General features: G+C 44.2%; 1 protein-coding gene across 1 annotated transcript; it reads right to left on the bottom strand.

Moving 5' to 3' along the window:
- Nucleotides 1-27,163: 27,163 nt before the first annotated feature.
- On the bottom strand, nt 27,164-28,096 carry LOC146073417 (olfactory receptor 5G3-like). Its single transcript, XM_083180594.1, has one exon. It carries the CDS (start codon nt 28,094-28,096, stop codon nt 27,164-27,166), a length of 933 nt encoding a protein of 310 aa, XP_083036720.1.
- Between the last annotated feature and the right edge of the window lie 43,993 nt (nt 28,097-72,089).

The raw sequence follows: 72,089 nt of genomic DNA, 5'->3' as shown, positions 1-72,089 counted from the left end.
CCGATTCTGAAAAAAACAGAATTCTGATCCAAGCTCTCTCTCAAACTACCGTCCCATTTCTCAACTTCCATGCACCTCCAAACTACTTGAAATACTTGCCTATACTCGACTCACACACTTTCTTAACTCGCACAACTTAATGGACCCGCATCAGTCAGGCTTTCGTGCCCAACACTCTGTCAGCACCGGGGTTTCTCGTGTTCCCGGCTGTGACCGTGGTGGACCAGTGGAGGGCGCAGGCTGGGACGGAGACTGGAGATGTGCCTTGAGGCGGCCTGAAAGCCGGGGTTGACAGTGGACAGCCTGGAAGCTGCGGGAGTTGTCGACGTAGGATGTCGGCAGTCAGATGAGAGGCGAGTGGAGGCACAGGTATAGCAACCGACTGTAGGGAACACAGGACGGATTCTCAGGTGAGGCTGGGAAGCCTGGAGCCTTGGGAGCTTCACTGAGACAGGAGTGATTCTGGGAGCAGATATATATATATATATAAAGTCTCTTGCTCTGACATACACTGGGGACCCGGGCACAGCGAACCAGAGGGTTGGCAGAGACCAGAAGCAGGGGCGCGGAGTCTAACTTGCCAGCGGTTTTCACCAGGGAGTCCCGCAAGGAACTATGGGCTTGGCTGCGTCTGACAAGCAGGTCGCGGCCCCCTGCCCTGGTCCTCTGGACGCTGGCTGGGAGTGAGGACACAGGAGATAGGTGAGAATGTCTTTGCGGATGGCCTGAGAGCCGGGGATGATAGTTGGCAGCCTGGGAGCTGCGAGGCGGCCTGGGAGCCGGGGTTGTTGTTGGCAGCCTGGGAGCTGCGGGACGGCCTGAGAGCCGGGGTTGTTGTTGGCAGCCTGGGAGCTGCGGGATGGCCTGAGAGCCGGGGTTGTTGTTGGCAGCCTGGGAGCTGCGGGATGGCCTGAGAGCCGGTGATGACAGTTGACGATCTGGGAGTCGTTGGTCTATGATGTCGATAACCAGGAGAGAATGTCGGAGTCTCTGGAGGCACTTTGGGAATAGTTGACACAGGATGCCGACAACAGGTGTATGTGTGACGATGCTTGAATGCGGCAACTGGTGGACGTCGGAGATGACACGGATGATGTTAGTCACCAGGAGACGACAGAAGCACAGAGTCTCTGGAGGCACTTTGGAAACAGTTGACACAATGTCGACAATAGACGAGAATGTGACAACACTTGGATGCAGCAACTGATGGACGTCAGGGATGACACGGATGGTGTTAGTCAAGGATAGACGGCAGAAGCTGAGTGTCGACTGTGAGGTAGACAGTGCCTGTCGACAGATCAGGACTGTGATGGTAAAAGTCACTGAAAGGTTTGAAGGTAGTTTGGCCTGGGGGCCAAGGGGTCTAGCCTGGAAGCTAGTGGGGATTTGCTAGACAGTGTCAGCGGTATCCTCTGCAGGGGATAACTTGCTAACTCAACCGCAGTGATGGAATTAGCAGGAGTCTCTGGAGATGAACGGAACCAGGTAGGTAGCAGCAGGACACTAGGAGAAGGTATCGCTGGAGACTGGATAGCCAGGAGCCTTGGAATTCTCTGTCTCTGGGGTAACCACACAGGAAGCAGAAAGAACATTTGTTCAAGGCAAGGAGGACTCTGGGAAGCTGGCTTATATTCCTCCAGGTGATTGCTTAATTGCCTGCAGCTTGCAGCAGCAGACAGAACCAGGAAGTATGCCTTGAGTTGCCTGGGATCATGTGACTGGTGCTGAACTCAGGGAGTTTCACAGGAGTTCTAATCACTGAGACTGCAGAACAGCTGCAACAGCAGCAGCTAGGAAACAGACAGGCATGGAACATCAGAAATAAACGTGAAACAAGTCAGGTTCATGACACACTCCACAGAGACAGCACTTACTAAAGTTCTGAATGATCTGGTCACTGCTAAGTCTAAAGGCCACTACTCACTACTAATTATTCTAGATCTCTCTGCTGCTTTTGACACTACAAACACTACAATCCATAGGTCTTAAAGACACAGCCCTCTCTTGGTTCTCATCCTACCTATCTAACCGCTCCTTTAGTGTTCGTTTCTCTGATTCTACCTCCTCTTCGCTACCTCTTTCAGTTGGAGTACCTCAGGGTTCAGTTTTAGGTCCCCTGCTTTTCTCAATCTATACCTCATCTCTTGGCAAACTAATCAGCTCCTTTGGATTTCAGTATCATCTGTATGCGGATGATACTCAGCTCTACCTATCCTCCCCGGACCTGTCCCCATCTGTATTGAGCCGTGTCTCTGAATGCCTTTCTGCTGTGTCATTCTGGATGTCATCTCGCCACCTCAAACGTAATATCTCAAAAACAGAATTAATTATATTTCCGCCAATAAATAGTAGTTACCAACCTGATATCTCTATCGCTGTTGAGAAGATGACAATCACTCCTACCTCTCAAGCTCGCTGCCTAGGTGTTATCCTTGACTCAGAACTTTCCTTTGTACCCCACATTCAATCTGTCTCAAAATCATGCCACATGCACCTAAAAAACATATTTAAAATTCGCCCTTACCTTACACAAGACACTGCAAAAACTCTAATCCATGCTTTCATCATCTCACGCATTGATTATTGCAATAGTCTCCTTATGGCCTTCCCCAATACAGACTCTCACCACTACAGTCCATTATGAATGCAGCTGCAAGGCTAATCTTCCTAGCCAGACGTTCATCGTCTGCAAAGCTACTCTGTCAGTCACTTCATTGGTTACCTGTATTCTACCGTATTCAATACAACATTCTTTTACTTACACACAAAGCCATAAACCAAACTACACCAATCTCAAAATATCATCCAACACGACCTCTACGCTCCTCCCAAGATCTGCGTCTCTCATCCACTCTCATTACTCGCTCCCATTCCCGACTGCAGGACTTTCTACGGGCTGCACCCACTCTGTGGAATGCCCTCCCAAGCACAATAAGACTCTCCTCCAGTCTCCAAACCTATAAGCGTTCCCTAAAAACTCATCTCTTTAGGCAAGCTTATCAAATTCCAGAACCAGTCATAGAACCTTGCATTCTGGTGGAATCAATGCAATAAAGAATACAGTATCTATCCTTATGTATCAATGCCTATTTCCCTATAGAGTGTAAGCTTGCGAGCAGGGCCCTCCTACATTTTGACTGTCTGTATTCCGGGTTGCGTTCCACTTGCTCAGCCCATAGACGCAAGACCGGAAGAGACAGACTTCCGGGTTGAGTCTCATACACTCCGCTCCCCAAGCCTCAGTAAACATTACTGTGATGCCGCATCACTTCCTCCGGAAGTGTGGCTCCGTATGGTACTCAGCGCCATCTTGGGGGTGGAAAAAACGGCAAAACGGTCCTAATATGAGGAACAAAGTGTCTCCTTCTCTGTGATCACGAGCGCCATTTTGTTGGTTGGACACATCACTTTATATTGTATTCCATACGTCCCAACTTTGATGTTTTCATTGGTGTTTGGAGCGCTTGTATTCTGGAGACCCATCAGAGTGAATGGGATTTTGATCATCATTATAAAAGTATCCCAATGGGGCAAATGTCCTCAAAATTAAAACAGAAAAACAAATGTAAACAACAAGGTCAGAAGGTGCACTTAATGTGCAATATAGCCGGTATAAAACACATCACAAATAAATATGAGTTTAAAAAGATGGCATAATGCATATTTAAAAAATAGAATAAAATATTAAAGAAACCATTTCACTTCAAAGTCCATGTTAAGTCCACCAGGTGTGAGGGTATTCAATTCATATATACATTTCATTTCTTCCCTCGCTAGGGTGCTTGCCAGATTTCTATTACGGACATTAGTGTTAATTTGTTTTAACCCTAAAAATTTAACAATATGATTGCACGAAGAATTGTGTTTGGTTTTAAAATGTTGTGGTAAGGAATGTGATTCCAGACCTTTCTTTATATTATTCAGGTGTTCACCTATCCTTATTTTCAAAGGTCTGGAGGTGTGTCCGATGTAAAACAAGTTGCAAGAACATTCCACAGCATATATAACGTTCTTACTATTACACGTGATGAAGTCATCTATTGTAAAAGAGACCCCATTAATGGTCACTGTAGTATATTTTGAGGTGCCATTACTTTTGATTTCACGACATCCTTTAGTCCAAACCTGTGAAATCCTTTTGTCAGTGTTCTTCCCTTATTTGGTGCAGTTATCAATGCACTGCGAACAATTTTGTTCCTCATATTAGGAGCTTTCCTATATATAAATTTAGGGCGATTTGGTAGGATTTCCCCCAATATAGGATCTTTTTTTAATATCCCCCAATTTTTTTTAAAAGATATTTCTAATGTTTTAAAGTGTGCATTAAAACCAGTGATAAAAGCACAGCTAAAATTGTCCGTATTTGTCCTGGTGGACTTAAAATCATTTAAAAGTTCACTTCTTTCTATAGTCATGGTGTCTTGGACTTTTTGGTTAATAAAAGTGGGGTCATATCCACTGGTTATGAATCTTTCTGCCATCCTGTCCGACTGTTCCTTGTATATATCTGTTTCAGTACAATTCCGTCTCAATCGTTTGAATTGACCACCAGGTATGGCATCCAGCCATTGAGAGTGGTGGCAACTGTCTCTTTGAATGTATGATTGTGAGTCGGTGGGTTTAATAAAAGTTTTGGTCTTGAGTTTTTGATCTTCAATAAAAATGGTGACGTCCAAAAAATCAATACTGGTCTTATTAATGTTGAATGTAAGTTCAATATTTCGGTCATTATTATTCAGATGACTGCAGAAAGAATTCAGGTCTTCCTCCGACCCACTCCAGAAAAAAATGATATCGTCTATATACCTCCTCCAGGACACCAGGTTCGCCCCATACGCATTATTGGACCCCACATAATCGTGTTCCCATTGGCCCATAAAGATGTTTGCGTAACTCGGGGCGAACCTGGTGCCCATAGCGGTTCCCGTCTTCTGGAGGTAATAGTCCTTCTCAAAAAGAAAATAATTGTTCTTCAGGATGAAGCCAACCCCTTCCAATAAACAGGCCTGGAGGTCCACCTCTAAAGTGCTAGTGCATAAATATTGGCTAACTGCTTGAATCCCCAAATTGTGCTTGATGATAGTATAAAGGGATTTAACGTCCGCGGTTACTAAAAACAGGCCATCAGTGACTAAAATATTGAGAAGAATTTTGGTGTCTTTTAAATGTGAAACATTAGTTAAAACAAGGGGCTGTAAATAAAAATCTATAAATTCAGAGAGATTGGCCGTGACAGAATTCGTTCCTGAAACTATCGGTCTCCCGGGGGGGATGTGTGGTACTTTTATGAATTTTAGGTAATAAATAAATAACGGGGACCGATGGTTCATCATTCAATAAAAATTTAAAACTGTTATCATTAAGGACCCCCTTTGATTTATATTTCTCTAAAAAAGTTAATAGTTGTTTCTGAATTCTGTCTGTAGGGTCTGTGCGAAATTTTTGGTATACTATCCCATCATCAATTTGTGATCATACTTCTCGCACGTACCATTCTTTATCCATTATAACAATACCTCCGCCTTTATCAGCCGGTTTAATGATAATGGTATCGTTATCCTTTAGATCTTTAAGGGCCTTTTTCTCCTTTAAGGTAAGGTTATATTTCACATTAGTCGGTTTGATGTTTTTTATGTCTTCCTGAATTAGGGTATTAAAAGTTTCAATAAAACTTCCCTTTACATGAGACGGAAAGAAAATAGACCTGGGTTTAAATTTATTGGGGATGATGGAGGAAGTGGTGTCAACGGGATCCTGTGTGGTGGATTCTTTCATAAGAAAAAACTTTTTTATGCAGAGTTTCCGAACAAATTTGTGGACATCCACGAAGGTCTCAAATTTATTAATATTGTGGGTTGGCGCGTATTTTAGGCCTTTTCCTAAGACTAAAGTTTCTAATGGTGACAAAGTGTGGGAACTGATATTAAAAATCTTTACAGTTTCTCTTTCTACTTTCTAAAACATCAAAGTTGGGACGTATGGAATACAATATAAAGTGATGTGTCCAACCAACAAAATGGCGCTTTGTTCCTCACATTAGGACCGTTTTGCAGTTTTTTTCCACCCCCAAGATGGCGCTGAGTACCATACGGAGCCACACTTCTGGAGGAAGTGATGCAGCATCACAGTAATGTTTACTGAGGCTTGGGGAGCGGAGTCGGTCTCTTCCGGTCTTGCGTCTATGGGCTGAGCAAGTGGAACGCAACCCGGAAGCGGGGAACTTCCGGAATTGCGTCCACTCATAAAGTAACTGGAACGCAACCCGGAAGTGGGGTACTTCCGGGCCGGACAGACATACAAAACGTACAGACTCTGTTTTAAGCTGTCTTATATTTTATTGGTTTATATTCAGGGTGGGCCAGACACTGCTTAATTATGATTGGAGGCTGCTATGTTAAATAGGAAGGGGTGGCAAACAGGAGCACTCCCTTTGAAGAAGATCACAGTAGATGATCGAAAGCGCGCTTAGAGCTCCTGTTGCCTGTTGTTTTTATTGAGGATTGGACATTGGATCAATTGCCGATTAGCCTGGACGTTGAGGTACATCCCGGGTACCTACCTTCCTTTCCATGCGCTTTAGAGAACTTGGTTTGTCCTAGTTCTCCACCAACTTGGTAATTAGCCACTGTCTACCTCATTTATTGTATTTTATGCTCTTGTTGAATAAATGGTATTACTCTATGTGCCATTTTACTTCCATTTTTTCCGGTATACATAATCGGGGAGGAAATTTGGTTACCTTCGGGTGGTCCAGGAACACACAATCAGTAGGTTGGTCTGTCTGATACGGAGAAGAGGACCCCTTTCCGATCAAAAGGAGCGTGGTGGTATTATATAATATCTCACATTTACGGACAATTCATGGGTGACCGGGGACAGGAAACTTGAACAACTGGAGTTGAATCGGAACATGGACTAGAGGTACCCAGGAATTGCTGGAGATCGTCCAAACAGGAAGTGACAGCAGGTGATGCAAAAAATTTTTGGACAGTCGACGCAGGAGGTGTCAACGACTGCTGTATAGTGTCCAATCGAGTGGATACTCCCTGGAGACTCTTTGCTATCCACTGCTGAGTGGCTTCTTGGATCTTCATACGGGCGAAGAGATCTGGAAGAGCCGCTGGTCCCACACTTGGGTCGTGAGCCGAGTCCATCGGCCTTGAACAAACTGTCAGCACCGGGGTTTCTCGTGTTCCCGGCTGTGACCGTGGTGGACCAGTGGAGGGCGCAGTCTGGGACGGAGACTGGAGATGTGCCTTGAGGCGGCCTGAAAGCCGGGGTTGACAGTGGACAGCCTGGAAGCTGCGGGAGTTGTCGACGTAGGATGTCGGCAGTCAGATGAGAGGCGAGTGGAGGCACAGGTATAGCAACCGACTGTAGGGAACACAGGACGGATTCTCAGGTGAGGCTGGGAAGCCTGGAGCCTTGGGAGCTTCACTGAGACAGGAGTGATTCTGGGAGCAGATATATATATATATATATATATATATATATATAAAGTCTCTTGCTCTGACATACACTGGGGACCCGGGCACAGCGAACCAGAGGGTTGGCAGAGACCAGAAGCAGGGGCGCGGAGTCTAACTTGCCAGCGGTTTTCACCAGGGAGTCCCGCAAGGAACTATGGGCTTGGCTGCGTCTGACAAGCAGGTCGCGGCCCCCTGCCCTGGTCCTCTGGACGCTGGCTGGGAGTGAGGACACAGGAGATAGGTGAGAATGTCTTTGCGGACGGCCTGAGAGCCGGGGATGATAGTTGGCAGCCTGGGAGCTGCGAGGCGGCCTGGGAGCCGGGGTTGTTGTTGGCAGCCTGGGAGCTGCGGGACGGCCTGAGAGCCGGGGTTGTTGTTGGCAGCCTGGGAGCTGCGGGATGGCCTGAGAGCCGGGGTTGTTGTTGGCAGCCTGGGAGCTGCGGGATGGCCTGAGAGCCGGTGATGACAGTTGACGATCTGGGAGTCGTTGGTCTATGATGTCGATAACCAGGAGAGAATGTCGGAGTCTCTGGAGGCACTTTGGGAATAGTTGACACAGGATGCCGACAACAGGTGTATGTGTGACGATGCTTGAATGCGGCAACTGGTGGACGTCGGAGATGACACGGATGATGTTAGTCACCAGGAGACGACAGAAGCACAGAGTCTCTGGAGGCACTTTGGAAACAGTTGACACAATGTCGACAATAGACGAGAATGTGACAACACTTGGATGCAGCAACTGATGGACGTCAGGGATGACACGGATGGTGTTAGTCAAGGATAGACGGCAGAAGCTGAGTGTCGACTGTGAGGTAGACAGTGCCTGTCGACAGATCAGGACTGTGATGGTAAAAGTCACTGAAAGGTTTGAAGGTAGTTTGGCCTGGGGGCCAAGGGGTCTAGCCTGGAAGCTAGTGGGGATTTGCTAGACAGTGTCAGCGGTATCCTCTGCAGGGGATAACTTGCTAACTCAACCGCAGTGATGGAATTAGCAGGAGTCTCTGGAGATGAACGGAACCAGGTAGGTAGCAGCAGGACACTAGGAGAAGGTATCGCTGGAGACTGGATAGCCAGGAGCCTTGGAATTCTCTGTCTCTGGGGTAACCACACAGGAAGCAGAAAGAACATTTGTTCAAGGCAAGGAGGACTCTGGGAAGCTGGCTTATATTCCTCCAGGTGATTGCTTAATTGCCTGCAGCTTGCAGCAGCAGACAGAACCAGGAAGTATGCCTTGAGTTGCCTGGGATCATGTGACTGGTGCTGAACTCAGGGAGTTTCACAGGAGTTCTAATCACTGAGACTGCAGAACAGCTGCAACAGCAGCAGCTAGGAAACAGACAGGCATGGAACATCAGAAATAAACGTGAAACAAGTCAGGTTCATGACACACTCCACAGAGACAGCACTTACTAAAGTTCTGAATGATCTGGTCACTGCTAAGTCTAAAGGCCACTACTCACTACTAATTATTCTAGATCTCTCTGCTGCTTTTGACACTACAAACACTACAATCCATAGGTCTTAAAGACACAGCCCTCTCTTGGTTCTCATCCTACCTATCTAACCGCTCCTTTAGTGTTCGTTTCTCTGATTCTACCTCCTCTTCGCTACCTCTTTCAGTTGGAGTACCTTAGGGTTCAGTTTTAGGTCCCCTGCTTTTCTCAATCTATACCTCATCTCTTGGCAAACTAATCAGCTCCTTTGGATTTCAGTATCATCTGTATGCGGATGATACTCAGCTCTACCTATCCTCCCCGGACCTGTCCCCATCTGTATTGAGCCGTGTCTCTGAATGCCTTTCTGCTGTGTCATTCTGGATGTCATCTCGCCACCTCAAACGTAATATCTCAAAAACAGAATTAATTATATTTCCGCCAATAAATAGTAGTTACCAACCTGATATCTCTATCGCTGTTGAGAAGATGACAATCACTCCTACCTCTCAAGCTCGCTGCCTAGGTGTTATCCTTGACTCAGAACTTTCCTTTGTACCCCACATTCAATCTGTCTCAAAATCATGCCACATGCACCTAAAAAACATATTTAAAATTCGCCCTTACCTTACACAAGACACTGCAAAAACTCTAATCCATGCTTTCATCATCTCACGCATTGATTATTGCAATAGTCTCCTTATGGCCTTCCCCAATACAGACTCTCACCACTACAGTCCATTATGAATGCAGCTGCAAGGCTAATCTTCCTAGCCAGACGTTCATCGTCTGCAAAGCTACTCTGTCAGTCACTTCATTGGTTACCTGTATTCTACCGTATTCAATACAACATTCTTTTACTTACACACAAAGCCATAAACCAAACTACACCAATCTCAAAATATCATCCAACACGACCTCTACGCTCCTCCCAAGATCTGCGTCTCTCATCCACTCTCATTACTCGCTCCCATTCCCGACTGCAGGACTTTCTACGGGCTGCACCCACTCTGTGGAATGCCCTCCCAAGCACAATAAGACTCTCCTCCAGTCTCCAAACCTATAAGCGTTCCCTAAAAACTCATCTCTTTAGGCAAGCTTATCAAATTCCAGAACCAGTCATAGAACCTTGCATTCTGGTGGAATCGATGCAATAAAGAATACAGTATCTATCCTTATGGATCAATGCCTATTTCCCTATAGAGTGTAAGCTTGCGAGCAGGGCCCTCCTACATTTTGACTGTCTGTATTCCGGGTTGCGTTCCACTTGCTCAGCCCATAGACGCAAGACCGGAAGAGACAGACTTCCGGGTTGAGTCTCATACACTCCGCTCCCCAAGCCTCAGTAAACATTACTGTGATGCCGCATCACTTCCTCCGGAAGTGTGGCTCCGTATGGTACTCAGCGCCATCTTGGGGGTGGAAAAAACGGCAAAACGGTCCTAATATGAGGAACAAAGTGTCTCCTTCTCTGTGATCACGAGCGCCATTTTGTTGGTTGGACACATCACTTTATATTGTATTCCATACGTCCCAACTTTGATGTTTTCATTGGTGTTTGGAGCGCTTGTATTCTGGAGACCCATCAGAGTGAATGGGATTTTGATCATCATTATAAAAGTATCCCAATGGGGCAAATGTCCTCAAAATTAAAACAGAAAAACAAATGTAAACAACAAGGTCAGAAGGTGCACTTAATGTGCAATATAGCCGGTATAAAACACATCACAAATAAATATGAGTTTAAAAAGATGGCATAATGCATATTTAAAAAATAGAATAAAATATTAAAGAAACCATTTCACTTCAAAGTCCATGTTAAGTCCACCAGGTGTGAGGGTATTCAATTCATATATACATTTGGAGAAAAAAGAAGTAGTTGTGTGTTGCGCAATCAATTAGCTGCTGGCACAGGGCTTGTCAGGCCCTAATTGATAAACAAGAAAAAAGAAATATTTGTGTGCCAGCGCTTGCTGTTTCAATAATTACACGGTTCTCATAAAAATATATTTAATTAACGTATAAAATACATACATACATACATTTAATATAAAAATAAAAATAAATATGAAAATAAAATAGAATGCTGGTGAATCATTTATCGCTTGAGGTTATTCATATATGATAAAGTCCCGTAATAGGGGGGATTTATAAGCTGACTTATATTACCATCAATCCGTCTGGTATGGTTTTGAGTCCAGAATCTGTGACAACGGTGGTTCTGAAATGCCTTATGTTTTCAAAGGCTCACGGTTCCCTTTTTGTAAAGACTTCTCCTCCTCTGTGTGGATCTTTAGGGATAATGCAAACCCAAACGATTTTTCATCCAGTATGACAAAGGGGTGTCTGAAGGGTGTTGAACCAGGTCACTTTAGGATGGAGTCAGCAGGCAATATACAGCTCAACGCGTTTCCCCGGAATATCCTCCTCCGGCTTCCTCAGGAGCAAATGTGGTGTGTGAGCAGTCGGTTTCAGGCTTTATACCTGTGCTGCTGATTTGATTAATGATTCACAGGTGCACCAGACTTGTTACATAATAATAAAAACGGTACATGTGAGTTATCCGGACGCCCGATTTCAAAATCGGGTCGGATCGGGCACATCGCATCGCATCGCATGCGACCATCGGATGCGATGCGATGCGATGCGATGACCCGATTTTTCCATAGGAATCAATGTTAAAATGGACTGAGTCCATTTTAACATGGAATTCAATGGGAAAAAGGGGTCCTTTTCATACCCCTACTATCCAAGTGGGCATGGAGTTGGATATAAACCTGTGGCGAGCGTAGCGAGCCACCGAGCCCGAAGCGTGGCGAGCGTAGCGAGCCCCGCGAGGGGACACGGAATACCGTCCCCTCGCGGGGCTCGCTTCGCTCGCCACGCTTCGGGCTCGGTGGCTCGCTACGCTCGCCACAGGTTTATATCCAACTCCATGCCCACTTGGATAGTAGGGGTATGAAAAGGACCCCTTTTTCCATAGGAATCATTTTAACATTGATTCCTATGGAAAAATCGGGTCATCGCATCCGATGGTCGCATGCGATGCGATGCGATGCGATATCGCATCGCATCGCATCTGATTGTATGCCTTAACTTAAGGCATACAATCAAAAAATCGGGCGTCCAGATAACTCACAAGTACCATAAAAACAATTTAAACTTAGAGAACCGTGTGTATACTAATCTTTTTATATAATACATTCTATCAGGAGGCAATCTTTAGGTCAATACGTTTAAAAATCATGTAAGTAATCTTAGGTTAGAGGCAATTAGTAGTTACAGATATCTGTGTCGGGCGGTCACATGACCCGGAAATAGGATGCAAATGCATATATATATCAAACGGCAACAGTTTGCCCACCGTAACGCAATTCATGATGGTGCCCGGACTCGGTGACTGCTCTTACCTGACAGGGAGTCCCTACCCCTCACCGATTGCCGGTAGGAGGGGGGAACCTTAATGACGCAGGGCTTACCCGAGTCACGTGTGATCACGTGACGACGGGTTGCCTAGCGACACATTGGACGCGACGGCGAGACCGCAGGAAGAATCCCTGCTCCTTCTACCGATACCGGCAATCGGTGAGGGGTAGGGACTCCCTGTCAGGTAAGAGCAGTCACCGAGTCCGGGCACCATCATGAATTGCGTTACGGTGGGCAAACTGTTGCCGTTTGATATATATATGCATTTGCATCCTATTTCCGGGTCATGTGACCGCCCGACACAGATATCTGTAACTACTAATTGCCTCTAACCTAAGATTACTTACATGATTTTTAAACGTATTGACCTAAAGATTGCCTCCTGATAGAATGTATTATATAAAAAGATTAGTATACACACGGTTCTCTAAGTTTAAATTGTTTTTATTATTATGTAACAAGTCTGGTGCACCTGTGAATCATTAATCAAATCAGCAGCACAGGTATAAAGCCTGAAACCGGCTGCTCACACACCACATTTGCTCCTGAGGAAGCCGGAGGAGGATATTCCGGGGAAACGCGTTGAGCTGTATATTGCCTGCTGACTCCATCCTAAAGTGACCTGGTTCAACACCCTTCAGACACCCCTTTGTCATACTGGATGAAAAATCGTTTGGGTTTGCATTATCCCTAAAGATCCACACAGAGGAGGAGAAGTCTTTACAAAAAGGGAACCGTGAGCCTTTGAAAACATAAGGCATTTCAGAACCACCGTTGTCACAGATTCTGGACTCAAAACCATACCAGACGGATTGATGGTAATATAAGTCAGCTTATAAATCCCCCCTATTACGGGACTTTATCATATATGAATAACCTCAAGCGATAAATGATTCACCAGCATTCTATTTTATTTTCATATTTATTTTTATTTTCATATTAAATGTATGTATGTATGTATTTTATACGTTAATTAAATATATTTTTATGAGAACCGTGTAATTATTGAAACAGCAAGCGCTGGCACACAAATATTTCTTTCATATATACATTTCATTTCTTCCCTCGCTAGGGTGCTTGCCAGATTTCTATTACGGACATTAGTGTTAATTTGTTTTAACCCTAAAAATTTAACAATATGATTGCACGAAGAATTGTGTTTGGTTTTAAAATGTTGTGGTAAGGAATGTGATTCCAGACCTTTCTTTATATTATTCAGGTGTTCACCTATCCTTATTTTCAAAGGTCTGGAGGTGTGTCCGATGTAAAACAAGTTGCAAGAACATTCCACAGCATATATAACGTTCTTACTATTACACGTGATGAAGTCATCTATTGTAAAAGAGACCCCATTAATGGTCACTGTAGTATATTTTGAGGTGCCATTACTTTTGATTTCACGACATCCTTTAGTCCAAACCTGTGAAATCCTTTTGTCAGTGTTCTTCCCTTATTTGGTGCAGTTATCAATGCACTGCGAACAATTTTGTTCCTCATATTAGGAGCTTTCCTATATATAAATTTAGGGCGATTTGGTAGGATTTCCCCCAATATAGGATCTTTTTTTAATATCCCCCAATTTTTTTTAAAAGATATTTCTAATGTTTTAAAGTGTGCATTAAAACCAGTGATAAAAGCACAGCTAAAATTGTCCGTATTTGTCCTGGTGGACTTAAAATCATTTAAAAGTTCACTTCTTTCTATAGTCATGGTGTCTTGGACTTTTTGGTTAATAAAAGTGGGGTCATATCCACTGGTTATGAATCTTTCTGCCATCCTGTCCGACTGTTCCTTGTATATATCTGTTTCAGTACAATTCCGTCTCAATCGTTTGAATTGACCACCAGGTATGGCATCCAGCCATTGAGAGTGGTGGCAACTGTCTCTTTGAATGTATGATTGTGAGTCGGTGGGTTTAATAAAAGTTTTGGTCTTGAGTTTTTGATCTTCAATAAAAATGGTGACGTCCAAAAAATCAATACTGGTCTTATTAATGTTGAATGTAAGTTCAATATTTCGGTCATTATTATTCAGATGACTGCAGAAAGAATTCAGGTCTTCCTCCGACCCACTCCAGAAAAAAATGATATCGTCTATATACCTCCTCCAGGACACCAGGTTCGCCCCATACGCATTATTGGACCCCACATAATCGTGTTCCCATTGGCCCATAAAGATGTTTGCGTAACTCGGGGCGAACCTGGTGCCCATAGCGGTTCCCGTCTTCTGGAGGTAATAGTCCTTCTCAAAAAGAAAATAATTGTTCTTCAGGATGAAGCCAACCCCTTCCAATAAACAGGCCTGGAGGTCCACCTCTAAAGTGCTAGTGCATAAATATTGGCTAACTGCTTGAATCCCCAAATTGTGCTTGATGATAGTATAAAGGGATTTAACGTCCGCGGTTACTAAAAACAGGCCATCAGTGACTAAAATATTGAGAAGAATTTTGGTGTCTTTTAAATGTGAAACATTAGTTAAAACAAGGGGCTGTAAATAAAAATCTATAAATTCAGAGAGATTGGCCGTGACAGAATTCGTTCCTGAAACTATCGGTCTCCCGGGGGGGATGTGTGGTACTTTTATGAATTTTAGGTAATAAATAAATAACGGGGACCGATGGTTCATCATTCAATAAAAATTTAAAACTGTTATCATTAAGGACCCCCTTTGATTTATATTTCTCTAAAAAAGTTAATAGTTGTTTCTGAATTCTGTCTGTAGGGTCTGTGCGAAATTTTTGGTATACTATCCCATCATCAATTTGTGATCATACTTCTCGCACGTACCATTCTTTATCCATTATAACAATACCTCCGCCTTTATCAGCCGGTTTAATGATTATGGTATCGTTATCCTTTAGATCTTTAAGGGCCTTTTTCTCCTTTAAGGTAAGGTTATATTTCACATTAGTCGGTTTGATGTTTTTTATGTCTTCCTGAATTAGGGTATTAAAAGTTTCAATAAAACTTCCCTTTACATGAGACGGAAAGAAAATAGACCTGGGTTTAAATTTATTGGGGATGATGGAGGAAGTGGTGTCAACGGGATCCTGTGTGGTGGATTCTTTCATAAGAAAAAACTTTTTTATGCAGAGTTTCCGAACAAATTTGTGGACATCCACGAAGGTCTCAAATTTATTAATATTGTGGGTTGGCGCGTATTTTAGGCCTTTTCCTAAGACTAAAGTTTCTAATGGTGACAAAGTGTGGGAACTGATATTAAAAATCTTTACAGTTTCTCTTTCTACTTTCTAAAACATCAAAGTTGGGACGTATGGAATACAATATAAAGTGATGTGTCCAACCAACAAAATGGCGCTTTGTTCCTCACATTAGGACCGTTTTGCAGTTTTTTCCACCCCCAAGATGGCGCTGAGTACCATACGGAGCCACACTTCTGGAGGAAGTGATGCAGCATCACAGTAATGTTTACTGAGGCTTGGGGAGCGGAGTCGGTCTCTTCCGGTCTTGCGTCTATGGGCTGAGCAAGTGGAACGCAACCCGGAAGCGGGGAACTTCCGGAATTGCGTCCACTCATAAAGTAACTGGAACGCAACCCGGAAGTGGGGTACTTCCGGGCCGGACAGACATACAAAACGTACAGACTCTGTTTTAAGCTGTCTTATATTTTATTGGTTTATATTCAGGGTGGGCCAGACACTGCTTAATTATGATTGGAGGCTGCTATGTTAAATAGGAAGGGGTGGCAAACAGGAGCACTCCCTTTGAAGAAGATCACAGTAGATGATCGAAAGCGCGCTTAGAGCTCCTGTTGCCTGTTGTTTTTATTGAGGATTGGACATTGGATCAATTGCCGATTAGCCTGGACGTTGAGGTACATCCCGGGTACCTACCTTCCTTTCCATGCGCTTTAGAGAACTTGGTTTGTCCTAGTTCTCCACCAACTTGGTAATTAGCCACTGTCTACCTCATTTATTGTATTTTATGCTCTTGTTGAATAAATGGTATTACTCTATGTGCCATTTTACTTCCATTTTTTCCGGTATACATAATCGGGGAGGAAATTTGGTTACCTTCGGGTGGTCCAGGAACACACAATCAGTAGGTTGGTCTGTCTGATACGGAGAAGAGGACCCCTTTCCGATCAGAAGAAGCGTGGTGGTATTATATAATATCTCACATTTACGGAGAAGAGGATCGTCCTTTTATCTACAGGGACGTACTCTTCTTATTAGGGCGCCACTCGGGAATAACACCTGCACTCTGTTTTTGTATCTTGTTCACATTTGATATTTTAGGGATATCAATTTGGTGTAATTCCCCTTAGGCTGCCCAGGCGCACAGAAGGTTTAGTCTCACTCAACTTTGTTCAGATTTACTAATAAGAAAGGTGTTTCACCACAGGTGATGGCAATCATACATTAAGAGAAAAAGTCCAGAAGCAGAGCATTGTGTCCCTCCTGGCATGGGTCATGTTGGGAGGTATGGAGCTTGCACACCTACATATTACATATGCAGCAAACCTGCACACATACAGAACCCTCTAATACATATAACACAAACAGAGTGACCCTACACATATTGCAAAATGTCGCTGCCACCACCTACAGATCCTCAGCACGGAGCCGTCAATATGCCGGTTACCACATACATTACCCCCACTGGGCATAGCAGCCCTCCCGGCAACATGCAGTCTTGACACAAGAGAAACACACACAGAGCACTCTGCTCTCAAATTTATTCCCCTCCGTGTCACTCATGACTGGTGCTCCCTCCGGGCTCCGGCGGTCACCACATCCTCGCTCATTTGTCTGCTGTATCCCACAGCCCACTCTCCACTGCAAAACAGCTCTCAAAATATTAGTTACTTGGCAGGAGAACATGCATTTTAAAAACCATTAACAGGAGCTACTGACCCATTTTTTTGTGTCCCTCATGCTCGGAGCCCCTATGACCCTTGGGGTCAGGTACAGGTGTCCACTTTGACCGGCCCTGTCACAGGGCACACAGTAAAGGGTGGAATGCAGAGAGACACAGGCAGGTATTCAATGCTGTGGGATACCTGCTCGCTGTCACCACTTACACTGTCAGTATTCAACGCACCCCGCCCTCATACGCCAATTCCCCCTCGCTCCGTTTTTTGAGTGAGGGGGAATTGGCGTATGCGGCTCCAGAAGCAGCGAGACTCGCGGCTAAAAATGGTTAAGTGATTTAGTGTAGGGTAAAATTTATTAAAATACTAATAATTTTTTGTAAGGGGGGTTGGGGGCACAACATTCATCTTGCCTCCGTGCAACTGGGATGAACTTACTCCACTGGAGGGGGCTGCTGGCGGCTGTGAGTTACAGTATACATGAGAGTTACATATCTGACTCCCCCCCCTCCTTCTCTGCCTCACACACCTCTATATGCCTGACTCCCCGTTCCTCTCTCTACCTTAACCCCCTCTCTCTCTAACCTCTCTGCCTCACCCCCCTCTCTACATGCCTGACCCCTCATCCCTCTCTCTCTGCCTTAGCCAGGGGCGGATCCAGGATAAAATGACAGGGGGGGCACCATGATAAAAAAGGTTTTGGGTGGGGAGGGGCGGTGTTAGTGGTGCCAGTGTACATGCTAAGAGAGCGGCAGGAGAGGGTGGGAATGGAATTAAAAATAGGCCCTGGCATTTAAAGTATGCAGGCCCACCATGGCAACAAAAGTAGTTGTGTTGTGCGTGCGCCAAAGGCGCGCTTCAGAAAAGGGTGTGTGGCCACTCAACAGGGGGCGTGTCAACACCATATACAACTTCTACACATTATGCAACAAAATACTAGACCCCATTATACTTGCCCCTTACACATGATGCCAAATGGAATGAGACAAAATTGACATAATGCCACATGGATTGAGCCAAAATTCAAATAATGCCACATGGATTGTGTCAAAATTCACATAATGCCACATGGATTGAGCCAAAATTTACATAATAACACACACGGATTGAGCCAAAATTCACATAATGCCAAATGGATTGTGTCAAAATTCACATAATGCCACACGGATTGAGCCAAATGCATAAAATGCCATACGGATTGAGCCAAAATTCACATAATGCCACACGGATTGAGCCAAAATTTACATAATGCTACACGGATTGGGAAAAAATTCACATAATGCCACACGGATTGAGCCAAAATTCTCATAATGCCACATGGATTGAGCCAAAATTCACATAATGCCACACGGATTGAGACAAAATTCACATAATGCCACACAGATTAAGCCAAAATTCACAATACACTTCATAAACAGGTACATTGTCCACCAAAGGCACGCATTAAACATTTACATCATAATGTCCACTACACGTTAAGTTACACACCATTATGTCCATTATGTGTTATGCCAAACACCATAATGCCTATTAAAAATTATGCTACATAAGTGCTGCTTCTCTACATGCTCATTGCCAAGGGTTCCATGCTCATTGCCAGAGGTTCCATGCTCGTTGCCATGTGGGATTACATGCTCATTGCCAAGGGGGAATACATGCTCGTGGTAAATGGGGGACAGCCGCCGCCAGGCAGAAGTGATAGCCACTGACAGTGGCAGAGCCTGGTTGTATTCAGAGCACTGCAGGTCCCGGCTATTTCAAATAATACCCCTTTCACACCAAAATGCATTCCCAGGTTGGCCCCTTTTACACCAGCCTAGTCCCTGCATTTTCTGGTGTGAGGGGGAGAGAAAACCACCCCTCCCCCCTTTAACCAGTTATCTAATTTAACCGGCTATATCTTCGGAACCAACTGATCCATTTACATGAGACAAGTATTATATTGAAGAACTTTTGAGTGGGCTTTGAATGATTTTGGTCCAGAGTAATCTGCCCTCAAAATCATGAACAGCCATGAAATTACATTTCAAAAATAAAAAAATTGGTTTACACGCAATATCTCTGGAAGCGATTGACCGATTTGGACCTGCCTGTTATCATATTGAAGGCTCAGCGATTTGGAATTGAATGATATCAACCACAAGCTTCTGTGATGCCAGGGCGGGAACTGGCAGCCGTCGGAACCGGGTGGGGGTCGGAATTGAGGGGTCCCATATTATCCTATGGGGAAAAAACGTTACAGGTTTGCCAGGCAATATCTCCGGTTCCCGGGGGGCTAGAGACACAGGGCTGGGCTCGCTGGAAAGCCCTGGTCCTCAGCTACAAAATAAATGACACGTGCCCGGGTGCCCCCCCCCTGAATCCGCCACTGGCCTTAGCCCCCCTCTCTCTCTCTGCCTGACACCCCTCTCTCTACCGTACCCCCTCTCTCTTTATGCCTGAACCCCCTCTCTCTTCCTGACACCCCTCTCTCACCCTTCTCCCGCTTTATAGTTAATATGAATGTTGTGCAGTTTTCTTGCACCAATTCGCTCCTCCTTGGCAGCCTTGCTAAACATACCCTAAAAAGAGTGGGGGCATATCTGTGGCACTGTGGGGGCATATCTGGCACTGGGGGCATACTTAGCACTGTGGGGGCATATATGTGTGGCACTGTGGGGGCATATGATATCTGGCAATGTGGGGGCATATATGTGTGGCACTGTGGGGGCATATGATATCTGGCACTATGGGGGCATATATGTGTAACACTGTGGGGGCATATTAGTAATGGGCATCAGTTGTGCGGCAGTGGCGCAATGGGCATTATGGCATGGGTATTATGTATTGGGTATGTGACGCGTAACAGGCATTACTGTGTAAATTTCGGCGCGCAATATCCCTGTTTGTAGTTTATCTGGCTCCTACATTATGTGTGCAGGATGCAATGCACAAGCCCAAACAGAAATGTCATTGTGTTCTAAAGTTTTGTCATATAGCCACTCCCCCTTGTGTCATATGACCACACCCTCACCACGCCCCCTAACCACGTCCATTTTTGTGGTGCGCGCCGAAGGCGCACAGCACATTACCACTAAGACATTTTTTATACTCGCACCACTGATCTACAGTAATTCATTGTGCCATCATTCATATCTTGTACCGCAGTATCTTCATGAAAAAAGGTTTAATTTTATTCAATTGCTTCACTCCAGTCTGTCGTTCATGCAACAGCCCTACATTAAAGCGCTCAGCCTCCATTACACTCCGGCTGGTGCTTCACGAAAACGTGACACTGCATTTGTGCAAAACACCAAAAAAATGCCCACCACACCCAATGAATAAGGTTTATAAATGAGCTATATAACAAAAACACCATGATAGGTGTCACATTACATCAAATCATTTTGATGATAGAATCAACAGACCATTTCTTAAGATAATGACTTACAGTAGAAATATCTAATCATAAACATTTTCATCAGAACCCTCATGAAATCTGTAGACAAGAAGAGCAGGAGAGATGGGAAAAGTGGACGCAATTCTTTGGCAGAGTTAAATGAGTGCAAAAGAGAGAAAAATGGGAGAAAAAAAATTATATAATAAAGGAAACAGGCCTTTGTCAAAGTACAAGGAAAATGTAGTCAGTGTGGCTTGCAAAAGAAGTAGCAAATATTGTGAAAGCAAAAATGATTGGAACCATAAACAGAACCGTGATCAGGTGGGAGAAGCTGAGGAGAAAATGGCCCACTCAGAAGATAAAGGGGCAAAACTTTTTTTTTAAGTATAAAAGTGAAAGTCGAAAATCAAATGGAGGAATAAAAACTCTTAAGACAGAGAGTTAAAGAGAAATTTACTAACAAATCGTATTTTTGGCCATATCATTCTGATTATTATTTTTCACAAATCGAATGGCTTTGAACGTGTTTGTGGTGGGACATGTTCGGCCTAGTAAGTCAAATTCACTAAGGTGTTGTAGTTACAACATTCTTATTTAACTATGGCGTTGTTGTTCGTAGGTTGTCGTATTTTTCCCATTCGTATTGAATATGGACGTACGCACATTGTACAGGTCATACGCACTTTGCCAGAGTTCATAACTACTCATTCGGAAATATTACGCCTGTCACCATTCATAAAAAAACATGTTTTGTATTATTGCTGGTTGAAAGTTCCTTACATGGGAGTGCCTTCGCACAGGTATATATATATATGGCCGGAGTGAACAACCCGTAGCAAGGCACTGCGCAGAAAAGAAGCATAGTGTAGCCAGCATCAGGTCCAAGATTATAGACCAGGTACCCATACCCCCTAGGGGAGGGAACAGGAAAAGGATGCTCCTACAGCTGGAGGCCAGGTGGATACACTTGTTGGGGACACTCTCGCCCCGAGGTCTAAATGAACAACATGGATTGTACCATTATTTATAACAATGTTTTCACATGTATGTATTTAAATAACAGGGCTTGGTAAGCTTTAAGAATTCATTGAGTATGACATAATGTTGTAGCATGAAGACCTAAGCATGACACATGGAGGCTGAAAGTGGGTGGTGACTAACTAGTAATAAAACAATTTAATAATACAGTCTTAGCATAGTGCTTATTGGCACTTAATAACAATTGTTTATATATCAATTAGAGTCTTCCACCCGCTCAGTACCACTGTGTGCCATGCGAACCTGCAAATTTTTAAACTATTTTATCTTTCATTATCTTCTATTTTTTTCACAATATTTGGCGTTGACATCGCCTCTTAATTGGCTGGCAGCAGCCTCTTATAACACTGTTTTGCATTTTATCAAGCATGTTTTCATTTATATTGTTATTTGTTTATGTTCCCCCAGGTGCCATGGCAACAACCCTCGCTGCTGGCTCCAGAACGAGGCCTGGCTTCCTCACTGGCCCGCAGCGTAGTGAGACGCCTGACGACGTCATGGGGAGTGTCTGGAAGCTGGGCAGAGTGACAGCCTCCCTAATGGCGCCGGACCGAGCGACGCGCGCTGTGAGCAGACGGAAGCAGGGATAGCTGATGGAAGACGCAGGTGAGAGGGGCGGACAGCCGCACAGCACAGGGGGGAGGGTTTTACTTTGATTGTATGGCTATATATGTTTTGCACTATCACTTTGGTTTTGATCCCTGAGGACGGGCAACACGCCCGAAACATGTTGGACGATTAAACAAGTTTTTTTCACATGATACGGAGTCCTTGAGTGCCGCCTGATCCCTACCCCATATAATAGGACCTGAGGGTCCATGCTGGAAGGCACCAGGCTAGCACATATTGAGCCTGCCACTTGGGAGTGCCGGTCACCACACAGAATATATATATATATATATATATATATATATACATACACATGCCCCCAGCCCCCATCCCTCCTTGTGGGTTTAGAGGTTGGTTGCTGTTGGGGTTTGGGCAAGTTGTGAGGTGTTTTATTGTTTGATAGTTGTCTTGTCTCTTTATAGTGTCCTTGTCCATTTTCATTTTAGTAATCTTGTCAGTCTGAGTGTATTTTTTTTTCAGTCTTCTGTCCCTGCTTGTGTGTGCTTGAGGAGTGTGTGTGGTGTACGTGAGGGAAGGTGTGGAGGGTGTTCTTTGTTTGTTTACTTTTTGTGTTCATTGTTGTATGTGGCTGTAGAGGATGAGTGACTCAGAGGGCAGTCAGGTTTTGGAGGGTGAGATACATGTTGAGGAGCCATCTCAGAGTGGGGAGGTGGGTGACTGGTGGTGGCTCCTCACCATGCATCTCATCATGAGTCTGCCACCACCAAGTCTGGGAGGAGTGTTTCTGTATGTTCTCCTTCCGTGCAAACATGGCATTGGTGACAGAACCTACAGTATGCGCCACCATGAGGAACTGTTTTGCCAACAAGCAGTGAGGCTGAGCGCCAGGCACAAAAAACAGTTATAGAATAGGGCAATCACCGCAGTTAATGTGGAGTGGACAGTCAGGCACACGTTTGACATAGGTCATAAGGGTTTTTATGACATCAAACGTTTAGTCAAAAATAAAATGGCCAAGGAGGCAAAGTCTGCATGGTGTTCTGGAGTCCAGGCAAGTTATGTGGCAACCTACACCGAATATGAGGCCCCCCTCAAAGTCCTCATCCCATCTGATGTGGTAGTTCTTGTCGGTGTCCGGGATTCTGATGCACCCAGGCCAGGTCATTTTGACAAATATCTTATACAACGTGTAATGTATTTTTCAGGTTATGCTGATCTGTGGGTAAATAATGTTTTTTTAACAGTGTACTTTGGTATCCAGATGTTTTTGGTAATATGGTTTGCAGTGGTTTCTGGTTGCTCTTTGTGTGTATTTTCTTGCGCTGGTTTTTGGGTGGTTGACTGGCAAATTGGAATGTGCTTTGCTTGAAGTCTGACAAATGTTATAGACCCGTTAAAGCAATGCTTAACAAAGTGCCACATTAGTAAGGCGGGATTTTCAGTTGGTTGCCCATAGCAACAGCAAATGCAGTGTCTTTTCCATATAATAACGCATGTTTTCCAACATTGACAATATCTAATGGATAATGGCTGCAGTATAATTGGTGAAAAGTGTAATTGATGTGGCTCGCAGTTGTCTGTACATACTAATCACACCTATTGTGCATTGCTTTTATAAACAATATACACATTTTAAATATATTGATCTATGTGTTTCCCCACCCCTCTTCATGACAAATTTTGTGTGCGTCACGCTGACATATGTCAGCATTGTGTGTTGCCCGTGACGATGTCTGTTGTTGTTTAAAATAACACAGGAAATAACTGGATTATACGTTTTAATTTTTGAAAGATCCGCACCAATGTAATATTGTAGCAAAATGCACATAGAAACAGTAACGATAAACATGTCTTATTTCTGCATGCTATATGTTATTCCATATGATCCGATGTTTGTTCACTGTGTACAACTAATAAAATGTTGCTGTTCAACACAACAGTGCGCAAGGTGCCCGCAGCCACGTCCCCAGACCCTTCCAGACCTCGGCCTAGTACAAGTCGGCAGCCAACCTACATCACAAGATCTAAATGCAGATGTGACAGATAGGCCCCCCGGACAACATATTTGCAACACCTCCACGATGTCAACCACGGCAAGATATCGAGGAAGGTAATTAGGCAACCTATAGGGAATGACAGAAAAATAAGAATTATTGCTGGAAATTCAATACGATGAGAGTTTGAGAAAGTGAGAGATTTGTCATGAAATCTGCAGTTTTGTTAAACCAGCAATCATTTACATTGCAAAATCAAACTGGTTTTGCAGTGTAAATGATTGCCGCTTTAAAAAAAAAACAGAAGATTTCTGGTTTATACCCCTTTCAGGGGGGGGGGGGGGATCTTAGAATGCACACCCAATATACATGAGGTGCTATCATGCTGGGACTTGTAGTTCTGCAAAGAAAAACACATGGTGCAGATGCACACTCCATATTATTAATCAATCAATAACAGAGGTTCTTGGTATATCAATTGGCCAAGAAATATTTGCCCACCAACCAGCTTCACGGTGACCTCATTTCTGGTGGGTCCCTAATACTAAGTTTGGATCTCGGGTGCGGAACCCCAAAAAGGCCAGCATAAGCAAGTCACCCCAGGGCAGCACACAAGTGAAAAACTAAGCTAGAAGTGTGTTAATAAGAAAGGAGCAGAAGCTAGAGGTTCAAATGTGTAGTGCTAGAGAAAGTATAATATTATGTTAAAGTAAAATAAATGTTAGGGTGTGCCACCCCGAAATCAACTCGGTTACACCAACCCGAGGGGAGCCGCGCCCCAAATCCATCCCCAAGACTAGCAATAAGTGTCAATTTTTATGTCTTACCTTCATTGTGCCTACAGTTCGCAGTCTGTGGCTATCAGGGACCAAGCTGGTGAAATAATATTCAGATCAGGTAGGCGGGGTGCTACTCTAAGTTGAAGTAGTCCCAACCTTCAGGTGTACAGGTGTACACCATTTTAATAACAGAGGTTCTTGGTATATCAATTGGCCAAGAAATATTTGCCCACCAACCAGCTTCACGGTGACCTCATTTCTGGTGGGTCCCTAATACTAAGTTTGAATCTGGGACGCGGAACCCCAAACATAGCCCACATCCCCCCCCCCCCCCTGTTTCAGATCTGTGTGTTTGTAGTTTCATATGCCTCCTTTGTGTATCTGTAAGCATGAGATTATCTTTGGATGTGCTGTGAGAGAGCAACATGACAGGTAGATCAGACAAGGAACAGGTGAGTGGGGCTGGGAGTAGCTAGTTGAGACAGTTATTGTTAATAATAAGAGGATAGTTAGCATTATTAGATTTATTAATGAGATTGTTCAGGGTAATGTTTTTAATGAGATTGGGGTAGTTTATGTCTGTCAATTGGATTGATAATGTTATGGATAATAATGGGGATGAAGAAGTTATTGTTGGGAAATGTGTTTATTATGTTGAATGGGGCTATGTTAATGGTTAAACATTTTGATGTGGATTTTAGACAATGGATAATATTATTTGAAGTTCATTTTAATACTCTCTGTATTGTATGGCGGTCACTAGGATTATCACTGTGCTGTTTGACAATTAATGAATGTTCTCTGTATTGTACAGTATAGCTATTACTAATATGCTCTCTGTATTTGTAGTGTATAGGGTTACAGATGGAGCACCTCTCGCTCTTGCCCCGCCAGCGCCAGAATCTGTCCGCTGGCCATCGCCGGCGGAGAGGCACTCCATCTGACTGCGTCTCACGCGCACGCGCGTCTCAGTTTCCCATCGGCGGGGGGACGGGAACCCTGTCCGTCTCCGCTTCAGGGAGATGGACAGGGTTAGGGGGGGTGGCAAGGCGCGTGACCCGGGGCGACCGTCGGCGAGGCGGCGGGGACCTGAGGGGAGCCCCGTTGTAAGGCGATACGCGCACATCTCGTGCACGAGCGTCCTCTTACGGTGGCTGGCGGGGGATGGCGGATGGCGAATCTTCCGCCATCCCCTGCAAAGATTAGACCCGCTCCATCTGTACATGTTAAATATCCATTTTATGATTCATCTGACTACCTCTTTTGTTATTTTCTTATTAATTTTAAAGTTCTCTCTCATACAGGTTGACATGCTCCTTCTAATTTTCGACCAAAGAGTATTTCCTGTCTTAAGTTCTTCATGCCCCAAAGCAGGGCTGCCACTAGAAATTGTGGAGCCCGGGACTGATGTCTAGTCCTGCTCCCCCACCCTCCCACCTCAAGACACATAATACCCACCCATTTGCTGCTCACTCACTTCCCGGCTCTGCTGGTCACTGGGGTGGGGAGCAGAGTAAAGTGCAGGCCTCCCCACTCTTCTCCTTTGCTGCCCCCCACTGAATCCCACGTCTCTCAAAGTGCTTGAATAGGAGCACAGTATTCTCCTGCACCATTGGACGCTGGCGGCCATTTAAAATATGGTGAGCCAATCAGAGCTCGTAGTCCAGCAGCCAATCAGAGCTGCTGCCAATATGCAAGCTCCAATTGGCTCAGCAGAGGTTGCCACATTTTAAATGGCTGCCATTATCTGGAGGTGAAGAGAAGCCAGTGCTCTAGAAGTGCTCCAGAAGCAGTGAGTTTCAGCAAGGGCAGCTCAGCGGAGGCATTCAGGCATGACTGCGAGTGCTGTGGTGGGCTAAATGAGTGGCCCTTTTTTCTCTGTCAAAGTGTCTGGACCCAAGACAACTGTGCCCACAGCATCCCCTTGGTGGCGGCCCTGCCCCAAAGTCTTTAGACTTGGCTAATATATTACCATATTTTCCATTGGAGTTGGGAAAAGGGCCAATTTGGGTGAACAGTCATTTTTTTTTGGGGGGGGGGGGGGGGGGACTCATGTCAACATTTTCATTGCCATATTGGCATTTTGCTTGTGTTGATCCTGTGTCAATTTCGACATGGTGCATATCAACTTTTAGTCAACGTCGACCTTGTTCATGTTAACCTCCTAGCGTTGAACTATTGACTGTCAATCTAGATATTGTTGACCTATCATCCAAATCCCATTGTTGCCATAGAAATGTTATAATATAATAAACAAAGATATTTTCTTAAATGCCTTCTTTATGTCCTTATTCCTCAAACTGTAAATAATTGGGTTGATCAGTGGGGTAACAACTGTATAAAACAATGACAAGACTTTTCTGATACTCCTTGACTGTCCTTCTGTTGGAAAAACATAAATACAAAACAGAGTGATATAAAATATGGAAACCGTGGTGAGGTGGGAGCTACAGGTGGAGAAGGCTTTCTGACGTTTAGAAGAGGATGAAAGCCTTAGGATAACTTGGATAATATACACATAAGATACAATAATTAATATGAAGGGTAAAATAACGATCGGAAAACTAAGAAACATGACTTCCAATTGCAGAACAGAGGTATCGGAACATGAAAGCTCTACTAAAGGAGAATAGTCACAAAAGAAATGGTCAATAATTTGAGATCCACAAAAGTTCAGCAAAGCAATGGTTATTGTGTCAATCAAACATAGTGAAAAACTTACCAGCCAAGATGTAATAATCAATTTCATGCAGAGGGTACTGTCCATTATACAGTTATAATGCAGTGGTTTACAGATGGCTAGATATCGGTCATATGACATCACGGTCAGAAGGAAACACTCTGAGCATTCTGTGGCCACAAAAAAATAAAACTGAGTGATGCAGCCTACGAAAGAAATTGCGCCCACATTGTTAACAATAGTATGAAGCATGTAGGGGACGATATCTGTGGTCAGCATGATGTCAGAAATGGACAGCTGAGTGAGGAAGAAGTACATGGGGGTGTGAAGGCCCTTGCTGTAGGACACCAATGCAATGATTAACAGGTTTCCACCTACAGTTGCAGAGTAAATCACAAGAAGGATAAATAAGAATATTGTTCTTAAAATTTGGTGACTTTGAAATCCCAAAAGGATGAAGCCAGTGTTGGAAGTGATATTGCTCTTCTGCATTGCTTGGGTGAAAAAAATATGTATACATACTGTAATAAGCATAGTAATACTGATTATCACACTATATAATGGTTTCATTTTTAAATGATCATCATGAGTGCCTGATTAAGCCTTCTGTGGGCCTGGGGCACTTTAGACAAGGGGGCCCCCTTGCATTTATCATTACTGGCCTCAAACTGCATGGGAGAATATTACACTGTCAAAACACAGAGTAAAGGCAGTATAAACTTGGTCAAGGGGTAACTGCATGGGTATATATATATATATATATATATATATATATATATATATATATATATAGATAGATAGATAGATAGATAGATAGATAGATAGATAGATATAAGCAAAAGGAAAGGAGAAGCGCACAATAAGCAAAAGTATAACACAGTTCCTTTACTTGCAATATACGCTCACATACATGGGGGTAAAAGATAAACAGCTTGCCAAGCCTGAGTGACTGGGGGCGGATGGAACCACTGCCGGCATAGGAGATATAGTCTTCTCGTCAGGAACAGCCTCTCACACTGAACTTGCCAACGCTGCCGCCTCCGTCTCTGCTCGCCTCACTCCGGTGACATCAATCCGTCTTCTGTATAGGCCATGACCAACGCATTTCGTACCAGGACTTCGTCAGGGGGGTGACGACGTCCTGGTACAAAATGCGTTGGGCGTGGCCTATACGGAATACAGATTGACGTCGCCGGAGTTTAGTGCTTAAATCATGGATGGATACAATTATTATATTATATGCAGTGGAGCAATCTTTTGCCTTTGAGTATGCATCAAAGTCAAAGAGCGCAGATGCAGTGAGAATTGACAGTATTTACAAGGCTGTTTATAGTAAAGTGGGGTGGCTACTAAAATGTCTTGGCGGAGTAAGTGCCTTTTATTGCAATCCCATACACACTCTAAATAGCTACAGCAATTCAGTTCTATCGGCCAGTCTGCGTGGCAATAGGGTTGACTATCTACCAATGGTTGTGTCTTCATGCACAGATGGTGGTTCTGCGACAGCTTCATTAGGCATATCAATGTAAATTCCCATTGTGCTCTAGAAAATGCGTCAGTGGGTGAACGTGGGAACATCTGCTGGGTGACGTGGGAACATGTGTCCTGTGGGGTGGCCTGGAAACTGTAACATTTATTTGCAGCCAAGTAGTGACAAAAATAAACAAAAATTTAATAATTTTACCACCTCATGTACAACAACACAAAGTTATAAAACAGGCACTCAATCATATGGAATATGGATGAGTCAATTATCTGATTCATACATAAAATTACAATTAGCCCCTTAGTAGTAGACAAACATCAGTAGAATATACAATTATTATTATTATTATTATTATTATTATTATTATTATTATTATTATTATTTGATTTGCAGAAGAGACGCTCGCACAGCATTTCAGAAGTTCTTTAGAACAGTGGTTCTAAACCTCAGTCCTCAGGACCCCCATCAGTGCACATTTTCCAGTTTCCAGGTCTACACACAGAAATAGAAATAATTAGCTCAACCTGTGATATTTAAAATGTTTCAGTGAATAATGAGTGCACCTGTGCTCCTGCCGGGTGACCTGGAAAATGTGCACTGTTGGGGGGTCCTGAGGACCGAGGTTGAGAACCACTGCTTTAGAACATGTCACTGTTCTGTCTTATATGTAATAGTCAGGAATATTTCAGTCTGACAAATGTTATGGACCCGTTAAAGCAATGCTTAACAAACTGCCACATGAGTAAGGCAGGATTTTCAGTTGGTTTCCCATGTACATGGGAAATGTGTAATGGTGGATTATATAGGCTAAATATTACATATGTATGTAATACATATTTACAGCACTTATATATGTTACTCCTTTTTTCATAGTGCCTTCTGCTGGAGAGTGTGATGTGAATTTGGGAATTATACCTACTGTCCAGACCCGCTATCTCGTGGCCAACCACAACAGAGTGGGGATATTGTGCATATACTACCTCCAATGTCATCACCCCAATGCAGCTTCAGTCCAGAACCCCCAGAACAGGCAACTACAAGGGCTTTTGTTCAGACTTGGGAGGCACGGCAGGCAGCATCACAGGAAATCATTTTGCGGCAAATGGTAGCCATGGAATCCATGTACCAGTAATCCTGCCGAAGCCATCGGGGTGAACATAGCTAGTGGCAGGTGCTCAATTCGTTTAGTAATAGCATTCAGGTGCATGGGAGGAGGGGTAATACTGAGTAAGTAACAATCCATGGTTTCCCCCAGCTCACTGAATGGTATTAGTAACCAGTCTAGAACACTACATAATAGAATTCAGAGATATTGGTTACATATATTTGCCCAAATTTATGTGTAAGCCCCCAAGCCGTCGTCAAGGCTTCTCTGTACATTGGGGGTCCCGAGCGCTATATCTAGGTGCAGAATGCGGCACCTCAATAACCAGCACAAGCCAGAAAGCCCAGAGCAGCACACCAGTGAAATACTAAAGTGTTAATAGGGATTAGTGGTAAAAAGCTGGAGCCTTATATAGATAGTGATAGAGAAAATAAGGTACTTGTGTATTATCATGGCGCCCGGCTACGCTATGTTTTCAAAGTAGCCTAAGGTATGTTGTCAGCGTAGCCGGTGCCATAATAATGTGATGTGTGTGATGTGTGTGATGTGTGTGTGTTTTGCTTTATACTTACCATCCTCCGGGCCGACCACCGCGTCCATCACGATCCCCGCTGACTCCACCGATGCACGGTCACTCCCCGGTGGCAGCGTCCATTCCCCCTCCTCCGTCAGTCACTCCCCGGCACCAGCAATGTACGTAATGGACAATGTACGTAATTCAGTAGTGCTGCTGGGGGAGCATCACATGGTTTCCCTGCTCCCCCAGCAGAACTACGCTAATTGCATACATTGTCCGCAGCGAGTGCCGGAGGATGGGGACGGAACGCTGCCGCCGGGGAGTGTCTGCCGGAGGAGGGGGACTGAACGCTGCACCGAGGAGTGAGCGTTCATCAGTGGATTGTGGGATCGTGATGGACGCGGTGGCCGGCCCGGAGGAGGGTAAGTATAAGGCACAACACACACAATGTCAATGTCATATCCATAGTATCCACGTCATACCCCAACTATCCACATGGGCGTGGAGTTAATTCTATAAAGTGCGGCAAGCGCAGCGAGCCACCGAGCCGGAAGAGTGACGAGCGCTTGGAGGCTCACTTTATAAAATTAACTCCACGCCCACGTGGATACTGGGGGTATGACGTGGATCTGTCAGATAACTACAATAGTAGATCAACTGTGGGCATATACAGTATATGGTAAGAAAAAGAAAAGAAAACCGTTTTCTCCATTTTCCGTGTACCTCTCGATATGTGTGATATATTTAGACACACATCCTTTTTATACAAAAAAAAATAGTTGAATTCAAGCAAGGTTCAAACAAGACTCTCATCAATCATTATGGTAGCTTGAATTTAACTATGAGTCAGATTGAACTGTGTTAAAAAGGGCTGGTGTCCTTCCCACCAAATGTTTATTTTATTATTGTATTTAAAGTCTTAAACCATTATTGTATCAAATTTACATGTAAGCTGTTACTAAATAAATTTTATCTTCTGTTTACATTTAGTGTCATGTGTGCCCTCTCTAAACAAGCTGTTTAAATAGTTTTTTTTTTTCTGATATACAGTATATATTGAATAACCAAGCTGCACTGCTGGTGGGGCAGAACATGTGCAGACAAAGTTAGATGTGGATGGGGTGTGATCATTTTGAAATCCAAAGTGCAGTGTAAAAATAAAGCTTCGAACATTTGTGTGCTACATGTAACAGCATAACAATTACCATTGCAGAATGAAAGTCCGATATGTTTCTCTATGGCCTTTAATATTTTTGGCGCTGCTATAAAATAAATATGGGAACAAGACTCACCTGTTGGAGCTGCTCACTGATGGCGGCAATCTGAAACACCTGACAAAAAATCCTTTATCTATTATGAAGATAAAGGAAGGATGACATTTTCTGGCTTACGGTACATGTCTAATAGCTGCATGCAGGTAATGCAGTGATACATCCCATTTATATACTGTGAATCTGAAGAAAAAAACCTGACGTGTGGGATCTATGGAGAATTTAATATATTCTTATGTGAATTTATTATATTCTTATGAGACTTTATTCTATTTTTATATTATTAATATGTGTAATGACTCCATAAAGGAATAAGAATGGTAGCAGTGTATACTACTAAATAGCAACTTCTTACTATGGGGCCAATTCTGGATCACACTCGGTGATCCAAATTCATCCCCTGCCCCGATGGCCGAGGATTACGCATATGCATTTCTGCACATGTGCAAACCCCCACTGTGAGCTTCCGCGGCGAGTTATTCACTTGCTGGGCTGTTCGCAGCGGGAAGGGAGGGACGGGGTGGGAGCGGCACTGGGCCATGGGAATGCCCAGCAAATGCCTACCGGGGGCAGGCGGCTGATGTCAAATCAACAAGGCCTGGAAGATTCAGAATTGGGATTATCTGTATAATTACTTTAGTACTAGTGGCACATCCAGAGGTGTCCAAAAACTTAGATACTGGAGCCCTCCAATAACCCCCCCCCCAACACTGTCAAAAATTGCCAGGTAGGACTCATTGGCCATTGGTTTTGGCTAATTTATTTAAATTTTGGGGCTGCCACTGGTTTGGAGCTTAAAACGAAACCTAAGGCCTTGATAAAGGCAGGCAGGTTCCTAGGGTGCCAGGATCTGGTGGTGTTGGTGGTGGTTTGGGGGGTTCCACCGGGTTAATGTACAGTAGGTGGCACAATTGAGCTTCACATTTTCACTTGAGGGGCTAGAAAGTGGGTATTGGTGACCGTGTGGGTTTGGGAAGGAGCAGTAGGGTGACGTTTCGTCTAGGGTGCCAAGAAGCCTTACACCGGCCCTGTGTATATGTTACCAGGACAATTGATCATGAACAGATATGGGAATCTAGATACTCTGAGCAGGTGCTTGAACACTGGGATACCCTTTAGATGTATTAAGAGAGTGCGAGTGGCATAATAAGTGAGTTAATAAGAGATGCTGGTCTCTAGTAAAGCAGACAGCAGGTGAAATTAGAATGTAATACTTGTAGTACTTGCGGCAGCCTGCAGGAGGAGTACTTATATAGACTTCATATGATGTGGGCCTGTATGCTGTAAGACACTCATTGCATCAGATGCGTGTTGCAGGCTTGAAATGGACAATCACAGTTAGATGTATGCAGTCCCCCCCCCCCCCCCTGCAGTTAAGGGACCCGCAGATCTACTAGTCTGTAGTCCCGGCTCTTCTCCTGGCTGGCTCCTGCAGTGCTAATGAAAAAAAAAAAAAAACTCACACAAAATGTCCGTCTCAAGTGTCTGCTGTTAATGGGGGTGGGTGTGAATTTCTTTTTTCCATTAGCACTGCAGGAGCCAGCTAAGAGGAGAGCCGGGACCACAGACTAGTAGTTGTGTGCATCCCGGCCACAGACCCGGTGGCGGCAACGGCAACAGCAAGCAGCACTAGCATTGCTAACCCCGCAGACCCCCCCCCCCCCCGGCGCCCACGCCTACTCAGTGCCTCCCCATGACTGTGGGGTCTGTGGGTCTGTTGTTACGCCACTGGACTGGAGACTGAGTCAGATGGAGAATGCTGTAGACTGTTAAAGGCTGTAGATGAAACCAGAGAGAGGTTACTGATTTCATGGATGATAAGTGTTGTTCTGGCATTGAGCACAGTGCTGGTCAGTGTTTAAATAGGACACTGCTTGTGAGCATCACTGCAGGAACCTGGTTGGCTGGTTTGGTCATGTGGAGCATCCAAGATGGCAGCATCAGAGATGTAATACAATACCGCTTGCAGATGGACAGACTTTACACAGAGGAACATTTATCTGCAACCTGGAGGGACAAAGATGTCTATGAAATGACATCACTGGGCAGAGTAATGGGGACATGGACTTGGACCAACAAGCTGCTACACTATACATACAGTACAGTATTGTAGAGACTGTGAGAAACATCCTCAGAACAATACCACTGATAACTAAATTGTGGCCTTATTTTATTTTTATTCTTCTGGAAAATGCATCCCCTGCCGCCCAGAACATGGGACGCGCGTGTGTGTGGGATGCTCAAGCACCCCATTCAGCTGGAGTGCCATCTTTCCAGTGGGGGCATTCTGGTGAGCCCTGGCTGAGAGGTGCTCCAACTGTACATTAGGTTTGGCAAAAGACACTGGATTTTCAACCCAGCTGGCCATTGTGAAGGTGACTCCCGCTGCCCGACAACCCACCCACAAGTCTCAGCATGCTGCCCGGTCACCCTTCGGTCTCCGCACACTGCCCGGCCACCTGCCAGTCCCAGCATGCTGCCTTGCCACACGCACACACTGTCTGGTCCCTGCACACTGCCGCCACTCCCTGCGTACTGACACCAGTACCCTGCCTGGGTGCTGGCTGAGCTGACAGATACTCACTGCCTTGCTTTAATGAGTTTTCCATTTCAGTGCAACCAGTGTCAACCCGGGAAAAAATCCAGGATGAAATTTTTAATGTCAGCATTGTGGGGGTGCCAGCAGTGCTTCATTGCAGAAGTGCCAGCGGCGTTGGCAATGCAAGGCTTCTGTTTATGTCCTCAGTGCAGTAGATCTGGCATTGTCAGCAGTATATCAGTTCTGGCATTGTCAGTAGTGTAGGAGTGTTGGCAATATTGTCAGTGTGGTGGTGCCAGCAGTGTCAGCATTGTTGGGATGCCAGAACTGCTTCATTGCAGAAGTGCCAATGTTGTCGGCAATGCAGGACTCCTGTCCATGTGCTCAGTGTAGGAGTGTGGTGGTGTCAGCAGTACAATAGATGCGTTCGAAGGAGCCAGTTAGTCTAACTCCAACCGCGATGCCACCAGGTCTTAAGAGTGAGAATGCGCCCACCAAGGCCAGGAGAGAGCAAGGGGACAACTAACTAGAACCCACGTGCGGCGAGGAGCCCCCAGACCCCCAAGGGGGTGTCTACGCAGGGAGATGGACTGACAGGGAATACTCCCACTATGACCAGACTCACGGCAGGAAGCAACGATGCGTAATGGTTAAATATACTAACAAACAATAGCAACAATGCTCACAGGATGGTATGCAACAATAACAATGGCAACAATGCTCACAGGATGGTATGCAATAATAACAATGGCAACAATGCTCACAGGATGGTATGCAATAATAACAATCAATCGTAGCAGACCACAACAGATGATACCAGCAGATACCAAACAATAGCAATACATAGCGGATGTAAATAGCTGGGGATGGAAATGCCAACTTATCTGTGTGGTGGAACACTTCAAGGATGGAGGGATACTGCTACGTAGTGGGTGAATCAGTACCAGGACTAGGAGACTGGAGGCTTAGGGGGCGCTTCCGGACGCACACAGCAACAGGTAGACAAACTGAAGCAGAACCTCAGAAACCGGGAACACTCTGGACTTCTGGGACACAGAACTATAACTGGCGTGTGTCTGATGGCTGTCAGGGAATATAAAGGAGGACTGCCCAATCACAGCCAGCAGGGCAGTCTCCTAATTAATACCTGCAGCAGCTGATTCTAAATTCTCCCACCGACCGGCGGCTGCCTGTCGTCCCCGTTGCCTAGGCAGCTGCTGCGGCAGTGGGGGACGTGACGTAGTGCCGCGCTGTGGTTGCCTGGCAACGGCCGCCGGAGGCTCGGGTCCGGAAGCATGCTGACGTCCTGGCTGCCGAGCAACGGCCGGGACGCATGCTCCGTGACCCGAACATTGGACCCAGACACCGCGGGTCCCAACAGTACCCCCCCCCCCTTGAGGAGGGGTCAATGACCTCTCCGCACCAGGCTTCAAAGGGAATTGTGAGAAGAAGGTTCTCTTTAATTTGGGAGAGTGAAAGAATTTTTCCGGTACCCAAGATCATTTCTCTACCCCATAATTTTTCCAATGTACCAGAAACTTGAGGCCTCCCCTGATCCTCTTAGTATCCAGAATCTTTTCTACCACAAATTCCCTATGTCCTCGAACAAGAATTGGTCTGGGTTTACGGTTTTGATTGACTCTGAACTGAGAAGAGGAGAACACTGGTTTAAGAAGGGAACAGTGAAACACATTATTAATCCTCAAAGACTTGGGCAGTAACAACTTGAACGCCACAGGATTGACCCTTTCCAAAATGAAGAATGGACCAATAAACTTGGGACCCAATTTGGACGCGGCCTGATGGAGTTTAATATTTTTAGTGGACAACCACACCTTTTGACCCACCCTGAACTGACATGGTCTTCTGTTTGTCAACAGACGTCTTAGAACTGAGAGATGCTTGTTTGAGGGCTACATGGATCTTCTTCCAGGACTTCCTTAATTGAGTAACCAAAGACGAGGTGGACAGGACATCTAATGGAGTCTCAAATGCATTGAATTTGGGATGCATACCCCGTGTTGCAATAAAATGGGGATGTCCCAGAGGCAGTATGGCACGAGTTGTTATAGGAGAATTCTGCGATCGGAAGTAATTCAGCCCAATCATTTTGACACTTAGAAACAAAGCACCTTAAATACTGTTCCAAACTTTAATTTGTCCTCTCTGTCTGACCGTTGGACTGGGTATGATACCCTGAAGAGAGGCTGACATGAATGCCCAGATTTTTACAAAAGGACCTCCAAAATCTGGCCACAAACTGAGACCCCCTGTCCGAAACAATATCAACTGGTAGGCCGTGAAGCCTAAAAACATGACGGACGAACAAATGTGCCAATTCCTGAGCACTAGGAATTTTCCGTAAAGGAATGAAATATGCCATCTTACAAAAATGGTCTACAGTCACCCAGATGGTATTAAAGGTACTGTACCAGACGAAGGCAGCTCCGCAATGAAATCCATGGGGATATGGGACCATGGTTTATGGGGAATGGACAAGGGGTGGAGATGACCAATGGGTGACCTTCTTGGGGATTTGTTTTGGCCACAGATCTCGCAAGAGATCACAAAGTGATATGTGTCCTGACGAATGGTGGGCCACCAGACCGCTCGGGATAAGGATTCCAAAGTTTTCTTTACACCTGGATGACCAGAAACTTTGGTAGAGTGGAAATCTTTGAGGACTAACGTACGGAGGGCTTTAGGTACAAAAAGGCATCCTTCCGGGGTTTCCTTAGGAGCTAGAGCCTGAGAAGCCAAGACCTGAGAGGCTATGTCTTGCATTAGTCCTGCCACAATGATGGAGGCCGGCACAATCGAGGCCTCCGGATTCTTGGGTTCTTGAACTGGCTGAAAGCTGCGGGACAGAGCATCAGCTTTGACGTTCTTTGGACCAGGCCTGAACGTGATGATAAAATTGAATCTCGTGAAGAATAATGCCCATCTAGCTTGTCTGGGATTCAGACGCTTGGCAGATTCAATATAGGCTAGATTCTTATGGTCAGTGATAACCGTGACTACGTATTTGGCCCCCTCCAGCCAGTGACGCCATTCCTGGAGCGCCCATTTGATAGCCAGAAGCTCACGGTTGCCGACGTCATCATTTCTTTCAGCCGACGAAAATTTGCGGGAGAGGTAAGCACAGGGATGGATCTTTTTGTCAGTAAGGTCTTTTTGTGAAAGTACAGCACCAGCCCCAATTTCAGACGCATCGACTTCAACTAAGAAAGGCATCCTAGGGTCCGGGTGTCTCAAGATGGGTGCCGAGCAGAAGGCCTCTTTGAGTTTATCAAAAGCCACTATGGCTTGAGTGGACCAATTCTGAGGGTCGGCCCCTTTCTTGGTAAATTCCACAATAGGGGCTACGATTTTAGAAAAGGAGCGAATGAAATGGCGATAATAATTCGCAAAGCCCAAGAACCTCTGGACAGCTTTTAGGCTGGTGGGACGAGTCCAGGAGAGAACGGCCTGGACTTTATTTGGGTCCATGGAGAACCTCTTGGGGGAAATGACGTGCCCCAGAAATGAAATTTGATCCACCTCGAATTCACATTTTTCCAATTTGGCGTACAGGCCATTCTCGTGAAATTTCTGGAGAACTAACTTGACATGTTGGCGACTTCCGGGTGCGGCATGAAGGAGTGAGCAGCGTCTCCTTGCAGCTCCGTCTCCCGCCCGGCTCTACACCGCTGTATTCCTGTTGACTACCCCGAGACCACGCTCCCGCTCCCCACGAAGGACGAAGGAGAGCACAGAGCACCCCATGGAGGCACAAACATCGCCAAAGCTGACCTCTGCGCCTCAGCCACAACGCCAAGACAAACGGCGGGCGGATGGCAACATGGCGGCGGGCGCGGACACCGCCCAAGGTACCCCGGTCTCCAAGAAGCCGATACTGGAGTCATCTATCCAATATGCAGGTACCCCTGATATCCAAAACACGCTAACAGCTACAACTCTTAACCAAGGGGACCTGATACTAGCAATTCAGGCATCAATGGCGCCGTTGCTACAGAAAGCAGTTTTTGACATTACAGCACAAATAGACCGCATTACAGATAGACTAAATGAAGCTGAAGAACAGATTAGTGTAAATATGGATGACATATCCTCTCTACAAAAAACGGTTAAATCTCTGACAAAGTCTAACTCCCAGCTAGAAGAGAGACTAGAAAATATTGAAAACCGTATGAGGAGGAAAAATCTCAGGATCTCTGGAATCCCAGAGGAGATCAAGGGCCCTCAATTAGAGCAATTCTTCCGTAATACACTGCTGCCATTATTAAAGCTGGAAACAATAGCTCCTGACATTGTGGTAGAAAGAATCCACAGAATGGGTAACATCTCACTTCAAACCCCCACAAGACCACGGATAGTAATCCTGAAGATACTAAACTATCTCCACAAACAGGCAGTATGGACGGCGTCTAGAAAAATTAACCCCTTAAAATGGGAAGGAAATACGATTCACTTGTTCCAGGATTATTCTAGTGATGTGGAGGCTAGAAGATTATTCACCCCAGTCTGCACAGCACTGATAAATGCTAATATAAAGTTTGTCATGCTTTTTCCAGCGCGACTGCACATAATAACTAAATCAGGCCCACAAGACTTCCTTGATGCCTCAAATGCTAAAACCTTTCTGCTGAAGCAGAAGCTCATTAAGCGTCAGGAGGACTTTCCAGATCATATAGGGAAGAAACCAGGATGAGCTATGTATTTAAAATCAGAAGGGTTCTGATCTTCTTTGACACACCACAAAGGTTTCATATAGATATGTGATGCTTCATTTATCTCTCGCTAAAACTAGATAATGTGACTGTTATGTTTTGGTTATAAGGTCTAATTTCATCTTGTCGACAGATATTTTTATATACAAATAGTACATTTAAGATAATGTAGAGCTGGCTGGGGACACTGCCTAGCTGCACGTTCTTCTTTTTCCTTGCCCTCTTTTGTTTCTCCCCTGGGTAAGGTTGTTTATTTCAGTTGGATAAAAAATTTTATCCTCTCCAATCTAGAGATATAATTGGTAGATTATATTCTAGAAATTATACTGGAAGTCCAAGTTATGTTTGTAACATCATATAGTGCTGCAGTTTATTTAGATCCTTTACTATTTCTCATTAGTGTAAGAAATGTTTATATGTTTGTCTCAGTCCATGTGCTTTATGTGTCCCCTATATGTGTCACTTCTCCCCCATTTTTTTCCCTCTCCTTAAGGTCTATAGAAAAAATGTTTCTGACTTACTATAAACCGGTTATCCAATGTCATTGATTATTGGCACGCTAAATATCAGGGGTATACACACGCCTGCAAAGCGACGCAAGTTGTTGACCTACCTGGGTAAACAGAATGTTAATTTAATCTGTTTACAGGAAACTCACCTGCTAGCTGAAGAGGTTAAAAAATTACAAATGATGGACTGGATTGTAATCGGCGCAGCATATTTTAAATCCAAATCACGAGGTGTTGTGACATTAGCAAAGCGTGCTCTAGGAATCCAGGTAGAGTCAACAAATGCTGACCCTGAAGGCCGCTACTTGATTAACAAAATAAATATTGATGGTCGTATTTTACATATCTGTAACATTTATGCCCCGAACCAATACAAGAAAGACTTCTTTGTAAAGATACTGGCTATATTATATATCTTAGATCCTACAACTCTGGTGGTCTGTGGAGATTTTTATTTGATGGCCTTTGCCTTGCTGGATAGGTCCCCCCCCCCCCTTAAACGCATACCGACTCCCCCTAAGATAGGAATTCCGTGTTTTATGAAAACCCTCAATTTGGTAGATGTATGATGGTCTTTACACCCCATTGAAAAAGAATTTACATGTATGTCCTTATCCCATGGAACATGGTCTAGAATAGATTTTATCTTTCTGGCAGAGCCCCTGTTCCCTTACGCCAAGCGATCAGAAATATTCCCTCCTGTACTCTCAGATCATGGCTTGGTAGTAATAGAGCTAGATTTACCTCAATCACGCAAAAATAACCCATCTTGGAGGTTTCCGTCACATCTTTCACAAACAGCAGGATTACGTACTAAATTAACATCTGTATGGCATAGCTTTGTAGAGGACAATTCCACTACTGATAAAGATAGCTCTAACCCTGCCAATTTTTGGCAAACAGACAAGGTGGTTATTAGAGGAGCACTTATTGCTTATGTTTCTGGCCTACGAAAACAGCATAAATCCAACTATTTGAAACTACAAGGAGAACTCACGGAAGCTTTCCAGGCCTTTAAACGTTCCCCAGACCAAATCCATAAGCAGGAATACCAGAAAACAAAAACACAATTTGAAGAATACCTTGCCTTACAAGGAGACAAATATCTTTTTAATGTGCATGCCAAATTTTTTAAATTCGGAAATAAGATAGGCACTATGCTCACAAATTTACTAAAAGGATCCAGACAGAGAACGGTGGTCCATCCACTTTTGAGGGAGGATGGCTCTGTCACCACCTCAGATGAGCAAATAGCTGAAGTTTTGCGACAATTCTATATTAAACTCTATTCACCCCCGGGGGTTTTCCCGGATGACTCAACTGTAGAACCTATGATACTGTAAGTTCCCTCAATATACTCACCTTAAGAGAACCCTATTGGGACTCATTGCCATTCCCAAAAATCTCAGAACAAGATAGAAATCTTTTAGAAGCCCCAATTAGAATAGAGGAGGTCTCGGACGCAATAAAAAAATAAAAATTAGTTAAAGCTCCAGGCCCTGATGGCTATTCAAATGAATTTTATAAAATAATGGAACCCCTAATAGCACAGACCCTAACGGACTGTTATAATCAAATATGGTCAACCGGAAAAGTCCCTTTATATTTTTCTGATGCTGTCATAAAAATAATACCGAAGACTGGTAGGGATTTATCACTGGCTGGCTCTTATCGGCCAATCTCTCTGCTAAATGCGGATTATAAAATATTCACTAACATTTTAGCAGAGAGATTGAAACCGATAATCCCTAAAATTGTCTCAGCTGCTATTTATCATTCCAATACTATGCCCAAAGATTTAAACTTCCCTCATATGGTATTGACAGTTGATGCAGAAAAAGCTTTTGATTTAGTCTTATGGAATCACATTAATAACACTCTAGAACATTTTGGCTTCCCACAACAATTTATCTCGATAATTAAAGCAATTAATACTTCCCCAAAATCAGCCATAGCCTGTAATGGTTTATTATCTGATTATTTCCCACTAGGTAGAGGTACCCGTCAAGGATGCCCACTGTCACCACTGCTTTTCGCGGTAGCCATAGAGCCATTAACAATAGCAATAAGAACATTGCCCCTGATCCATGGAATAAAAATTAACTCCGAGGAGTTAAAAGTAGCTTTATTTGCTGACGATACTTTAATCTTCCTTTCTAAACCATCTCACTCTGTTCCGGCTTTTCTACATTTGGTTGAGTCGTTCGGGAACATCTCCGGATACAAAGTGAATCTGTCAAAATCGGAGGTAATGTTGCTGGGAGGGGCAGTCCCCTCATCCTTGAGTCAGCTGCACATCCCTTTTGCTTTTACAGAGTCACACTTTAAGTATCTGGGTATACAGATCTGTGCAGATCTATCTAAGTTGTACCATCTAAATTTCTCTCCGATTATAAACAATATCGCAACAAAACTAACTGCATGGAGGGACCTTCCTGTTTCTCTGCTGGGTCAAGTAGCAATTATAAAATCTATAATATTTCCAAAAAAAATGTATGCCATGCAGATGTTACCGACAAAATTACTGGATTCTTATATTTCCTGCTTAGAAGCTATGTTCTCTAGATTTATATGGCAGGGTAAGAGATCTAGAATAGCCAAAGCTAAAATAATCACTCCTTGAGACAGCGAAGGCTTTGGTCTCCCCGAATTGCATACCTACTCTATGGCTATATTTTTTAGATACGTTTCAGATTGGATGCTGAATAAATCGACATATACCAGTTTGGAATTTTATAGAGCCGTTTTTTATCCTTACGCCCCAGGTGCCCTTATCCAATCAAAAATAGGAGCGATCCCCTCAAAAATAAAAATGAACATACTTTTTAAGGACACCTACGCTGTATGGATGTCCATCAATAGGAAGACCTCTAGAAACCCATACCTTTCTCAATATATACACCTGTGGGGCAATCCTTCTTTTACTCCTTCCATGATGAGTTCGGTATACATTGACTGGCGGGATAGGGGGTTGGACCTGTCCAGCAAGGTGTATGATCCGGGAGGCATCCTCTATACGTTCTCCTATCTGGCGCAAGTTTATAATCTACCCCAGACCCACCTATTCACGTATTATCAGCTGAGACATTATCTTCAAAATATTAAAGCCCATCAATTAATTGACAACACTATTCCAATACTTTCTCGAATAACTGCTATTGATCCTCTTCTACAATATCTGGTCAATAAACCATATAAAGTAAAATATTTATATAATATTATAATTAACAGAAATCCGAGGGATGTTGGTCAATGGCAGGTATTGCTTAATAAATGGGCTACAGATATTCCAGGTATAACAAATTTAGAAGATATAATAACTTTACAAACTCGATCGTTAAAAGTTCTCAACTCTGCTTATCTTCAAGAGGTCTTTATTCGTATTTTACATAGAGCCTATATTACACCTAGTAGAGAAAAATTTATGGTCCAAGGTAATTGCATGAAATGTGGATACGAAAAGGCAAACTTTGCCCATTGTATATGGTCATGTTTTAAGATTCGGCGTTTCTGGTGGAAAGTTCTGGACTTCCTCTACAAAATATTCAAAGTTAAATTTACAATGGAACCATTGGCCCTGATGGGACTATCATTTAAAAGCTGGCCGATGGAGACTATGGATAAAAATAAAACCTCCTTGCTAATTATCATTTTGGCAGTCGCTAAAAAGTGTAAACTGGTTCACTGGACTAAGAAGACTTCCCCTCTGCTTACTTTACTTCAACAGAAACACACTCAAATGCTATTCTTTGACAGGAAATACGCAAAACTGAACCTAATCGGAGGCGCAGAATTTTTTTTTGCAAAATGGTCATTGTATATGGACACTCTTGAAGATAAGGTTAAATCAAGTATTATTTCATGGTTTATAAATGTTTAATATTGTAGAAAACCCAATATCTGACTCAGTATTATATTTTCTCGGCTATTTGATAAAGGGAACAGGTACCTGATAATTATAATACAAGTTAATTTCTATAGAACTGTTTAGACCAATATATATGTATATTTATGTTCACTGTCTTAATGAGAGATGTGTGGGCCTCCCCACGGGTCAGAATTGTTTAATTTGCAGATCCCCTGAATATTGCTCACAATTCACACAATGACAACGGTACACATATTCATGCTGAAACCATTTTATTTTTTAGTACAGAAACAACAAAAATGTCTAGTATAGTTAACTTATCCTACATATATCCCATCCCCTTCCCTTCCCTTACCCCTTGGTCTTATCCTAGTCCTCCATCCCTCCCTTGAATTCCGAATTCACAAATATGTATAAGACTAAATTGCCCCCCCTCATGTGTCTAGTCTTGCGTCTTATGTCTTTTGTCTTGTCTTGGTCCTTGTTTTTGTTTGGTATGCTCGGTAACCGTTTTAACTTAATAAGTCTCAGAGATTTAGCCGTGTCAATGTCGAGCAGATTCTCGCTGGAATTGTCTTGCTAGGAGAAAACTCCACCTAGAAAGGAGGGAGAGTAGGTTACCTTTCCTTCATCTTTCCTAAACATTAATCTCTTGCGAGGCTCTGTCGAATATTGAAACATAATTTAGATATTTCTGACGAATTGATGCTAAAAGGCAATGGAAAATTGATCACTCTGTGCTTTTATATAAATATTCTATATAAAAACTCTATCTGATGTATACCATTGTTTCAAAATGTAAATGCTTGTAATAACGAAAAACTTTACAATAAACATACTTAAAAAAAAAAAAAAAAAAACTTGACATGTTGGCGATGTTCCAGGAGGTTCTTGGAATAGATCAGGATATCATCCAGGTAGACTACAGTGAAGATTGCAAGATATTGTCGGAGAACTTCATTGATCAGGTCTTGAAATACTGCGGGGGCATTGGATAGCCCGAAGGGCATTACAAGGTATTCATAATGGCCAGTATGAGTGTTAAAGGCCGTTTTCCATTCGTCTCCTTCGCAAATTCTTATAAGATTGTACGCTCTCCTTAAATCGATCTTCGAAAAAATCACTGCCTCCCGGACTTGATCAAACAAGACAGAGATTTATGGTAAAGGGTAGGAGTTTTTCACCGTAATCTTATTTAGGGCTCGGTAGTCGATACAAGGGCGCAGGGTACTGTCTTTCTTCTCAACAAAAAAGAACCCTGCCCCTACGGGAGACTTGGACGGGCAAATGAAACCCTTGGCAAGATTTTCCTGAATATAGGAATCCATGGCCTGTGGTATGGTAAAGAGGCACAAGGAACTATATCAATAGCAAACACGTCAGCAAACTCCTGATACTGAGGTGGCAAGGAAGGAAGAAAAGGTTGAGCAACACAAAGAGGTAAAGAGAGGCACTTTTCATGGCAACTGGACCCCCATTATCTCCCCTGTTCCCCAGTAAATGTTGGGGTTATGTCTCCTCATCCAAGTTAATCCCAACACTAACGGTGCCATGGGGCAATGAAAGAGGAAAAAAGAAATATCTTCAGAATGGAGTGCCCCCACAGAATGATTCAAGAGAGGAGTTTGTTGGGTAATGGTGCCGTTGGTCAAAGGGTATCCATCCAGACCACACACGGAAATGGGAGTGTCTAGGGGCAAGTGTGGTATACCCAATGTGGTAGCAAGGCCTGAATACATAAAATTTCCAGCGGCACCGCTATCCAAGAAAGCAGTGACCTCAGTGGAAACCCCGGTAAAAACTATCCTGGTGGAGACTAATAAAGAATTCAAAGGGGAGAAACTGGCTAAACCTAAGTGAAACTCCCCGACCTCACTTAGGCTCTGTCTTTTACTGACTTGTGGGGACATGCTAAAGCCCGATGACCCTGACCGGCACAATAGAGGCACAACCCCTTGCTTCTCCGGCGGTTCTTCTCGGAAATGGAGAGTCATGTGGCCCTCAACTGCATGGGCTCATAATCAGATTTGGGCGTATTTTCCTCTGGTGGTTTGGAGGACCACCCACCTGAAACCTTTTCCCTTTGCCATTCCCGAAGCTTACGATCCACCCTGATGGTGAGTTTCATTAATTCATCCAGGGATGCAGGTACAGGATATTGCAATAAAGAATCTTTAATCCGCTCCGACAGACCAACCATGAACTGGCTGCGAAGCGCTGGGTCATTCCAGCCAGAGTCCACTGCCCATCTTCTAAATTCAGTACAGTACAACTCAGCAGGACCCCTACCCTGTCACAAGGACCGCAGATTAGCTTCTGCTGAAGCAGTACGGTTGGGGTCGTCATGAAGAAGGCCCATAGCAGCAAAGAAATTATTCACCGAGGCGAGAGCCTCAGCCCCCTGGGGGAAGCCCAAAAGCCCATGTCTGGGGGTCCCCCTGGAGGAGGGAAATAATTATCCCTACCTTTTGCATCTCAGTGCCTGAGGACAATGGACGCAGCTTGAAATAAAGTTTACATGCCTCACGAAAATTAAAAAAACTGGGACCGATCCCCCGAAGACCGATCCGGGAGACTAACTTTGGGTTCTACCGGGCGGGGAGTGGAAAGGGACTGTGCTACCCTTTCATCCTGTGCATTAACCCAGAGGGTAAGGTCCTGGAGTCTCTGGGTGAGATTATGGACCTGGCCGGCCAGAACCTGAGCTGCGGATTGTGGAGTGGGATCCATCTCTTCTGTAAGATTAGTCTGTATATCTTTTGGCTAGTTATAATGTTAGGATCTGGGTGCGTCCTCGCCTGCCCTACCTCCGTTGCCTCAGACTAGGGTTGGCAGATGTGTGCGGAACTAGGCTTCGCCTATAATAGCCGAGTTCGAATGAGCCAGTTAGTCTAGCTCCAACCTCGATGCCACCAGGTCTTAAGAGTGACAATGCGCCCACCAAGGCCAGGAGAAAGCAAGGGGACAACTAACTAGAAATCACGTGCGACAAGGAGCACACAAACCCCCAAGGGGGTGTCTACGCAGGGAGATGGACTGACAGGGAATACTCCCACTATGACCGGACTCACGGCAGGACGCAACAATGCGTAATGGTATAATATACTAACAAACAATGCAACAATCCACCAACCACATAAAGGCCCTTATTCTGATCGGTGCGGATATTCCCGCATTCTTACGGAGCGGTCCGCACGCCACGGTGTTCTGCCGCGTGCGGCCATCGTCCGTAGAAACGCCCACGTGTCCTCCGCATTCGGACGGACTCACTCTTTAAGAACAGGGCGTGTTTACGGACGACATACAAACCATGCGTGTGCGGGAGAAACACTCCGATTCTGCACGGTATTACAGAGTATTACAGAGTATGCTCGGGAATACCGCATCCGAACGGGAGCCAAGCGGTGCTACCGCCCGTAAGCGGAGTATTTACGCCAAACAACCCACTATTATGTATCTTCTGCAATACATCACATGACCCACTTATTCAATTACCTATCCTCATAAAAAACTGCTTATTTGGAATTGGAATCAATTAGATGCCAATATATCCTTACAAGCATGCCTAACACATGCATTGCACACATTAACCCTTACAGCAATTTAAGTGCAATGGTTTGTATTAGACCCTGTGTAAAAGATTATAAACAATCTACACATATACTGTTTAATGTGCAAATAAAACCAACAACTGTGAACTTGCATAAACCATTTATTAGAATCCAAAATTAACATTTAAATAAAAAAATATAAAATAATAAATTAGATAAGTAGATCTCGCAGGTCCTGCAGATCGGCTAGTAATAGCTGCAAATGGTGCTCCGCCCGCAGGAGGGCCCCACGAACCCCCTCATCTGCCGGTGTGGTGTCATCTGTGGGCATGTCAAAGGGGCAAAAATTAGTCATGATATTCATGCATACATTTCACATACTGCGACATAAATTGCACAAATGCTAGGTGACATGTGTCTATATATATATATATATATCTATGTAGAGAGATAGAGACACACATAGATAAATAGATATGACACATACATATCTACATACATACAATCTTATTTACTACATACTGTGTTTTTTTCCCTCTACCCTTTACTCTGCAGAAGACATAACAGTCATAGTGTTTCTTCTCAGTCACAACCCACCCATGACTAACCAATGACAAGCATGTCATGGCCTCCGTCAATAAGAACTTGTCACAATCTCCTCAGTCTAAGTTCAGTGATGGTTCGTGGCATGGGAGTTATGCAAATGTCAGGAATGCACAGTACACATCCTCAAAATCATAATTCACTCTAAACCAACCTACAATTCTGTGAGGGCAAAAAACCAATCTGAACTACAGGGGGTGTTTAGGTAGAGGAGGCTCCTGGGACACTGGCAACTTGTGACTCCATTCCAAGGTAGGCCGGGCCATACTCCATTTATAGCATACATCCTATAGTTTATAAATAACATTCACCAACAATATAGATTCCACTATTTGATGGGTCATAATCAACGCTTGCAGCAGGTGAATTTAATCCACAAATGATCCACTCATCCCTTTACTCCAGGATCCTGTTTAACTACAACGGTTATGTGGCAGTCAAAATGGAGCTCCAAGCCATCCCACAAACCTGTGTAATTCAGAGGTGTCCTGGATGAAAGGGATGCCTTGGACACCCCATCTAACCCGTACCTGTATCTGTAGCTACCCACTTTGGGGTCTGTATTAATAGGATTGTACCAAAAGTTTTAATCACCAGTGCTACATAACAAATACCAGTACAACTACTTCATGAATGATGCATTATGTAAACATACCGATCTGATGGGACTCCGGGGCCTGACACGCCTCCTCCCCCTCGGATTCGGACACCTCTGGGGCAACCGTCGCCTCCTCAGCCCCCTCCTCCGCCAGCTCCTCCGCCACCATCACCTCGTCCACCTCCTCCGCCACAACCACCTCCTCCACCACCACCACCTCGTCCACCTCCTCCGCCACAACCACCTCCTCCACCACCACCACCTCCTCCACCTCCTCCTCCGCCACCAACACCTCCTCCTCTGCCACCAACTCCTCTTCCACCTCCTCCACCACCACCTCCTCAGGCACCTCCTCCTCCTCCACCACCTCCTCCACCATCTCCTCCACCTCCTCCACCATCTCCTCCACTTGCTCCTCCACCATTTCCTCCTCCTCCTCCACTTGCTCCTCCTCCACCCTTGCCGCCACCTCCTCCTCAGGCTCTTGGCCCTCCTCCTCGGCCAGGGCTGCCTCGGCCTCTTCACGTGCCTGTCGGGCTCGGGCTCGTGCTGTGTGTTAGAAAAAAAAATCATGGTCAATGTCGGGTCATTGGGGCACATGTATTAATCCATAACAAGACATACATGGAAGGGTGATAATGATGGCAAACGATGCTGGAAAGTAGCTCCTTACTGTTAATGGACTCCAAAATGTGACATTTAAATTACCGTATTTATCGGCGTATAACACGCACTGGCGTATAACACGCATCTTCATTTTAAGAGGGAAATTTCAGGAAAAAAAATAATTGCCATTCTGGTCTCCTTTAAATCTGTGCACACTGCTGCATCTATGTAATACACTAGCACTTTGTTAAATATATATATATATTATAGAAATAATTATTGCCATGGGTTCTTGCTCGTTGCCAAGGGGTTAATACGTATGTGCCCACCCCACCCTGCCCCTGCCTTACCCTGCGCAGAGAGAGACAGACGCTAGAGTGATTTTTCCCTTCCAGCGTCTCTGACAGGGAGCACAGCTCTGCAGCCGCGTTACCAGGAAGTGCAGAGCTGTGCTTCCTGTCAGACGCTAGAGGTGAATTATGACTTCTAGCGTCTGTCTCTGTGTGCAGGGGAAGGCAGGGGCAGCCGTAGCTGACGGGCTGGTGGCCGGAAACATTATATCGGCGTATAACACGCATACATCATTTGCCCCCTATTTTCAGGGGGAAAAAGTGCGTGTTATACGCCGATAAATACGGTAATATGTGATTGTTAGTAATTTGTTCAAACATTACAACCCTGGCATTTATCAATGTGTAACACATATTAGATCTGGCACATTGTATGCATCAGAATCATCAATGCTATGTCATTACATATAAAAGCCACATGACTGCATGTTAACCAGGAAGAAGCACACATAACAGTCTATGGACTTTTAAACCCATGGACACCCACTTATCATGAGACACATTTTATTGTTTATATATGCTATGTTGTAAGTGTGAAATTTCATAGCTAAAATACTCACACTCAGCTATTTCGCCCCTAATTTGCTGTAACAGCTGGGGCTGGCGCCTGCGGAGGTCCGACCACCGCCTCTCGAGCTGCCCGATGGTCCTCCGCACCCGAGTGCGGGCGTAAATCCTGCGGCCTGCCGCAGCATAGGCCCGGCGCTTATGTCTATTGCTGATAAAGGGCCCCGCACGGCCCAGCCTTGTCTCCATGACGGAGACCAGAACCCTCAGCTCCGCAGGAGAAAACGGGTCTGCCCTTCGTGTCTCCGCCATGTTAACAATGGCATCAATCAACCAATCAGGTGGTGGCATTGGTTTATCACAGTTATTTGTGTTAATAACTTTATTGTTCATCTTTACATGAACAGCGTCTCTGCGCCAACACAAATGGTGACAAATTCGCATGCCTTCAAAACAGTAGTGCTGATGTATGTTAATGAACAAATCTGATATATATAAAACACAGTGTGTATGCACTTAGCAAATCCAATGACGCCTCGCTCCGCCAAGCAACGCGTGCTATAGCTTAGCAACGCATAGCTGTACTTAGCATTACTTACTCTATGCATCTATGTGTATGCGTACATTTATGTTTAAAAGACACATACACATACTTGCAGGTATCCTGAGTCCAGCATTATACACCAGCGCTGCCTGCCTGGCTGCCTGGCTGGCTGGCTGCCTGCCTGCCTGCCTGGGTGCCTGCCTGCCTGCCTGCCTGCTCCTCGAAATGTTTAAACATGTTAATAAATTCAAATATCATATATATATATATATATATATATATCTGCAAACAAATCATACATCAACACAGGAAAAAATCCCCAACACATTAGAGAATAAATCAATGTACTCACCAGTCATCAGGGATAGTATCAACTACAATAATGAAGATATAACAAACACATAAGATCCCTTGTACAAGGTATAATAATGAGCACCTATATTGTACTTCCCCCAAAACTAAGCACATATGATAAATATCTACTATTTCTTTGCCATTAGGAGGGCAGGCTGGCTAATTGTCGTTTTGTAACACTGACAACTACCACACTGTACTTATTTGAAGGGGTGATTTTTACAACAATTGGTGTGTTCTGGTCAACTAGATAAAATGTACCTGAAGTATCTTTGCGCCACAGAGTCCCGCAGCTGGTATCCCCTCCGGCATTCAGGGGCGCGGGATGGGCGCATGGGCGGATCTTGCGGCTCAGATGGTACCTCCCTCTCATCAAAGGGTATCTCACGCCGCACAGCAATGTTGTGGAAAAATATACACAGGCCCACGATCCTCGACACCATTTGAGGCGCATACTGTAAGTCACCACCAGTGCGGTGGAGCACTCTAAATCGACCCTTTCAAAGGCCAATTGAGCGCTCCACCACTTGCCTGGTGGCAACATGCGCCCGATTGAATGCCTCCTGTGGGCCCGGTGCTGGGTAGCTGTACGGCGTAAGTAGCCAGGGCGTACATGGGTAACCGGAGTCACCCAGAACCCACGCATCACGGCCTTCCAGCTCTTGTAGTCTTTGCCATATCCTGGTTTGTCGGATGACATGAGAGTCATGGGCACTTCCGGGAAACTTCGAGTTGAAGGCGAGAATCTCCATGGATGGGCCACATACCACCATCACGTTCAGTGAGTGGAACAATTTGCGGTTCCTATATATCTTCTCACTTCGAGATGGAGGCACAAATGGTACATGGGTGCCATCCACAGCCCCTATCACATTAGGGAAGCCAGCAATTTGATGGAAGGCCTGCTGGCTTCTGCGCAGGGTCTCGGTGGCAAATGTCATGGCCATGAAGTGCCCCTTGCGCCTGAACATGGCCGACGTCACACGCCTCAGGATTCGGCAGAAGGCCGGCTGAGATATTCCAGCAAGTACTGCCACTACTTGTTGGAATGATCCTGAGGCGCAGAAATGCAACACCGCCAGCAGCTGTGTGTGAGGCGGAATTGCTGTCGTGATCCCGTGTAGAGGTTCCAGATCACTCTCAATTAACGAGAGCAGATCCAGAATTACATGTGGCGGTAACTGGTACCTAGTAAGTACCTCATCATCGGGCATAGCAAACAGAGTCACCCGTGTGCGATAGATTCTAGCACGTCCTGGCCTCCTTGGGCGACGAGTGGGGAGAGCCGCAAGTGCCCTTAGCCTCCTTTCCATGTCCCGCAGCATTGCTTCAGCAACCTATAAAGAAATGAACATAAATACTGATGCACCTATGCACATAATGGCCATATCCCACTACAAATAGATTTGTAGGCTTCAATACGTACAATAGATGGCCGCCCCGTAAAATCCCGAAGATCCATTTGACTCTATAATGATGTAACAATAATATGAACTCAATACACACCGTCCTAAACACACAGATGCTTACAACATCGAACTACTAAACACTACTTGAGTATCAAAGGTGTCTGCATTTGTTGCCGACATCATGTACTATGAGACATTCCAGCTATTGCTGGGACATGTTGTCCTGCAATAGATGAACACACACAGGTTTCAGACCTGTGAGTGAAATAGTGAACATGTGACATGTTGCAATAATGCTACAAAGACTTTGCTGGCCCAACAATCTGTAGTCAGTGAGGCAATGGTGCATACATTCATACACTTACATTGTTAATGGATAACATATCTACAAGGACCATGGAAGAGCTTACCTTAGACCCTGACAAGTCCAGATCTGGAGACAAATGATTCTAGCAGCAATTCACTATTTATAGGCCTGTCACATGTGTGGTCTATAACAGTAGTGATGAGTATTGCATGACTTGTGGCCTGGATTTTCTAAGGGATTGGGCTACTTTTAGCTTGCAATCAAACGCCACAATACCACAGTAGTCATGAACCAAATGTCATGTCATGCTAGCAAATAGCATGTGTATTGTGCGATAGTCACAGGTGTAGCAGAAGATTCTATGCAATGTTAGAATTGGTGACCAGTATTTCATGTCGAAGTTTCGCCAGGTTTTACACAATGGAATTTCCGCCACCGTATGCGGCGCGAAAAAACAGCGACGTACGCTCGTGCACGGAACGCAGCTGCCGCTGATGTCCGCCAAACAGGATACACAAACAGTATATAAAGGTGTATTAGAAGGTGACAATGTTGTTGCTAACATGTCTGGATCACAAACAGAGGTGGACCCAGAGCTGCAGCAACTATTTGACCAGATGGACTCCAGCACCACCTATGTGCCACTGCACATGCAGCCAGTGGGTAATGAGGAGGCTGCTGGCCCTTCTACAGCAGGGCAACCTGCACCTGACCATTCTACAGCAGGGCAACCTACACCTGGCCCTTCTGCAGCAGGGCAACCTGCAGCTGGCTCATATGCACCATCAGCAGAATCTTTTGGAACACAACCGGGGACTTCACAAGATAGTACCATGGCCAGCACTTCAAGTGCAGCGACACGTGCCAGGGGGCGTGGCCATGGACGTGGCAAGGGGAGAGCGAGGGCAACAGAGGAACCAACTACAAGAAATAAGGCATATGAAGCACAGGAGCTTGCCATCCTGGTTCCCCGAGCACGTGATTGGATTGAGTGTCCATCGGAGAAGCTGACACACACACGCAGATGGAAGATTTGGGAACAGATAACGGCAGAGATTAATGAAGTAGCGCCACAAGTTCGTGAGACGGACCATGTGAAGAAGAGGCAAGTTGTTTTGTGATACATGTGCCCAGTAATAGACAAGTAATGATTGAATTCATGCTTAGATGGATTTTGCAAATGGCCCGTGAGGTTGTTACGATACACAGACATTATTGCCATGTTATTTAGTTGAGAGTTAGAGTATGGTGATTGTGAATGTGTATTGTAACGGTTGATATCATAGTTGCATGTAATGTTATCTTTTGGACATTAAGCACATGTCGTAATATGTAGCACAGAGCAATGGCTGCAACAGCAAACATCTGGAGTGACATGTATTAATATGTCAACTTACATTGCAGGTGGCAGGACTTCAAAACCAACCTGAAGAGGAAGATGACCAAGCGGTGGGAACACAGCCAGACATCTGGGGCCGGGCCCATGCCATCAGGGCTAGAGCTCACCCCCCTGGAGTTGATGGCCGAGAGCTGTATATCAGTTGAGGAGGTCAGGGGGGTGAGCACGATGGATAGCGAGGCCCCAGCTGAAGTGTTTGCGTCTTTTCTGGAAGGTAAATATTGGTCATGCCATAAGCTTGTGCAAGTAATTATCTTAGAATGTGTCCTAATTGTGTTTATCATTTTCCACAGACACCCCACTGCTTGGTGACGACTCTGGTCAGGAGGTGGAGGAGTCCGTGCCACCTGGCCCCAGTGGTAGGCCTGTGCAGCAGCAGCCATCGGCCCAAGCCGATTTGGCCAGGTTGGCCCAGATGCTTGGGGACATAAACCAGCAGGGAGAGTTGGCATCAGAACGGATGCATAGGACCGAGGAGATCATGGCGAGCTTGGTCAGCACCCAGCAGGCCATCGCTGGGAGCCTGCAGGCCATGGCTGAGGCGCATCAGGCCATGGCTGCAAGTGCTCAGGTGCTGGCCGAGCAAGCCACCCGCCAAAATGATCTCCTCCTCCACCATAATGAGCTTATGGTGGAGCTGGTTAACAGCAACAGGGTCCTAATGTCATCCGTTTCTGGTGCATTACCACCAGCAACACTCCCTGCTGGCAGGAGGGGTAGACCAGCCAACCCCTCACCAGCATCTGCTCCACCTGCCCCAGCATCTGGCCGTGCCCGAAGAGCTGCTGCACAGGCCAAGGAGCCTACCAAGGCCAAACGTGGTCGAAAATGAACTTGTGGCTGCATTAATCTCCACCGTTATCTCATCCCAAATCTTCCATTGTACTGTGTGTGTCAGCTTCTTGTGTCCAATCACGTGCTGAGGGTAACCAGATGAGCCCTTGCTTCCAATGTCCTTTTTGGTTCCCCTGTTGCCCTCTTTTGCCTGCCATTACTGTCAGCTGCACTTGATGTGATGTTGCTAAGTCCCCGGTTGTGTTCCAAATGATTCTGCTGATGGTGCATATGAGCCAGCTGCAGGTTGGCCTGCTGCAGAAGGGCCAGGTGTAGGTTGCCCTGCTGTAGAATGGTCAGGTGCAGGCTGGCCTGCTGTAGAAGGGCCAGCAGCCTCCTCATTTCCCACTGGCTGCATGTGCAGTGGCACATAGGAGGTGCTGGAGTCCATCTGTGTGCAATTATATTTGTTTTGTATTATAATTTATTTTGGTACATTCCTGCCATGGTTTGTTTTTTTTGGTATTTTTATTTTTTTGTCATTGCATCACAGTGGCATTGACTGTGAAATTTATATAAATAAATTGCTTTACTTTACAACAATTGTGTGGTTTAATTAGTACATGTCGCATACACATGTGTATTGCTAGTATTAATATTCAGTCATGTCCATTGTTAGCAGGTTTAAAGTGTGTCAGAAGTACAGCATATGTGGGTGATTAGTAAGGTTTCCTTGAAGCAGCAATGGTTTCAATTAAAGCACTGACAAGCGTCCTATTAGTGATTAATGAGTAAAGGAGTCGATTTTATTGGGTTCAGGTGTTAATGCTTGTAGTCATTAGGCGGTCCATTCGCCTCCCGCAGGAACGAGTGGTGTCCGCAAAGCAATAGTGGCCTTTTGGACACCGCACATTTCTTTCCTTTTTGTTCGCGTGCATTCGGAGTGGTATCCGAATGCACGCCCCCCAACATAAGTGTACTCCCCCGTGTCCGCCCATGTTTCCGCCCCGTTTTGCCCACTTTGAAACTACGCCCATGTGTCATTCCGCATGACGCCCATAATACGCCCATATTTCCCGAATGATTGCGGTGAACAGTTTTGTACGGGATTTGCCCGAACAGGTACGGAGTCAAGGCGTGGCACATGCGCGTGGCGTTCTCCACGCATGCGCAGACGCCGTAAAGACGCGATCCGAAAGTATGCGGTAAAGTACGCGTCAATCAGAATAAGGGCCAAAGAGATTTGTTGGGATCCAAAAAATAAACAACAGCTGGAAGAATAGGAATCAAGAAGTCAATCTAGCCAGAGCCGAAATGAAGCTCATATACAAATTCAAAACCCTTATACCATCAGGCCTAAACCAAGATTTCGAATTAAAATGGTTCCTCTGATCACCATCACATCTCTCACTCCCTACTTATCTCCCACACCATTACCCTCCGTATCTTCTCCTCTATTTATCCCTCCGCTTCAATAATGACATCCTTTGTTGGTCCTCTTCTTATTCCAACCCACACCTCTCTTCCTTTGCCCTTTTCCTATTAACACCCATTCCCCCATCACTTTCTGGATATTTCTCCCTCACCCTTCTTTCTTCTTCCTCTATTTCATTTCATTGAAATTTTTCAATTCTATATCCTCAGCATTTTTTCATCCGTATACCCACATTTTTTCAATAATCTGATTTTTTTTTTTCATATCTCTATGATTTTATCATTAATCCATATTTATTTATCTTTTCATTTTTTCTTTATTTTATTATTGCTCTTTTTATATTTTTATATTTTATTTTATTTCCAATTTTTATGTTATTTTCATTTTATTAATATTTTCATATTCTTAATTTTTGGTTATTTTTCTTTTCCACTTTACATGTTTATTTTTATTTTTTATTTATTATTAATAATTTGTATTTATTATTTATTATTTTTTTCTTGCTTATTCATCCATTTAATTTCACCCTCATTTTCTTTACCCTTTCTCCATCACATCTCCTATTCCTGTTCACTTAGTCTCTCGACACCCATTTTCCCACTCATCCATCTACATCTCCATCTTCTTCATCATTCCCCTTTTATTTCAGATCATTCACCATCAATAAGCCAATTATATTTTGCACTTCAGGACAGCGTATCATCAGATCCAATTAGACATACGCCTCAACTCCCGTCCACATCATTTCCTCCACCCAATGAAGTTGATGAGGAATGACCAAAATAGAACTTCCGGGTGTACGAAGGAGAAACCAAGGCAGACGGACGTCCGGTCGCGGAACACTCGATCACGGCACTTCCGCCTCCCAATGAAGTCACCTGGAACCACTGAACTTCCGGGTGTACAGAGGATAAGCTCCGTCGCGGTAACTTCCGGCCGCGGTTTATCAACTTCCGGGATTGCCGCATATGGACATTATTTTAGACACACTGCACACTCGCAATACATCTCGTTTAGAGATATAGAACGGGACACCAGCAAGGGGGACTTTGCACCATTATTTTATACACATTGTTGCACTATTCTGTTAAAATTCAGAAAAATGCAGTTTTTTCACTTCCGGTGTCACGCAACCCAGAACAGGAAGTGCCATAGCGCATATATAGAGTCACATGGATTACACTAGTCTGGATCCTGAAGAAGAGATAGTATTATCTCGAAACATGTCGGCCCAGATCTAGTGTACCCCCAGGAGTCAGAAAAGCTGTGAAGGTGAGTCTAGCTAACCTGTGAGAACTTGGGTGTATGTTATCCGGTTTGACTTCACCCAACCATCACTTGGTAAGGCACCTCACCTTCCACTTTACACCTTCTTTCCAATTTTATTCCATTGATGTTTTAATCTTGTCCAATAAAAAATGGATATTTAAAGAAACCTTGATGCGCTTTGATTTTCGTCCTATCACGTGAGTATGGGTACGCCACCTCATTTATCGACCCAAAGATACCTTGATGCACCCTTATCCTTGTTGTCACAAGTGAGTTCGGTACGCCACCGTAGCTCGAAGTGACATTATAATAACATATTCTTTACCCCAGGGATACTTCTCATTGTGGATTTCTCTGATTTTTTATCTCACCCTTTCCATTTGATCACCGAGACACATTTGGAATCAGGAACATCCTAACCTAAGAATATCTACAGGAGAAAGTAGCCACACAGGAGAAGAAGACAAAGGGAAGTACCATACTCCCCCTTTATTTTCTCCATTCTCCACTCTTTCACATTCCGAACCACAGGGAGCGCCCACGAGTGGATCTCTACACCCCTTTTTATTAATGGCAACAATGCTCACAGGATGGTATGCAACAATAACAATGGCAAAAATGCTCACAGGATGGTATGCAATAATAACAATGGCAACAATGCTCACAGGATGTATTCAATAATAAAAATCAATCGTAGAAGACCAGCGGGGGACGTGACATAGTGCCGCGCTGAGGTTGCCCGGCAACGGCCGCCGGAGGCTCGGGTCTGGAAGCGTGCTGACGTCCCAGCTGCCTAGCAACGGCCGGGACGCACGCTTCGTGACCCGAACGTCGGACCCGGCACCACGGGTCCGAACACTTCCGGACTGCATCCCTGTAACATACCATCCCTTGCTGGCTCCAAATACCCTTAGGGGTAAGGATTCATCCTGCTTGTTTTAGACACAATATTTTTAGAAGTACCTTTTTTTCACCAGCATAATATTGTTTTGTTTAATAAATTAGTATTTATTTTAACCTATTCTCTATTATCGGCCAGTTTTGTCCTGCTTGCCAGCTCTGAGTACATTTCATTAAGTAGTGGATGGTAGGTAGAAAGCGCTTAAGTTACAGTATGCGTGCGTCCTAGTGATATGACCATATGAAGGTCTAATTGGAGTGTATAGGGAGCTGCAGTATATTGGGTGGGTCCTAAACACCCTATGTAGTACAATATGAAAAAAGAGATTGAATACACTGCGCTCACCTGTGAGGCACTTGTAGTGTGTGTGACTGACAGTAAAGAGACAAATTAATGAATAAATAAAGAATTGAGAGATGAGGAGATGGTGTAAAAGTAAAAAGGAATTTATTAATCAAAATCTGGTTATGTCACACTAGGAGAATGTATGGAGTACTGGTATTTCAGGAATAGGCCAGCGGGGTATCACTCCACGAGGCCTATTAGTGAGGTATAAGTTTGACCTATGTAGGTCCCTTTATCACCATAGGTCCCTTAGTAGGGACCTATGTCACTGCATGGGTGACCGCAGCGGTCTGTATTGGGCAAGGGGATGGGGGAATGGACTACTGCAATAGTCTAATATCCACAGCAAAGTTGGGTAAAACTGAGCAAGTCCTGTGGATTTCTGTTAAACCACGTAGTGCAATGCGGCAATAGAAATAATAAATGAGAAAGGTAATTGTCCATGGTAATTGAACGTATTGTGAAATAAGTGTTGCCGGCGTGTGAGGGCAGTGAGCGGCGTCCCGCTAGGTGCTCTTACCGGAAAAAGTTCAAAGTTCTGCCTATCTGATGTAGTTAATATGTGAACGGGTGAACGCACAGCCGTTCTGTCCGAAGGAACATGCATTCCCTACATTATTCCTTAAAGTATGTCATTAGAGGAAGTTTTCAAACCTCCATCATCGTCGCACTACACCAGCGATACCTGAGGGCACAACATCTTTTGGTCCTCTGATAATATTCACTCCCCATACCTCATCACCAGGGTTATCTTAGGAGGGCTTAGACCCCCATCCCCTTCGTCCTCTACCAGCTATAATGGGACAGAAGAAGGATCTAGACGACTTTATGCAACACAATTCAGCATTCCCCAATAAGAAAATATTGACTACAACACATCTTTGGCTGACCTCTAGTATTGGTCCCATCTCTTACACCCTCACCTTTTTGTAATTTGCAGTGGTCACTATGTAACGATTTGCACTCCTTTTTTAGATCATTCTTCAGGCCTGCTATATAATATGCGGGACAGCACGTATACACCTTATTATTTTCCTCTATATAGATATTTCCTATTGACGTTCACCCTCCCCTTCAACTATTTCATTTTTCTCTCAAAGCACTTATTTAGTGAGATTCTCTCACCTCTCATTATCGAAACTCACTTGTTCACATAGACACCGTATCTTCACCTCATGAACTATCATGCAATAATCTGTTCATCATGCAAAGGTCCTCAAGATATTAAGAGGATGTTGCCGTTCCTGCACTTCTTCATCACGCTCCCCCACACGACCTTCCACAACAATCAAATATGTGTGGTATGTATCCCCATAGGTTCCTAATTGACGACATATCTCTTATGTCCAACCCTTCTCCATCGAAGTTAATATTCAATAGTCCAATATAGGACACTTATGTTTATAATAAACACGCATATCAGCCATCTAAAACGTTAAGATGACCTTCCAATCACATGTATCAATATAGATTACCTTGATAATGACAATCATATTACTCATGCTCTGATAGGCAGGATCACCATCAGAATCATAACACCACCGCAAAACTTATCAGGAACTACCAACTGACGATTATAGTATAATCTTCATAAATAGAGAACTGATCAAGGGGGAAATTTACTAAAGGAAATTTGTAAAAAATAGGTGTATTTGTATCCAGAAATACACTTATTTTTGACATTTACTATTCTGAAAATACGGCCATTCGTATTCATATTGATAGCACATCAATACGACTATGAATTGCCGTATTTTCGGAATAGTAAATGTCAAAAATAAGTGTATTTCTGGATACAAATACACCTATTTTTTTACAAATATCCTATAGTAAATTTCCCCCCATGTGTCAAGCTCGATCTTCTGTGCGGATATTAAAACTATTTATTATGCTTGACTACTCTAAATGGGAATCCGTAGTTTTCTCTCACTATACAGAGCTAAATGTATCACCTTCCTGCACTATAGCTCAACACTTCATAAAAACATCCCTGATCCGGGATTCAGTAGTAAACATTTTGTTGCAAATCCCAAAGCGTATCAAAATCCCAGGTTCAGAACTTATCTCCCAGTGTTGGGCCACCCACACTGGGCAATCCAATCCTCCAATATGTAAATGAAAACGGCAAGTAATGGGCGGATACTTTCCTCTCATTGGACAAGCACTCGAATGCCGTCTATTTAAACCGACCGGTGACGTCAATGCAGGTTGCCCTGACGAAGAACTGTGAAGCGTACGCCGGCCTCCTAGCCGTGCGGCCGCTCACTTAGCTCTCCCTACTCCTGTCTGATTGCATTTCCAGTCCTTTTCAGGACTCTAATGTTTAGCTTAAAAACTGTGATTTATATTGTGTTCTCTAGCCTATTACTATACTTACCTTGCCTCCTGGTGACGCGGTCTCTCACTGGCCAATCCGTGCTGGTGGAGTGGGTTATACACAGCCCAGCTCACCTGCCGGCTATATGCCTATACCACCCTACCTATACCCACATAACCAGCCTATGAGCATGTAAAAGGGTATTACCCCATGCCATAGACCGCAATATATTAATAATTACGCAAGGGTATCAGCAGGGCTTCTTAGCCCATTACACTTACGGTACCTTAACCGAGAGCACACACCAGGCGATATCTGCCGACAATCCTTGCAAAAATCTTGTACAACTTACCTACCTTGCCTCCTGGTGACACTGCCTCTCACTGGCCAACCCGTGCTGGTGGAGTGGGCTATACACAGCCCAGCTCACCTGCCGGTTATGTGCCTATACCACCCTACCTATACCCGCATAACCAGCTTATGAGTACGTTAAAAGGGTATTATCCCATGCCATATACCGCGGCATATTAATAATTACGTAAGAGTATCAGCAGGGCTACATAGCCCATCACAAATACGGTACCTTAAGTGAGAGCACACACCAGGCGATATCTGCCGGCAATCCAGGCAAGAATCTTGTATAACTGTGGAGGCTCACTAATAAGTGACCTATACGCTACACAGTGGTCAAGATCACCGCAATGAATGTGTACACCCTTTAGCTACGGCACTGGGTGTAACTTTACCTTTTTACTTTGCAAGGTAGTGCTAATTGAAAATTGACTATCACAATATTACCACAGTTTAATACTCCTGACAAAATATTGTACACAGACAGGAAGATATTGGTTAAAATACTGTGAACAGATTTGTCCCCTAGGCGTAGTTCAGGCAACATAGCCGACACGCAGGGAAAGACGACATCTGAGTAAACAGAACCTTATAAAATTGTAATTAAAGGGAACTATGTGCTAAGGGACGCCGCATGAGCCCTAGTTTTAAATTGCACATTTTTTCACTTGTCTTTGTTCCATGTTATATGTAGTATTGTCATATTTCCGCAGCCATTCTTTTAGCATAATTAATAAAAAGTCATTAAGTTTTAAGCGTACAAATTTTTTTGTGGTGCACCACTATCGTGACAAACCCTGCTTTCTTTCTATATCCTATATAAAATTGTCCAGTGGTAGCACACCCCCTGGGATTCTACACCAATTGCAATTTGTATACCCAATGGGGGCCTCCCTCTCAAATACCTCTATACAAATCTCCTTGCCCTGTGCGTCTGACCAACCCAAACCCTGTATACTGTATAACTAACAAGTGACCCAGTGTCACGTTCCTGGTCAATCTGCACGGGCAATTTGTAACGAATTTATATCTTGAATATTATTTCTGAAACTGCATTGATTTCACCATACGGTGGCAATAGAATAAAAAATGTCCAACACTGAGACATCCACACCTAGTGCTTCCGGCTTTAGTCTCAGTCAGGATCTGACAGAGAGAAACAGAATAAGCTCAAAAACTGTATGGACAATCTTCTGACTAGAGACATCACACATATTCAAACCAGTGAAGATTGGGTTAACGACCTCCACTCCCATAAATTTATTCTGATCAAACAATCCAAAGCCTTTTGGAACAAGGCCACGTTTGACAGCTACACTAAACAGAGAGTGACACCAAGGGGCCTTCGCCCAAGAGTGTTTCCGTCTTTTGAACTCGCCTCAGATAACCTGAAAACGGAATGGGAACAAACACTTACTAATTGCTCATTAAAATTGATTAACATCCTGACTAAACATGAAGAAATCAAATTAGAGCAATACGCGACCGAAATATCAAGATTGAGCTCCAAACTCAAAGAGTTTGAAGGATTGGATAAGTTCCAGCAAATGTACCAACGCTTTAAAACCGAAATTGAGGGCATAGAAAGGGAGACTATTAGTCGGAAAAAATCCAAATTGCAGGAGAGACGTTCAGGATTTCACAACTAACTCGGTTTACAAATGGAGTCATATGAATAGACGGGCACCGGGTGCCCGCAATCCGAACTACACGACATCAGATATTGACTCCTCTGGGAGCGAATCCCTACACGAACAACTCAATACACGCAAAACCACGCAGAATTTTTTAGGGGCAACTCCCAGGGAGACCAGAGACAATATAGGAGGATTCCCAGAAAGATCAGGAGGGGCAAGAAGAAAAAGGACCAACAGGGAATGGAGAGAAGAACACAGGGAATACAGACGGTACAGAAATTAGAACCTGTAGACTGCCTCCGTATCATTAACCTGACACACCATAACCTCACCCCGGCCCAAGAAGAACAGTCAACCATCTGAGAGTACCCACATTATACCTTCTACCAAAGGTACACAAGAATGAGAAAAACCCACCTGGGAGGCCTATCGTCTCAGGGATGGATGGTCTCACTGAGAAAGCGAGCAAATTTGTAGACCACTGGCTGCGCAAATACGTTCTCACCTTACCGTCCTATATTCGTGACACCATGGACGTGCTGAATAGAATACAAGATGTCACCCTCAACAACAACTGCTGGTTGGCGACATGTGACGTGGAGGGGCTATACACAAGCATAATCCATGAATATGGAATTAACGCCACAAGGTACTTTTTGAGTATGGAAAGAAATGAAGAGTTCAACCAATTCATAATTCAGCTCCTTGTATTCATACTGACAAGGAACTTTTTCACCTGCAATAACAACATCTACCTCCAGGTACAGGGGACTGCTATGGGTAGTGCTTGTGCACCAACCTATGCAAACCTGTACCTGGGGTGGTGGGAACGAGAGATAGTCTTCTGCGAAGAGAATGAATTCCACACGAAACATGTACTACTATGGTTAAGGTACATAGATGACCTGCTGATCATCTGGGAGGGTGAAAAGGAACAATTTGTCTCATTCATTACCAAACTGAACCAGAACCAACTGAACCTAAAACTGACCTTTGACATCAGCCAGGAATCAGTTTCCTTTCTAGACTTGAAGTTATCCATCGAACAAGATGGACACATATCCTCAGATTTATTCCGCAAAAAAAACGCGGCTCACACAAGCTCACATTTCCCACCAGTCCTCAAGGGCCTCCCCAAAGGGGAATTTCTGAGGACAAGGAGGAACTGCTCAAGCGAAGAGACCTATAAGGAGAGAGCAGAAGAACTATCACAACGCCTAATACACAGGTGATACAGCAAAATAAAAGTTAGAAAGGCTGCCAAAGCAGCAGGACAAACGAGTAGAGATCAACTCCTTGTACCGAAACTAAGGAATCCTGAGGTCAACACAGAAACAGTACGGTTCATAGGTACCTATTGTCCAGAATGGAAAACCATCCAAAACATTATCAATAAACACACTAATGTCCTAAGAACAGATAAGGACTTAGACGAAATTCTGAGACAACGAATCCAGATGTGCTGGAGACACAGTAAAAATTTGAGGGACATCCTAGTCCAAAGCCATTTGGACCAATCGACTACGGGGGCTAAAGGGAAAAAGGGTTTCAGCAAATGTGGGAAATGCAAAGTCTGCCCTCTCATGACCCCTACTACCTCCTACACGGATAAATTCAACAAGGAATGGAAGATCCAGAGCCACATCACCTGCACAACATCTGGAGTGGTTTATCAATTGCAATGCCCATGCAATAAAATATATATAGGGAAGACTATCAGGCCCTTGAAACAGAGATTATTGAAACACATGACGAGCATTAGAAATGCTGAAAAAGACAGAACTAACATGAAGACACTCACACCAATTGCGAGGCAATTCCTAAAACATCACAAGAGTACCCCTTTGGGACTACAAGCATTCGGCATGTTGGAAGTCGATCTAGGCATCAGAAAGGGAGATAGAGACAAAACCCTGCTGAAGCAGGAGAATAGACTCATCTTCTTAATGGACACAATGAACCCTAACGGACTAAATGAAGAAAACAGCTATGCGTGCTACCTATGATAATGCAACCTGTCAATCAGAGAGTACCTGATAAGGTTTGACATCTCTCTGTCCGAAGGAACATGCATTCCCTACATTATTCCTTAACCCCTTCCCGACATTTGGCATACATTTACGTCATGGTCGGGATGTACTTCCCGACACATGGCATAAATGTATGCCATGACTTTAAAGTGTCACCGCGTCTATAGACGCGGTGACAGAGGGAAGATGGCTGCTGTCCCTGACAGCAGATATCTTCCCTCGTGGCCCAGGGGGGGCAGCGATGCCCCCCCCCATCAGTGATCGCTGCGATTGGCTGTTCAAATGTGAACAGCCAATTGCAGCGTTTTCTGTGTTCTGGCCAATATCGGCGCTCGGTAACACAGGGATCGGTGGTGATTGGTACTTGATCGGTGGTGATTTTTAAAAAAATTTTTTTACACCCACGGTGATTTTGTGGGTGTCCTGTGGCCGCTGAGCGCTGATCAGTGACAGACGTTACTGACCAACATCTGTGCTCAATTTTTGGCGCAGGAGCGTTTTTTTTTTCTTTTAACCCCTTCAAGGTTGTACCAAAAGCTGCCTTGAAGCTGCTGCCCCTTAAGTGCACTTACACGTGTTAAAGCACTACATACACACTACATACCCCCCGTGTTGAAATAAAGTTTGTACCCCCCTACAATATACACGTGTTGAAACACTACACTTACACAAACACAAAAATAATAAAAATGTCCCAATCACCCCAAAGACTGTTTTCAGCGGAGGAGGCATATGCCCTTATTGCCTCTGACACTGACACAGCCAGTGATGAAAGCAATGAATTTATCGCATTGGTCTTAACCTCCTCTTCCTCCTCTAGTGATGAGGGACCCCCTCAAAGACGCCCCCGTAGAGCAGCTGAGACCCCCACCCCAATGATTGATCTCGTATGGACCCCACCACCAGACAATTTTGAGCCCCAGGTTCCTGAGTTTTTGGCCAACCCAGGAATCCAATTTGATACTACAGGCCTCAAAGAAATTGACTTTTTCAAAGTCTTTTTCTCTGATGATTTTATAAATGTAATGGTGGACCAAAGTAATTTATATGCCCAGCAGTTTATTGCCCAAAACCCCACGTCATCATTTGCTAGGTGGACCCCTGTAGATGCAGTAGAGATGATGACGTTTTGGGGTCTGGTGTTACATATGGGCATAGTTAAAAAGCCAGAAATTAGACAATATTGGAGTACAGATGTTCTATACAGCACCCCACTTTATCGTATGGCCATGACCCGGACTCGTTTTGAGACGATCCTTAAATTTTTGCATTACAACGATAATGCACAGTGCCCACCCAGAGATGATCCCACCTTTGACCGGCTATTCAAAGTCAGGCCGGTCATTGATCATTTCAGCGCCAAATTTGCTGAGATGTACATCCCCGAAAAATTCATTTGTGTAGACGAGTCACTTATACATTTTAAATGAAGGGTTAAATTCCACCAGTACCTTCCCAATAAGAGGGCAAGGTATGGCATAAAAATGTATAAGCTGTGCGAAAGTACCTCAGGGTACACCCACAGGTTTAGGGTATATGAATGGAAGGACACAAGAATTGAACCGCCAGAATGCCCCCCTCCCTCGTAGGTGTTAGTGGAAAGATTGTCTGGGATTTAGTGCACCCCTTCCTGGATAAGGGTTATCACCTCTATGTGGTTAACTTTTACACCAGCATCCCCCTGTTTAAGGCCCTTGGTTCAAGAGGTACAACAGCTTGCGGTACTGTGCACAAGAACCAAAGAGGCCTCCCAAAAACGCACGTTGCCCAATTACTGAGAAAGGGTGAAAGCAGTGCACAATCCACCGAAAATATGTTGTTGGTCAAATATAAGGACAAGAGGGATGTCCTTATACTGACAACAATTCACGGAGACAGTACCACCTCCGTCCCTGTACGAGGTACCAGTACCCACACCTCAAAACCTATTTGTATCCTAGATTACAATAAGTACATGGGCGGAGTGGATCTTTCAGATCAGGTACTGAAGCCGTACAGTGCCCTGCGGAAAACAAAAATTTGGTATAAGAAGCTGGCCGTGTATATCATCCAGATGGCACTGTATAACGCTTACGTACTATTCCGTTCTACCAGCCAGACGGGGACATTTATGCACTTTCAAGAGGATGTCATAAAGGGCCTAATATTTGGGAACCAGCAGGCAGAGGGCCCCAGTACTTCTAGTACTGGCCTCCGTATTGTATCAGGGCAGCATTTTCCTGACGAAATCCCCTCCACTGGAAAAAAGGGCAGGACACAAAAAAGGTGCAAAGTTTGCTATAAAAAGGGAATAAGAAAGCAAACTATTTTCCACTGTGAAACTTGCCCCGACAAACCTGGCCTATGTATGAGGGAGTGTTTTAAAATATACCACACATCTATGGATTATTAGGTTCATCATTTCACTGTGCTTCGGGGGTCTTGCTAATGTGACATAGCACCCACCATTCATTCCACCAGAATCTGTGCTGCAAAATCCAAATATCACTCCTTCCCTTCTGAGTCCTGCCATGCACCCAAATGGTATTTTTTGGTCACATATGAGGCATTGCCGTACTCGGGAGAAATTGCGGCACAGATTTTGGGGTGCTTTGTCTCCTTCATTCCTTGTGAAAATGAAAAATTTTGAGCCAGAACTGCATTTTTGTGTAAAAAAATGTAATTTTTCATTTTCACAGCCCAGTTGTACCAAAATTGGTGAAACCCATGGGGGTTTGAAATGTACACTATACCCCTAGATGTATTCCCTGAGGGGTGTAGTTTGCAAAACGGGGTCACTTGTGGGGGGGTTCCACTGTATTGGTGCTTCGGGGGTCTTGCTAATGCGACATAGCACCCACCATTCATTCCACCAGAATCTGTGCTGCAAAATCCAAATATCACTCCTTCCCTTCTGAGTCCTGCCATGCACACAAATGGTATTTTTTGGTCACATATGAGGCATTGCCGTACTCGGGAAAAATTGCGGCACAGATTTTGGGGTGCTTTGTCTCCTTCATTCCTTGTGAAAATGAAAAATTTTGAGCCAGAACTGCATTTTTGTGTAAAAAAATGTAATTTTTCATTTTCACAGCCCAGTTGTACCAAAATTGGTGAAACCCCTGGGGGTTTGAAATGTACACTATACCCCTAGATGAATTCCCTGAGGGGTGTAGTTTGCAAAATGGGGTCATTTGTGGGGGGTTCCACTGTATTGGTGCTTCGGGGGTCTTGCTAATGCGACATAGCACCCACCATTCATTCCACTAGAATCTGTGCTGCAAAATCCAAATATCACTCATTCCCTTCTGAGTCCTGCCATGCACCCAAATGGTATTTTTTGGTCACATATGAGGCATTGCCGTACTCGGGAGAAATTGCCGCACAGATTTTGGGGTGCTTTGTCTCCTTCATTCCTTGTGAAAATGAAAAATTTTGAGCCAGAACTGCATTTTGTGTAAAAAAATTTAATTTTTCATTTTCACAGCCCAGTTGTACCAAAATTGGTGAAACCCCTGGGGGTTTGAAATGTACACTATACCCCTAGATGAATTCCCTGAGGGGTGTAGTTTGCAAAATGGGGTCACTTGTGGGGGGTTCCCTGTATTGGTGCTTCGGGGGTCTTGCTAATGCGACATAGCACCCACCATTCATTCCACCAGAATCTGTGCTGCAAAGTCCAAATATCACTCCTTCCCTTCTGAGTCCTGCCATGCACCCAAATGGTATTTTTTGGTCACATATGAGGCATTGCCGTACTCGGGAGAAATTGCGGCACAGATTTTGGGGTGCTTTGTCTCCTTCATTCCTTGAAATGTACAAAATACCCCTAGATGAATTCCCTGAGGGGTGTAGTTTGCAAAATGGGGTCACATGTGGGGGAGGTTCCTAACTTTTAGCATCTTATGGTGCCTAGAATCCTACATGGTGCCTAAAAAATAATCTCATAAAAAGGAGGCTCCAAAATCAAGTAGGTGCTCCTTCTATTATGAAGCCTGTGGTTTGGTCAACGTGCACACTAGGGCCACATATAGGATATTTATGAAAACAAAAGAATTGGGGGAATCAATTTGTAGTCACATTTCTCTAGTAAAATCTACTGTGTTCCTTAGAAAAATGTATTAATATTGAAAATCTGCTAAAAAAATGAAATTTTGAAATTTCACCTACACATTGTTTTAATTCCTGTGAAACACCTAAAGGGTTAACAAACTTCCAAAATGCTGTTTTGAATACTGTGATGGGTGCAGTTTTTGAAATGGCATCATTTATGGGGGTGTCTCACATACAAGTCCCTCAAAGTCACATCAGAACTGAACTGGTCCCTAAAAAAATCAGTGTTTGAAATTTTATTGAAACTATGAGAATTTTAAGCTTCCTAGTGTCCAAAAAAATTAAAAGGAGGTTGAAATAATGATGGCAACATAAATTAGACATATGGTCTTTGTTAGTTATTAACTATTTTGAGTGGTATGATTATTTGTCTCACAAGCAGAAAATTTAACATTTTGCAAATTGCTAAATTTTCTATTTTTTTATGACATTTTGGTATTTTTCACAAATAAACACAGGCTGAATCGACCAAAATTTACCACTAACTTAAAGTACAATGTGTCACGAGAAAACAATCTCAAAATCACTGGGATAAGTAAAAGCAATAAAAAGTTATCCCCACATAAAGTGATACATTTAAGATTTGAAAAAAAGGGCTCTGTCAGGAATGCAAAAACAGGCTGCGGCGGTAAGGGGTTAAAGTATGTCATTAGAGGAAGTTTTCAAACCTCCATCATCGTCGCACTACACCAGCAATACCTGAGGGCACAACATCTTTTGGTCCTCTGATAATATTCACTCCCCATACCTCATCACCAGGGTTATCTTAGGAGGGCTTAGACCCCCATCCCCTTCGTCCTCTACCAGCTATAATGGGACAGAAGAAGGATCTAGACGACTTTATGCAACACAATTCAGCATTCCCCAATAAGAAAATATTGACTACAACACATCTTTGGCTGACCTCTAGTATTGGTCCCATCTCTTACGCCCTCACCTTTTTGTAATTTGCAGTGGTCACTATGTAACGATTTGCACTCCTTTTTTAGATCATTCTTCAGGCCTGCTATATAATATGCGGGACAGCACGTATACACCTTATTTTTTTCCTCTATATAGATATTTCCTATTGACGTTCACCCTTCCTTTCAACTATTTTATTTTTCTCTCAAAGCACTTATTTAGTGAGATTCTCTCACCTCTCATTATCGAAACTCACCTGTTCACATAGACACCGTATCTTCACCTCATGAACTATCTTGCAATAATCTGTTCATCATACAAAGGTCCTCAAGATATTAAACGGATGTTGCCGTTCCTGCACTTCTTCATCACGCTCCCCCACACGACCTTCCACAACAATCAAATATGTGTGGTATGTATCCCCATAGGTTCCTAATTGACGACATATCTCTTATGTCCAACCCTTCTCCATCGAAGTTAATATTCAATAGTCCAATATAGGACACTTATGTTTATAATAAACACGCATATCAGCCATCTAAAATGTTAAGATGACCTTCCAATCACATGTATCAATATAGATTACCTTGATAATGACGATCATATTACTCATGCTCTGATAGGCAGGATCACCATCAGAATCATAACACCACCGCAATACTTATCAGGAACTACCAACTGACGATTATAGTATAATCTTCATAAATAGAGAACTGATCATGTGTCAGAGTCAAGCTCGATCTTCTGTGCGGATATTAAATCTATTTATTATGCTTGACTACTCTAAATGGGAATCCGTCGTTTTCTCTCACTATACAGAGCTAAATGTATCACCTTCCTGCACTATAGCTCAACACTTCATAAAAACATCCCTGATCCGGGATTCAGCGTATCAAAATCCCAGGTTCAGAACTTATCTCCCAGTGTTGGGCCACCCACACTGGGCAATCCAATCCTCCAATATGTAAATGAAAACGGCGAGTAATGGGTGGATACTTACCTCTCATTGGACAAGCACTCGAATGCCGTCTATTTAAACTGACCGGTGACGTCAATGCAGGTTGCCCTGACGAAGAACTGCGAAGCGTACGCTGGCCTCCTAGCCGTGCGGCCGCTCACTTAGCTCTCCCTACTTCTGTCTGATTGCATTTCCAGTCCTTTTCAGGACTCTAAAGTTTAGCTTAAAAACTGTGATTTATATTGTGTTCTCTAGCCTATTACTATACTTACCTTGCCTCCTGGTGACGCTGTCTCTCACTGGCCAATCCGTGCTGGTGGAGTGGGTTATACACAGCCCAGCTCACCTGCCGGCTATGTGCCTATACCACCCTACCTATACCCGCATAACCAGCCTATGAGCATGTAAAAGGGTATTACCCCATGCCATAGACCGCGATATATTAATAATTACGCAAGGGTATCAGCAGGGCTTCTTAGCCCATTACACTTACGGTACCTTAATCGAGAGCACACACCAGGCAATATCTGCCGGCAATCCAGGCAAGAATCTTGTATAACTGTGGAGGCTCACTAATAAGTGACCTATACGCTACACAGTGGTCAAGATCACCGCAATGAATGTGTACACGCTTTAGCTACGGCACTGGGTGTAACTTTACCTTTTTACTTTGCAAGGTAGTGCTAATTGAAAATTGACTAACACAATATTACCACAGTTTAATACTCCTGATAAAATATTGTGCACAGACAGGAAGATATTGGTTAAAATACTGTGAACAGATTTGTCCCCTAGGCGTAGTTCAGGCAACATAGCCGACACGCAGGGAAAGACGACATCTGAGTAAACAGAACCTTATAAAATTGTAATTAAAGGGAACTATGTGCTAAGGGACGCCGCATGAACCCTAGTTTTAAATTGCACATTTTTTCACTTGTCTTTGTTCCATGTTATATGTAGTATTGTCATATTTTCGCAGCCATTCTTTTAGCATAATTAATAAAAGTCATTAAGTTTTAAGCGTACAAATTTTTCTGTGGTGCACCACTATCGTGACAAACCCTGCTTTCTTTCTATATCCTGTCACCCGGCTCCACAGTCGCTGTCTGCCGTGACTTCCGGGTTCCGCTCTCGCGAGATCGTGGCTCCCTTGGCCAGGCTTGCAGTGTGCTGCGGGCTTTGACTCCCGGCTTGGAGGAGGCTGCGGCAGTGGGTGGTGA

This window comes from Crinia signifera, chromosome 4 (assembly GCF_055691185.1).
Source record: "Crinia signifera chromosome 4, ASM5569118v1, whole genome shotgun sequence".
NCBI lineage: Eukaryota > Metazoa > Chordata > Amphibia > Anura > Myobatrachidae > Crinia > Crinia signifera.
This window is presented reverse-complemented; position numbering and strand designations above follow the sequence as displayed.

Excerpts from the sequence above, each read along its gene's own strand:
- LOC146073417 (XM_083180594.1), bottom strand. The coding sequence starts at position 28,096 with ATGCAGAAGAGCAATATCACTTCCAACACTGGCTTCATCCTTTTGGGA.